The sequence below is a fragment of the Mesoplodon bidens genome (assembly GCF_964165515.1).
Source record: "Mesoplodon bidens genome assembly, chromosome: 17".
Lineage (NCBI taxonomy): Eukaryota > Metazoa > Chordata > Mammalia > Artiodactyla > Ziphiidae > Mesoplodon > Mesoplodon bidens.
In genome coordinates this window covers 7477976-7550064 of record NC_138174.1, presented here as the reverse complement: position 1 = coordinate 7550064, position 72089 = coordinate 7477976, and the positions used below count along the sequence as shown (strand labels likewise).

At 39.6% G+C, this 72089-nt stretch overlaps 1 protein-coding gene, 1 long non-coding RNA gene and 1 pseudogene across 6 annotated transcripts in view; all 3 read right to left on the bottom strand.

Moving 5' to 3' along the window:
- LOC308605009 overlaps positions 1 to 5354 on the bottom strand; it is a 5827-nt gene extending 473 nt beyond the window's left edge. The window contains exons 1-2 of the long non-coding RNA XR_014013588.1: positions 5157 to 5354; positions 1374 to 1471 (exon numbers count right to left, since the gene is read on the bottom strand). This is a non-coding gene — a long non-coding RNA (uncharacterized lncRNA). The remainder of the gene's footprint in view (positions 1 to 1373; positions 1472 to 5156) is intronic.
- Positions 5355 to 13477: 8123 nt separating this feature from the next.
- On the bottom strand, positions 13478 to 53985 carry USPL1 (ubiquitin specific peptidase like 1). 4 transcript variants are annotated; one of them, XM_081215059.1, is made up of 10 exons: positions 53718 to 53985; positions 45332 to 45497; positions 44688 to 44816; positions 38814 to 39459; positions 34610 to 34723; positions 28751 to 28880; positions 28150 to 28236; positions 25520 to 25645; positions 19093 to 19250; positions 13478 to 17160 (listed from the first exon to the last, which is right to left on the bottom strand). In XM_081215059.1, exons 2-10 carry the CDS (start codon positions 45428 to 45430, stop codon positions 15245 to 15247), a joined length of 3405 nt encoding a protein of 1134 aa, XP_081071185.1. In that variant the 5' UTR covers positions 45431 to 45497; positions 53718 to 53985; the 3' UTR covers positions 13478 to 15244. The 4 variants fall into 4 exon arrangements, with proteins under 4 accessions (XP_081071185.1, XP_081071186.1, XP_081071187.1 ...); XM_081215060.1 differs by lacking the exon at positions 53718 to 53985 and adding an exon at positions 52521 to 53214; XM_081215061.1 differs by lacking the exon at positions 28150 to 28236.
- Positions 53986 to 63152: 9167 nt separating this feature from the next.
- Positions 63153 to 65901, bottom strand: LOC308605170 (pre-B-cell leukemia transcription factor 3-like; annotated as a pseudogene). The gene has a single exon. The product of its transcript is annotated as a pre-B-cell leukemia transcription factor 3-like (transcript).
- Between the last annotated feature and the right edge of the window lie 6188 nt (positions 65902 to 72089).

The following is a 72089-nucleotide window of genomic DNA, read 5'->3' as shown; positions in this document are numbered from 1 at the left end:
TTAGGATAGATTTCTAACATCGAATTTCTAGAATGAACATCATTCAATGTTCATGTTACCAAACTGCTATCCAGAAATAACAGGCCAAGTTTACCCTCATCAGTCCTGTGTGCAATGGCCTGTAACTATGCCATTGATAGAATTTTAGTAGTATCTCTTTTTCTTCTTTGCTATTTGAGAAGAGGAAACTTTTTACTTCATTTCATTTTGATTTTGATAACTCGTGAGGTTAAACTTTTATGATTATATTGGTTGTGGGTATTTCTTCTTTTGGGAATCTTCTGTTCATGTCCCCACTTTTGTTTGTCTGATTTTTTTTAGTTGAGTTGTAAAGAGGTATTTTTCCATATTAATTGATAGATGCACTTTATATATTAGGAATTTAATTTTTCCATCACACTTTATTTTTTCCCAGTTTCCTTTATGGTTTATGTTTTACTTTACTCATCTATTCAGTATGGAGTTACTGAGTGCCTGCTGTGTGCTGAGCACTGTGGTAGGTGCTGGGGATTCAGCAGGGAGCAAAGCTGACTAAAATCTCTGTCCCTGGAGGGCCTACATGTTAGTGGGAGCTTTTAGTTGAGGGTGTCATTTCAGTGGACACAATCATCTAGTTCCTGGAATGACCTATAATTGAGAAGGACCTATAATTACTTAAACATAATTGGTCCATTAATGCCATCTTCCTTTCAGAAAAGCACTGTACCCACATGAATATGGAGCAAGAGAGACCCAAGAGCTCAGCCTAACAGAGAAAATTTGATAATATTTTCAGACAAGTATGACTAAAAAGACACCCTTAGACTTTCAGCTGGGACTCAAGCACACTCAGTGGTTATTTCTTTTTCTCCCTTCCACACAAGTGCCTCTTAAAATCTTACAGCCAGACTTTCCTGGTGGCGCAGTGATTAAGAATCCGCCTGCCAATGCAGGGAACAGAGGTTCGAGCCCTGGTCCGGGAAGATCCCACATGCCACGGAGGAACTGAGCCCACGTGCCACAACTACTGAGCCCGCGTGCTGCAACTACTGAAGCCCGCCTGCTTAGAGCTCGTGCTCTGCAATAAGAGAAGCCACCACAATGAGAAGCCCACGCACCGCAATGAAGAGTAGCCCCCGCTCGCTGCAACTAGAGAAAGCCCGCACGCAGCAACAAAGACCCAACGCAGCCAAAAATAAATAAATAATAAATAAATAAGTTTATTAAAATTTTTTTTTTGCAACCACTTGTATACCTCACAATCTGGGGCTCGAGAGATGGGGGTGTCCAGGTGGGGTTGATGAGAAGAGGGAAGTTTGGGGTCTTACCTCAGGCTACTATACCAAAGTACCATAAACTGGGTGACTCATAGATAACAGAAATTTATTTCTCACAGTTCTGGAGGCTGGAAGTCCAACATCAGGGTGCCAGCAGGGTCAGGCTTCGGTGAGAACCTCTTCCGTGTTGCAGACTGCTGACCTCGTGTTCTGTCCTAATGTGGAGGAAAAACATGGAGCTAGCTCTCCAGCCTCTTCTTAAAAGGTCACTAATCCCATGCCCTTGATGTCCCTACCCAAATACCTCCCAAAGGCCCCACCTCCAAACATCATCACATTGGCGAACAGATTTCAACATGTGAATTTTGAGGGGATACGAACATTCAGTCCATAACAGGTCCCATAAGTAGAGAAGACTGCGCCAGGAATGACTTTATGGAATGACGGATGCAACAGCCAGTTTCACAAGAGATTCCTTTCCCTCAGTGGGGAAAGGATTGGGACCTGCAATAGGAGCCAAACTACCTCTTCAGCAAGCTGTGTGCACATGTGACTCAAGGACCAGATGAGTGGCCACCCTCCAAAGCTTCAGCACTTGGAAACAACTCCAGGGAAGGGGACTTGAATTCAGGAAGGGAATCCTGAATTGACAGAGATTGCGTTTAGGGCAGCAGCAGAACAGGAAATCGAAACAGAAGTTGAATGGAGTGATAGAAAGATAAGGTTCTATTTCTTATACATCTGAAAGACATCACTGTGTTTTTAAGAGGAATCACAGAAGAAAGAGAAAGAGAAAGAGAGATGTCATCATTTAAACACTTAAATTAGAATTTCCCACAATCCTGGGAATTCCCTGGCAGCCTGGTGATTAGGACTCTGCTCTTCTACTGCAGGGGGGACGGGTTCGATCCCTGATTGGGGAACTAAGATCCTGCAGTCCACATGGCCAAAAAAAAAAAAAGAATTTCCCACAGTCCTTAAGAAGAAACTGAAAATGCAAATGAAAAATTCCATTAAATTAGTATAAGTTTAAGCTAACTTTTTTTTTTTTTTTTTTTTTTTTGCGGTACGCGGGCCTCTCACTGTTGTGGCCTCTCCCATTGTGGAGCACAGGCTCCGGACGCGCAGGCTCAGCAGCCATGGCTCACGGGCCCAGCTGCTCTGCGGCATGTGGGATCCTCCCGGACCGGGCAGGAACCCGTGTCCCCTGCATGGGCAGGCAGACTCTCAACCACTGCACCACCAGGGAAGCCCTAAGCTAACTTTTAAAGGTGCAGTTTGGAAAACCTCATCTGTTCCAGGAATTCCAAGGTGGAGGTCATCAATTCCTTCTTCACCTGTTGGCCACTCATAAGCACCACATGCGTAAATAACTCCACAGAACCAGATTAAACATAACTGACTCCAAAAGTTGCCCAGCACAGACGGGCAAGAACCTCCTGACAACAGGATCTCTAGATAGTCCTACTCAGAAGATTCCTCCTTCATCCCCTCTCCGTACGTGGCACAGGCTCATCTCTGCAGCTCCACTTAGCTCTTTCCCTCCCCCCCTTTATCAGAAGCTGGCCTCCATCACTCTCAGCTTTCTCCTCAGTGAAGCACAGCTGGCTCTTGCTAGGAGGAAGCAAGAAGGGTCGGAGAACCCAGATCCAAAAGAAATTTCAAAAAATATGCTCAACATCAGTAATCACTAGGGAAATGCAAATCAAAACCATAATGAGGTAACACTTCACACGCATCAGGATGGCTGTTACAGACAAGAAGGAAGGAAGGAAGGGAGGGAGGGAGGGAAGGGAGGAGGGAGGGAGGGGGAGAGAGGGAGGGAGGGAGGGAGAGAGGGAGGGAGGGGAGGGAGGGAGGGGGAGAGAGGGAGAGAGGGAGGGAGGGGAGGGAGGGAGGGGGAGAGAGGGAGGGAGGGAGGGAGAGAGGGAGGGAGGGGAGGGAGGGAGGGGGAGAGGGGGAGAGAGGGAGGGAGGGAGGGAGGGAGAGAGGGAGGGAGAGAAGGAGGGGAGGGAGGGGGAGAGGGGGAGAGAGGGAGGGAGGGAGGGAGGGAGAGAAGGAGGGGAGGGAGGGAGAGAGGGAGGGAGGGGAGGGAGGGAGGGAGAGAAGGAGGGGAGGGAGGGAGGGAGAGAGGGAGGGAGGGGAGGGAGGGAGGGGGAGAGGGGGAGAGAGGGAGAGAGGGAGGGAGGGAGGGAGGGAGAGAGGGAGGGAGGGGAGGGAGGGAGGGAGAGAAGGAGGGGAGGGAGGGAGAGAGGGAGGGAGGGGAGGGAGGGAGGGAGAAAAGGAGGGGAGGGAGGGAGGGAGAGAGGGAGGGAGGGGAGGGAGGGAGGGAGAGAGGGAGGGAGGGGAGGGAGGGAGGGAGAGAGGGGGAGAGAGGGAGGGAGGGAGGGAGGGAGAGAAGGAGGGGAGGGAGGAGGGAGAGAGGGAGGGAGGGGGAGGGAGGGAGGGAGGAAGGACAGAAGTAAAGAGGGAAGAAAGGAAGGGGGAAAGAAAATAGCAAGTGTTGGCAGGATGTGGAGAAATAGAAACCTTTGCACACTGTTGGTGGGAATGTGAAACAGTGCAGCTGCTGCGGAAAATGGTATGAAAAATTAAAAACAGAATTACCATATGATTCATCAGTTGTATTTCTGGATATGTACCCAAAAGAACTGAGAGTAAGGTCTCAAAGAGATATTTACACATCCATATTCACTGCAGCATTATTCACAATAACCAAAATGTGGAAGCAACCCAAGTGTCCATCAACTGATAAAGGGGTAAAGACAATGTGGTGCATACACACAATGGAATATGATTCAGCCTTAAAAAGGGATGCAATTCTGACACATGCAACAATGTGGATGAACTCTGAAGACATGCTAAGTGAAACAAGATAGGACAAGTACTGTACAATTTCACTACATGAGGTCCCGAGAGTCGTCAAGCTCATAGAGACAGAAGGTAGAATGGTGGTTGCCAGGTCGGGGGGATGGGGTGGATGTGGAAGGGAGAAGGTAATGTGTAATGGATGCAGAGTTTCAGGTTGGGATGATGAAAACGTTTTGGAGATGGATGGTGGTGACGGCTGCACAGCAGTGTGAATGTACTTAATGACACCGAACTGTGCGCTTAAAAAAAAACGGTTAAAATGATGAGAAAAGAACTAGGAGGAAGGAGACAGGAAGGGGTGAGGGAAGGAGGAGGAGGTGGAGGAGGGTCCCTCACAGGTAAGTTGAACGGAAACAGGGAACACACAGGACTGGATTTAGCACGTGGAGAGCTGGAGTGAATTTCCTATTCTGTGGGCGGAGAAGACAAGGGGAGCGACGCTCAAGAGATCTGGCTTCGCAAAAGTAAAATGAAAGCCAGGAAGTTCTAAGGGTGTGGCACTAATGCTAAGGCTCCCAGTCCCCACCTTTGGGGAGACGGGTCATCCCAGATCTCAAAGGCCTCAGTGTAGAAGTCAGGGAACGCGAAGGGGTGGAGCCTGCAGAGGCCATTTCAAAGTTAAAGGCACATCTTAACTGCCACTCCCTCCATAGGGCTCTTCTGATGTCCCAAACCGGGCATTCTCAACGCTGGCCCTATCCTCGCCAAGGGGGCAAAAATTGTCTCTTAGAGGTGAAAAAATCTTATTCTTTCTATGCACCTAGCACAGAAGGGCACAAGGCAAATTCACACATACGCGGTGTATCTATGGTATCAAAATTTTATGGTGGGGGGGTTGGTGAATAAGGGGGGAAATATCCAAAGGAGAGGGAGAGGGGCAATAACACAACCACGCAAAGGCTGAGAACCACTGCCCTAAAGCTGGGGGGCTCCGGGATGTGGCTCCGTCCTCCAGGTCCACACAGCCCTCTGGGCTTCTCACACAGCTCGAGCGCGTGTAGTCCGGCAGGAGAGCACGCGCGACCTCACCCCTTCCAGCTTCCGCGGCCGGGCACCCAGACGGCCGGGTCGTCGTCACGCTCACTGTCACGGCGCGCGGCCGCCCGGGAGAACCGCTCCAGCGCGCACGGGGCAGGGGAGTGTCCCCCCCACCCCGGGCCCCCGGGCCCCCGGGCCCCCGGAGCCGCGACACGCTCCGGCCCCGAGGAGCCCCGCGGCTCCACCCGAGCCTCCGCCCGCAGCCCGGCTCCTCCTCGGCGCGCTCCTCCGAGGTGCCAGCGCGGCTACGCCCAGGGCGGCGAGAGAGCCGCCGCAGCCGCGGAAATCTGTACACACCGCAGCGCAGCTCCAGTAGCCCCGTCTCTGTGGCGCAATCGGTTAGCGCGTTCGGCTGTTAACCGAAAGGTTGGTGGTTCGAGCCCACCCAGGGACGAAGGAGCTTGTTTTCCTCTACAGGGATTCATTTTAAAACTACAATTCCGAGATTTTTAATCAAATAGGAGTACGACACTGCTACGTTTCTAGGACAGAGGAAGACAAAGTCCTCTTAATAGTATTCGGTGCCCAACGCAGTGAATCCAAGAGCGGCACAGCTGCTGAACTGGGAGCCCATGGATAGCTAATTCTAGTCCTACCGAATATCTGGGCGAAATGTGCATATATGCTTCAGGAGACCTGCCCAACATTGTTCATCAACAGCAGACATTGTTATGGCAAAAACAAACAAACAAAAAACACTCAATTGCCCATTGACAGGTGAATGAATAAATACCATTGGTTTCTCTCAGAAAATTTGATACCACCAAAAAGCAAATGTAGTTATTCAATTTTACCATATCTGTGGCCAAAAGCATTTGAGAAGCAAATGCAGATGCGAACATGCAAGAGGAGACATCTCAGAGTTCAAAGTATGTGGAGGCACCGTTATACCAAGAAACTATTTGCTGAATTAAGCTGTGTTACAGCTTTTGGATCAAGGACTTGAATCTAGGCAAAGCCTTAACGTTTTCTTTAGATTGCTGGCAGATTTTTTTCTGAAATTAAACTCAAGCAGAAATTGTTTGTATGGGTTCCTGTTAAAACGTCTCAAATGACGTATTTTCAACTCGTCTCACAGAAGACACAAATATTTTTCAAGCAGATGATTTGCATAAGACTTTCTTTTCTTCTGATTTTATTGAGAAATAATTGACATGTATATCACTGTATACATACGAGTTTCTATAAAGATAGAGAACCACACGATAATAGGATAACATGAAGATGTAATTCATTTCTGCCAAGGTTGAGGTCATGTGGTAGGTGCTTTTTCTCTGGGTCGTTCTTATCAGGGATAGAATTTTGAGACCTAGAAGAAGGAAGAGTTGACTGTCTCACTAGGGTGTCTCCTAGGGAATGCCTTGGCAAATGCTGGCTGACAATTATTTATCAAATTATGGTTGATAATAAAATATCCTCTACTGTCTCGTTAGGACCCCTCAGGAAGGAGACACAATATTGCACTTATGGTGGAATTCCAGGCAGAATGGCAGGTAGCCACCCCTAAAAAATGTTCTTAGGTAGGGGCCTTTCTGATGCTTCTCAAAATTCCAAACTTGCCACCTACACTTAAGGATAGCTTACAGTGACACAGAGAACTATATTCAATATCCTATGATAAACCATAATAGAAAAGAATATTTTTTAAAAAGTATAAAAAGAAGAATGTATATATATATATATATATATATATATATATATATATATATATGTATAACTGAATCACTTTGCTGTACAGCAGTAATTAAGACAACATTGTAAATCAACTAGACTTCAATTTTAAAAAAGGATAGCTTACAGTGGAAATAAGAAACGGGGAGGGGGTGGCAGTGGAATTATGTCATAAGATCATTTATACACTGTTGAAATTGAGTCTCACATTTCAAGATGAAGAAGGTGTAATATTTGCTATTACTGAAGTGATGGGGACTTAGCATGTCCTTCCACCTTGAAGCTGAGTGTATTTACACTAGGGCATAAGCTCCTTGAGGGAAGAGACCATTTTCTGTTATTAATGATCAATTTAGGGTCCAAAGGATTTCCTTCAGGACACAGTTCAAATTCTTGAGCTTAGCACACAAGGGCTTTCATGATCCGCAGCTGTGTCTCACGCCCAGTTTCCGCAAGAGAGAGGTTATAAGCACTTACCAGGAGTCCCTTGAATGGCCCAGGATGACCTACACCCCCTTCCCGGCCAGACACCTGTCCCTACACCCCGATGTGCCCCATTCTGCTTACCTGGGTAACATCTGCTGAGGAGCTACCCCCTCAGGAAGCCTCCCCTGACACTATCTCCATCTAATTTGGAGGTCCATCCTCCACGCATGCATCACAGTACCCTGAAACCAGAGAGTTACTTGTCCCCTGCACAGGAATATGACGTCTTCAGAGTAGGCACCATGTCTCCGTTCATCTAGCACAGGCCTGTCCCATGGCACATGCTCAGGACCAGAGCAATCCCTGCCTTCTCGGGGTATGTAGTTAACAGAGACCGACAGTCAGATAAAAATGCATATGATGAAAGGTCAGCATGAGAAACACAGAAAAATGCTCCCAGGCCTTGAAGGAGGAAGTCAGCTTAGATGGGCTGGATGGTGTCTTCATGGAGGATTTGAAATGACCCTGAAAGATCTGGACAGGCCAGAGGCAGAGGAGGGGTATCTAAGGCTGGGGAAATTTCAGGACAAGATGAGGGCATGATGGGGGTGATGGACAAAGTGTACTTAAATAGGGAGCAGTGAAAACGTTCTTAGCTTGTGGAAGGGCCCTGAGGAGCAAGAGAAGAGGCTGTCCGAGAACAGTATGGAGGTTCCTTAAAAAACTAAAAACAGGGCTTCCCTGGTGGCGCAGTGGTTGAGAATCTGCCTGCCAATGCAGGGGATACGGGTTCGATCCCTGATCTGGGAGGATCCCACATGCCGCGAAGCAGCTGGGGCCACGGGCCACAACTACTGAGCCTGCGCGTCTGGAACCTGTGCTCTGCAACAAGAGAGGCCACAATAGTGAGAGGCCCGCGCACCACAATGAAGAGTGGCCCCTGCTTGCCAGCAACTAGAGAAAGCCCTCGCACAGAAACGAAGACCCAACACAGCCATAAATAAATAAATAAATTTTTTAAATAAGAGTTATCGTTTATAAAAATAAAAAACAGAGGTATCATATGACCCTGCAATCCCACTCCTGGGCACGTACCCAGAAAAAAACATAGTCCAAAAGGATACATGCACCCCAATGTTCATTGCAGCGCTGTTTGCAATAGCCAAGCCATGGAAGCAACCTAAGTGTCCATCGACAGAGGAATGAGTAAAGAAGATGTGGCACATATATATGATGGAATATTAGTCCTAAAGAAGAATGAAATAATGCCATTTGCACTAACATGGATGGACCTAGAGATTGTCACACTGAGTGAAGTAAGTCAGAGGAAGAGAAATATCGTATAATATCGCTTATCTGCAGAATCTAAAAGAAATGATACAAATGAATGTATTTACAAACTAGAAATGAACTCACAGACTTCGAGAATGAACTTACGGTTACCAGGGGGGGAAGGGTGGAGGGAAGGGATAGTTACGGAGTTGGGGATTGACATGTACACACTGCTGTATTTAAAAAGGATAACCAACAAGGACCTGCTGTATAGCACAGGGAACTCTGCTCAATGTTATGTGGCAGCCTGGATGGGAGGGGAGTCTGGGGGAGAATGGATCCGTGTATATGTGTGGCTGAGTCGCTCTGCTGTGCACCTGAGACTCTCACAACATTGGTAATCGGCTATACTCCAATATAAAATAAAAAGTTTAAAAAAAAGAGAAGAGGCTGCACTTCACCCTGTAGAGTAAGAGAGTCACAATTAAAGGTTTCTGTTTCAGGACAGAATGAAATCTATTGTAGGTGGTTGGGTTGGCAACAATGTCAATAAAAAATAAGAGGGCTTCCCTGGTGGCGCAGTGGTTGAGAGTCTGCCTGCCGATGCAGGGGACGCGGGTTCGTGCCCCGGTCCGGGAGGATCCCACATGCCACGGAGCGGCTGGGCCCGTGAGCCATGGCCGCTGAGCCTGCGCGTCCGGAGCCTGTGCTCCGCGACGGGAGAGGCCACAGCAGTGAGAGGCCCGCATACCACACACAAAAAAAAGAAATAAGAGATCAGAGGACAGTTTAGACGCAATTATATTTCAAAGGAGAGGCAGTGACGCTCTGGGTTAAGGTGGGTAAAGGAAAGAAGGCATGGATTGATTCAAGGGAAGCCTGGTCAAGATTTAGGGACTGAAACAGGAAGGAAGTTTGAGGGTGAAGCCCGCATTTAGAGCCTGGGAGACCCAGAAAATGGTGATACCATTGCTTGATGTGGGACTTTGGAGGGGTCTTAAAGAAACCTTGAAATTAGAAAAATTATAAATTGTCCATACTCTTAGCTTTCCTAACTTGTGGCCTGTTCTCCACCATGGAGTTCATCTAGAACCTAGTCTCAGAAACAATCTTCATTTTAAGTTAAACTTCATTTATTTAAGATAAACTTCCCAAGAGACTACTTAGGGGTCCACAGAGCCCAGTGAAAATCTGAATGGGAAGCTAAGGACCCTCTCCCCAGAATGTACACATTCACAGAGAACATCTTATTTACAATGTCCAAGAGAGTCACAGAGCCTCTGGAGCAGAGAGTTCTTGGCCCCCAGATCTTGAAGGCCCGGCTTTGTATTTTATTTATTGGATTTGTATTCTAATTACTGATAAAGGTCATAGAGCATGTCAAATCCAAAGTGTTTAGGTATGGGAAAATTACTAAACTAAGATTTTAAGGTAACACAAAGAACTAGAGGAGTCTAATATTATTGACAAGTCACAAAGAGAAGCCAGTAGCCAGTTTTTTTTTTTTCTTTTTTTTTTTTTTTTTTGCTGAGCAATTAATTACGTATGGAAAATTAGTAATACAGGACTTGAGACAAAAAAACTGCCTTGAGGTTTTAACATTTAATGCTTTATTGTTGTAGTCTGGAGCAACTGGAGGTACTGGCTGTGAAGGGCTTTAATATAGTGATCCTTCCAGGGTCCCTTCTATAGGGATTTACACCATCACCAGATACCAATTTGTATTTCTTTCCTTGGGAGTCACTTTAATGACACCCAGCAAACTATCATATTTTAGTCACCCCCTCATAGGATTTGAGCCCCCCCTTTTTTTTTTAGTAAAAACAAACCAAAAATTATTGTCTGTCAGATGACTCAAACTAGTTATTCCTAAACAAGTAAATCAAATACACACTTTAAAATAAGGAGATCTTCAACTACCTTAGTAATAAACTGCAAAGTAGATCATAGATTATTATATGCATGTGTGAGCATAATGATAGTTTATTTATACTTAATTATCCAATATATTCACTGGTACAAGAACATAGGCTGGCTTGATAATTGGAATTCTAGTGAGGTGGATGGACCTAGAGTCTGTCATACAGAGTGAAGTCAGAAAGAGAAAAACATATACCGTATGCTAACACATATATATGGAATCTAAGAAAAAAAAAAAGGTCATGAAGAACCTAGGGGTAAGACGGGAATAGACACAGACCTACTAGAGAATGCACTTGAGGACACGAGGAAGGGGAAGGGTAAGCTGTGACAAAGTGAGAGAGAGGCATGGACATATATACACTACCAAACGTAAAATAGATAGCTAGTGGGAAGCAGCCGCAGAGCACAGGGAGATCAGCTCGGTGGTTTGTGATCACCTAGAGGGGTGGGATAGGGAGGGTGGGAGGGAGGGAGATGCAAGAGGGAAGAGATATGAGAGTATATGTATATGTATAGCTGATTCACTTTGTTATAAAGCAGAAACTAACACACCATTGTAAAGCAATTTTACTCCAATGAAGATGTTAAAAAAAAAAGGAATTCACTATAATACTACTACAGAGGTGAAAATCTGCAATGAATAAGAACTAAATATAGAACTGAAGTTTTAAATATAGAATTTCCCTATTAGTTACCAAGCACAGGGATGCTTTACAGTAACCACAAGGTCCATATCGGTGGGACTCCAGTTTACAACTCAGATATCTTGACATCCTGCTGAACAGGCCCCGTTTACGTTGCCTTGGGGCTGGGGGAGTTTTAAGTATCAGGTGAGTTGTAGACACACTTGAACTTCTCAGCACATTTAGATCCTCTCTGCCTCCAAACCCAGTGGGAAGGTTATAATAACGAGAAAGCCGGCAAGAAGGGTGCTTGATCAAGCTATTAAGTGCCTGCAATAACTAAACAGGAAATGCATTTTCATTTTGAGATTTGAAGTATTTCATAGGAGCTCCTTTTCTCCTGATGACCTCTTGCTTCTGTGGTTACATTTAATCTCCTGATTAAAGTTCTCCAGTACCAGATTTATTGTCGCTTTGGCACTTTGCTGTCTTGCAGAAGTTAATAAGCGCCTTTTGTGGGTCTGCTTTACTCAGAAGCATCCTGTAGTGCCTGTCGGTCACCTTTGCCTCTTCTGTGGCTTCCTGAGGGAACACGGGTGGGGAGAAAGGGGAGAGGAGCTCCTGGAGGTGAAAAGCAAAGAAGGGCCAGAAAGACAGTCACAGATAAGCTCACTGAACAGGCCTGTTTCAGAGCCACCAACGGTATGGGGCTCTTTACCTGCGGCAGGAGCGCCCACAGGAGATGCCTCTGGAAACGGCTCAGAAAAAGTCAGTAGTTTAAGGTCACTCCTTTGCGATGCTCCCTCTAACCTGCCAGCTCGATTCCACCCTTCCTCCCCTGCCATAACACATATGGACACGGCTCACTGTTTTTGGCCCCAGATTCTGAGTTTGGAAAAGCTAGTCCATTTTGTGTTGTTTGCATTTGCGGTACCCAGGAAAACACTAAGATAACTAAACTTACTGCAGTAATCATTTCACAATATAGGTAACTCAAACCATTATGCTGTACACCTTAAACTTATACAGTGCTGTATGTCAATTATATCTCAGTAAAACTGGAAGAAACAAAACTCTAATAAACTGTATCTTCTGCTTTTCATATACTTTTTCTGACTTGCAGAGTGGATGACTGCAATAATGTTAACTGGAAGAAAAATTGGCTAAAATTTGATACTTTCCTCCTAGCCTTTTTACCCCCCCTAGGAAATTGATATTTACACTGTTTAATTGCCTTCTATAATTGATCACTAAGTTTCTTCCCACATAACTTCAATAAACTATAGGAATTGAATATTTGTTAACATAATATGAAAGATATGTGAATGGTGTATTTTGAATGGTTAAAGAACAGTGAGGTGATTCAATAAATGGTATTCGAACAAATATACTGTTGGGGGGAAAAGAAACCTCATGGCACCACATCAAGATACACTGCAAAAGAATTAAAGATTCATGGAAGGAAAGAAGGGAGGGAGGGAGGGAGGGAAGGAGGAAAGAAAAGAAGGAAAGGAAAGAAAGAAAAAGGAAGAAAGAAAAAGGAAGAAAGAAAAGAAAGAAAGAAAGGAGAAAGAGAGAGGGAGGAAGGAAGGAGGAAGGGAGGGAAAGAAAGGAGAGAGAGAGAGAGGGAGGGAGGAAGGAAGGAAGAAAAGGAAGAAACCTAGTTCCATTGACACGCCTACTTGCCAAAATTTATTTGTAACCCTAAAAATCAATACTTGCAGTGCTCTTGTGGTCATTTATGGACATGTACACAGCAATGAAAAATCTGAAACCCTTGCAGTACATTTGGTCCACACCAAATGATCCGTACCAAATAGCAAGAGCCTTGATATTTGGCATGGACCAAATATGCTCATGGACATTTTGGGTAGGACCAAATTTCAAGGACCATTGGCATGGACCAAATGTCTTATGGACATTTTTTGTCCTTTTTGTTGGTTATTTCACTTGTTTAAAATGGCCCCCAAGTGTGGTGCTCAAGTGCTGTCTAGTATTCCAAAGTGCAAGAAAGGTGTGATGTGCCTCATGGAAAAAAACATGCGTGGGATGAGCTCCATTCAGGAAGGAGTTACAGCGCTGGTGACCTTGTGTTCAATATTAATAAATCAACAATATATATTACATAAGGTATCTTTAAACAGAAACACACAAAAAACAACATTTGTTGATCAGGTGACAAAAATGTTGTGACCAGAGGCTCACAGGAACCTAACTGTATTCCCCCAGGAGCGGTGGTCCAGTATTTGCTAATTCAGTGTTTGTGGTGACTTGATACAACAGAAGTACCGCAAATAACAGGAGTCAACCGTACGTATCCCCTATTACCACCCAACATTATATATTTACCTCCTTGTTTAGAAGGCAAATTACTAAAAGGCAAGAATTTCCTTTTATTTATTTATTTTTATTGCCTTATGTCTGAGGTTTACAACAGTGCTTGGCACTCAGCAGAAATCTAGAAATAGTTGAATAAATAATTAATAACAAGTAAAGGATGGATAAGCAATTCCTCAAAAAAACTCAACTGGCCAATAAAGTTACAGAAAATATTCAACCTCACTAATAATCATGGAAATGTAACCAAAACCAGCCAAGGTTTCTTCCCCCTTCAATGCTACTACCTGGTGTTGGTGAGGGTTCAGCAAAGCCATGCAAACAATCATTAAAAGACTGTAAAAAAGTGCATATTCTTTGACCCAGAAATTCCACTCCCAGAAAATAAAACTTGGATCTGTGAAAATTTTTATCAATAAGGATAATTAACAATAACAATACAAATCACCTCAAAATATAAATTGGTGAAACAATGGTAATACACACAAGGTAACATTATATAGCTATCCAAAAGTTGTCAAAAACTAAGATGGAAGAATGCTCATTAAACATTAACACAGATCATTAACAAATAGGTACAACAGAATCTCATATTTATGTCTTAAAGTCTAAATGCATAAAAATATGAAAATGTTTGCAGTAGTTATTACCACTAAGTGTTAAGATGAATGCTCCGAAATCTTCTTGGTGTTTTCCTGTATTTTCCCAGTTTTTCCTTACAATAAACATGACTTTTTACTTTTGCAATCAGAAAAAAAGGGAGGGGGAGGTTTGGGAGTAATTTTGACAAATTATTTTTGCAGTACTGAGTCCCTAGCAAAGTATTCTCCCCCAAGACTGCCACCTTCAAACCTTAGTAACTCTGCTACTAACTCAAATCACTACAGCAGTGGTGCTGTTTGGGCATCCAAACTTTAAATGAAGCTAGAGGTAGAACATATGTTAAGTTCAAGCACTGTAGTAACCACTCTATACTCAATCCCAGCTCTACAACTTACTAGTTCTGTGCTGTTTCCTTATCTGTTAAAAGTGATGAGTACCTTGCTCATAGGAATGCTGAGGTTTAAATGAATTCATGTTTCATTTACAGTAGAATCCAACATAGGCAAGCCTTACATGCACTGTTATTTCTCCCAAAATATAACTGTTAGATGGTGTCCCACTTTGGTTACAGAAATAAATGTCTTGGGGGAGAAAGATGATACTTATAATGTAAACTCTTAGCACATCAACACAAAAATAGGTTACTTTTTCCTGTTACAGATCATTTTTTTGATCACCTAACATTATATAAACTTCTAGTAACAAGTTTCCTGCCATCTTTTGTAAAGAGAGAAAGAGGAAACAAGTTGTATGAGGGGAGCTTACATTCTATACCACTCTACTGGTAGAAGAGACAGGCTTAGGCTCTTACGTAAGATCACAAAACCATTAGCAAAACAGTCATGTGTTCACGTATCATATACAATGACTTAAGTTTGTATCAACTAGTGTTTTGCCTGAACCAACATAACTAAAATTTAAAATGTAGAAATTTAATGTACCCAACTGTACAAACTGCCAGAAACTATAAACTACTTTTCATTTTTAACATTTTGAAATCCTCATTCTCCTACAAACACAAAATGAAGCCAACAAGGAGAACAAATTCTTCATCATTTAAACTTGTGAAACAGATCATATGCTTTGTGGGCATAACCAAAGGTAAAACCTTCAGTAGCTTACATTTTGTTCATGACAAGGCCAGTGTGTAAACACTACCTAAAAACATAGTAAATTTTTCCAAGAGTAATAATAAATATTAACCTAAAAAGAGTTAACAAGCATTCAACAATTCTCAAACAGATAGTCATCAAAATGAGGGAAGTCTAACGTGTCACTTGCTAAAGAATTTAACGCGGAAGTAGAAAAAAACTCATCAAAAATATCAGTCTTCATGGGATTTTCCGAGTTCAATGTCGTAACATAGGCATTATTTGTGAGTGAGTCTGGCTGAACTTGGCATTGATTTTTCTTGGTAGGGCTGCAGTAATTATGGTCCTGTCTCAGATGTATGTCTTGGGGAATATTGTTTAATTCATTAGGCACTGGTGCTGGGATATGATTATCTCCCATTTCTAAGTATCTAAAGTCAGCCTCCTCATTTTCTGAGAGCTCTGTTGAAACAACAGTTGTAGGGGACAGTAATTCTGCTAAGATTTCTTCATGAGTTTGACTACTGTATGAGGAAACACTAGGAACTGTGGCGCATCCAGATTTACTATCGGCAATATCAATTTGATGTTGTAGTTCTTTTAACAAGTCTTCTATTGATTCACAATCATTTGGAGATTCACAATCATTTGGAGATCCACAATGGGACATAGGTTCTAAATTTTCACTTGGAAGTGTTCCATTTTGGGGGGAAGACATAAGGGCAGCTAATTTCTTCTTTTTTGCCTTAAGTTTTTTAAGAAGTTTTAGACGAAGTTTATGAATCTGACCCTCAACTGAGTCTCCATGGTTTGCTGAAGAAACACCATTTTCATTTCCATGAGAATTGTGGTTGAGGTGAGCTCCGTATGAGGCGTTTTCACATTTCTTCAAAACTTCCAAATCACCATAACCATTAGCAGGGAGAGAAGCTGTGCTGACGGGTGATGGATGCCTTGGTGCAGGGTTACTAACTGGAGGAGGCTTACTTGCACACCTATGAGCTTCCCTGGATGCCCAGTTACCCTTTTGTTTTGTACCTTTAGTTTTAAAGCCACCAAAATTACTTGCCCCCTTAACTGGAGGCTGCAAATCAGTCACAGTGTTTCTATTATGAGCTGAAACACGAAACGGCATAAAAGGAACACCCTTGCTTAGTAAGCCTTTAACCCAGCTTCCCACAAATGGTTTTTTCTGATTTTCTTTCAGAAATGGATTCTGTGACGGCTTAGCTGTTATGGTTTGAGAAGATGCTGCAGTTTCTTTTTCCTTCAAATCAGACACCTGAGATGTAACATGTTGTTCTGGTTTTAATTTCTCAGTTTTTGGTAAAAGAAGTTGTTTCGATGGAGCATCCTTCTCTAGGGCAACTGTACCCTCAGTTTCTACTGACTTTACTCTCTGTGTAAGGTCAGTAGCACGAATATCATTCACAGGCTGAGTAACTACAGTATCTTCTGTATTCAGCTGTACTGATGGCACATTTGTATTTACAAGTTGAGATGAAAAGCTTAAATCCACAAACTGGTCTTGGGCAAGCTCGTCCTCGCATGGAGCCGATACTAAAGAAGCCATTAGTGACTCCTGCGATTGCAAAGTATGTGTTTTGACAACCCCTGCATTCTCTGCCACAGGTTTATTTTCTAATAAAAAACCTTCAGAGTTAACCTGTATTTCTTCAAATGTCAAAGGTGAAATACTCTTGTCGACCAAACCTTTCGGACCTGAAAATAAATGATGCTCAAAAGTTACGGCTTCATCCTGTGAAAGAGTATTAGGAGCAACGGACACATTTGTGGGGTGAGTTCCTGAGGACATTTCAGCTGAGGCAACACCACCTACAGAACACAACGCTGGAGATACTTGATTCTCATCTCCGAAAGCGTGTTGATCATAAGTCTTTTTAAGTGGGCAGCAGGCAGGTGCTTTATCTGTCATTTGGGATGTTTTTCTTTCCCAGATAACAATATGTATCTCTGAAGCAGGAACTTGAAATTTCTCATGCCTTTCAGACCATGGGCCTTTTAAGTCATCACATTCCAGCCAACTTCCTGGGGGATGGGGAAGGAAAGTGAAAGATGTTAGACATTCAAAAAAACCACCATCCTGGGTTAACTTTCTTCTGGCCTTTTTAACCGCTGTTATCACTGGATATCCACCAAAGGAGAATGCTTGAAAACATGGCCTATCCTTATGTCACCATTTTTCTCTGCCAAATGTTAGAAGTCCTTATTCGGATAACAAAAGTTATACACTAACATCCAGAAATGTGAGAAATTGAGGTAGTGTTTACTCTTTTCTAAAATGCCCACAAAAATCAAGACAGAAGTATCTTTAACTTCTGGAACTTAGAAATACAGTACAGTATCACCTAATATATCTAACAGTATTAGAAAATAGATTAAGTTTTTCATAATACAATGAATTTTCAAGATAAATGAAGCTTGTTAACTCAAATGCCAACACTTAATTCAATTCTTATTTTATTTCTTTTTGGGGTTAGAAAAAGAAGCTTAGGTTTTTAGGTGTCTGCTCTTATTTTATTTCTGAGCTCCTGTTTTCTCATTTGTCAAGTAGGAATGAGATGATGGATGAAGGGAAAGAGGTTAATGTCCCTCTACACACCAAAAAACCCCAAACAAAACCATCTGTTACGTTTATGTGGGTACACCCTTATAAACTATCTGAACCCACCACTTTGTATCCTATACCCATTAAAACTTTGAGAATATTTTCTTTGCCTAGGTCAGTGGTTCTCTACCACACATACACATTAGAATCATCTGATCAATATTTAGGCTGAATTCTCAGAGACTGATTCACTGGTCTAGGAGAGAGCCAGGATGTTTTTTATAAGCTAACCATACAATTTTCATATGCTGTCAAAGTTGGAAACCATCTAACCTCTTCTACCTGAAGCAGACTTTTCATACTCTAGAATGCAATAAAAAAGTAAAATAAATTTTTTCGAAGTTTTTTTATGTTATTGAGAACCACTTCCCCCCCACCCCAAATTCTGAAGTAGGGTAAAACTTTAAGGTAATTACTATATTTATAACATGAGTTTCAATTTGCAAAGTGCTTTTATAAACACGTTATTGTGTCATCTAACCAAACCATCCCCAGGAAGAAAACATCAAATATGAAAAATTTCTTAACAACTGTAAGTGGAAAAATAGAACAAAATCAAAGTGACCCCTTATCAATGAACTGATATAACACTTTAAGGAGACTGAGTTATCTTGTCTAAGACAAAGTGAACATCGTGAGGGGAAACAAACTCAATAATAAACCACATTAAATATACAGAAGGGAAAAAGCAAAATTCATGAGCTGTACTAGTTAACCTTGTATTGAAAAGCTTAATTATTTAAATAAAGGCTTTACCTTGACTGTAGCTGTTAGCAAACTATGGATTTCAGATATTCTATTTCACAGTGAGAGAAGGTTACATAGTCTGCAATGTCTAATAGTCTTAGAAATAGATGTTTACTTTTACTTATATTACCAACAATTGCAAACTCAGCAAAACTTATTTTATTTTTGTTCTCAACTAAAAAACCTCCAGAACAATGCACCTTCTTTTTAAAAGAAATACAAGGTTATAGATCTAAAAACTCAAAATTGCCACCATTTTTTATACTGAACATATATGACTCATATAATAAAAAATGAAAGCAAAGGCATTAAGTGAAAAATAGCAAACTGTAAAGCAACAGTAGTATTATCACCTCAATCTCTGTCTAAAAAAGAAAGACGCATATGCATGTGTATACCCATAAATATGCTAATATAAATAAGCAAAGTTAAAAGTTAGGAGTGATTCTAAAGCATAGTGACGGAATAGAGGAGAGGGGCGGAACAGTAACTGGCAAGGACAAGAAGAGAGAAAAAAGAGCCAAGGCCAAGTCTGTCTTAAAAGAACAAACTACAGTTTAGTCTCCATGCCTATTATTGTAAAAGAAAAACGTTTAAACACTTACCATCAGCATCTAAAATCCATGTTATAAAATGATTATTTGCTTGGTACTGAATTACAGAAGTTATTTGATAAAGACAGCCTTCAGAATGAAATGAATAGTGCTGCAAGTCATTATGCGGCAAGCCTTCCACAAAGTGCAACATGAATATGAGAGAGACTCTGTGGGAGAGAAAGGTAAGAGAAGTCAAACAAATGTAATACCATGTGTCTGGTTGTACAAAAGATGGTCTAAAGTGAGTAAGTCACACATAACATTTTCAAGGCCAACTGCACTGATTTTTCTTGAGAACCTCCAGATGTGTGCCTTAATTAGAAATGGAGAACTCACTCTAAGAAGAATGTAACAGTAAACCCTTCTCAGAATGGTATCACTGACAGTTGGAAGCCATCATGCAATAAGGCTCTAACACAGACCATTAAACAAAAATTGCTCTGTGAGCCGCGATGCTGCTTTGGCTTAAAGAAGATCTCTCGGAAACTACTTCACAGAATCAAAAGAAAAAAATCCAGACCTTTGAGAATTCTCCTTGGCATCAAGTGCCCAAATTAATTGCCTTTGTTAGATGGGACAGGTGATATGTGAAACAAAATAACAAACCTAAGATATTCAAACAAACATTTAAAAAACCCCAACATGCTAATGCTTTGGCCTATTTCTCTCAGTTTTCTCAGGAAGTAGAGAGACCCATCAAACTAAATTTTCTACTTACAAAAAGTTTATTTGTGAGGAAGTAGAGAAGAAAATACAACATGATGGTTGATTTACTATAAACTTCAAGACATCCATAATTTCAAAGATATATTTTATTATTACAGTAACATAACAAACCAGAAAATAGAACCCAGAATAGGCCTCAAATAATTAAATTTAACAAAGCTCTCAGGATTTACAAAAAATGTTGAATACCTCTTCCCAATATTTAAACAGCTGTCAAAACTTACTTAGCTTACCAAAACTTATTCAGCTGAAATAAACTTGAATCAATGTCCAAAATGAAGATTATTCAAACTGACGAGAGATAATTTGTAAATTATCCCTTGTCAATCTTTCTGTTAGAGAATAATCAAGTCTTTAAAACTTAAGTATCAATAAATAAAAAGTCCTGCAAAACCGTCCATAACACTAAATTCTCATTGTTTTTTGCCACACATTGATCTGAGATGCCACTGATTATATAAAATGTACCATTATGAAAGAAGACTGCCAATTAAACTATACCATGCCATCGATTTTTAGATGTATTCCCATTTCAAACATGTTAAAAGGTGAAACTGTGTCTCTGCATCAGTGATCCACAGTAAAACCAGAGATTTACTCTCACAGCTGGACAGGCAGGCTTCAGGCCTCTTCAAGTACTAATATTTAGTTCTTTTGGCCTCAAATGTTACCTTTTCAATATATTTGCTGAGGCTAGTTACTAAAACATTCTCTTGTTGATCCCTAGACTACACAATCTTACTAGTTTCTATGTGAGTTTACACGTGGAAAATGTTCAATAGGCAGCATTTATTTCTTAATGGCATAATTTTAAAACAGTACAACTTAGAAACGTTGGCTTCTTGGAGTCAACAAAATAAAGCATAGGCCTCCTCCTTTTCTAGTTTATTTTCCTTTCTACGTCTCCTAAACCCTAAAAGTCACGGTATTTTCCTACCTATAATTCCAGCTTGTCTCATTTCCAGCCTCTCAAGTGAGGGTTGAAGTTTACCTCTAGCTTGGCAATAACAGATTTTGTTCTCACACTTCTTCCTACCCACAGTACCCTGAGTGTCAAAGACAGTGCTCAGAGCTGAAGAGAGCAAGTCAGGTTCTGACTCAACCATAAAAAACTGGATGGGACAGGTTAACGGAACTGGAACCAAGAGTCACAAGAGATTTCAAGCTATGATCCATTTGTACTCACCTCCTTAACATGAGATTCAACTCCTCCTACTATAAGGATCTACCCTCAAGAAGAGAAGAAAAAATAGGAAAGACAGAAAGCAAGCACAAGGGAACTGTGCTAACTGCCCTGCTATGCAAGTCAGCAGGGCACACTGAGTCAGCTCCACAAAAAGTAGCCAGTCTTGTGCTAATGGCCTGGAGTACAAGTTTTTGATTTTCATCCAACTAATGTAATATAATCATTCATATTTTAGAAAAAGAATATTTAACAATGTGTACATATGTACTTCTGAACTGTAATAATGTAGGCTTTAGGCAGAAAAAAATCTGCAAATGTAATTTTTAAACCTCATTACATTTTAGATCTATTATACCATTGTTTGAATTTGCAATATGACAAAAAATGAAAAATATGAGTAAAATTAGGTATAATTCAAAGAATTAGAATTCGTTCATGTTAATTGTAAAAAAGAAAATACATCTTTAGAAAAAATTCAACCGTTCAGGAATTCCCTGGCTGTCCACTGGTTAAGACTCCATGCTTCCACTGCAGGGGGTGTGGGTTCAATCCCTAGTTGGGGAACAAGGATCTCACATGCTGTGTGGCCAAAAAAAAAAAAAAAAAACTCAACTGTTCAACAAAGGTTTACAAACTGTGTTTTCTGAAGGTGGTTCAAGGATCTCACAAATAATGAAATATTTCCTGCCAAACAATGAAGACTTAAATTAAGAAACATAATTTTAACTATTTTTTATATCAGTATTCCATCCAAAATTTGTAGGGGAGAGTGTACTTTATCTGTTTTTAAAAAGTCTGAAAATCATTGTATTAGACAGTTTAACAAAGCTCTCTCTATAAGCACAGAGCAGAAATGTCTTATTTCCATTCTCCCTACTCCCCTATCCTTTAGAAATAGTTGTTGAAAAAACAGATCATTGTTAAAACTTTAAGTAAGTGAGCTTTTCAAATGACAATCCAGGATAGTGTATGACCAGATTCCTAAAGGAGATCGTGGCAGTAATGAGAGGTTCATTTCAAGAGTCTGTGAAGTAAAATTAAATCACATTCTAAGTCTACGTCACCATGCTCTGGATATAATTCCTAAACAATTTACTCAAATTTACTTAAAGAAAAGTAGCAGATTTGGACTCACCAGATTTATCAATGGACTCTTTTTCCAATGGGAACATATAGAGATGGGGATTACCTGAGACAAGGTGTTCAGGGAACACTATTAGTTTTTAGAATGCTACAAGATTGAGTTATGCACGATATCATGATGGACCCAATTACTTTTAAGTTATCCCTAAAAGCTATATTAAATTTGCTTCTAAATTCCATTAGATACCAACAATCAAGTTACACAAATTTCAAAGTAAAAAAATTACCAGGGACTTTATAGACCTTGTCATTTAAAATTTAAGTGAAATTTTACATACTAGTTCAATTTACTTTTGAATACAGTCAATGTCCAAATTATAAATTCTGCTTTTAAGTTGGCCCATTCATTAGAACGCTAAACACATTTCCCATTGAAACACTGTCTGGATACATTTCCAGATCAGAGCATGAATCTTTAATGTAAGTAAAGCAACATATTTGTATAATTAAAAATTATATGTTGCAATACAACAAATTAATCGATCAAACAAAGTAGTAGTGAGTTTATCTTCAATGTTAGGGCTTGAGAAAAAGCACTATACACTGTGATAATGATATATACCAAAAAGCCTCCAGTGACCCAATGACCCAGGGCAGGACGACAGACTTCCACTCCTGCCGCCCTTCTAACTCATCACTAAGGACAGCACTTCAAAAAAAAAGGATTCCCTGGGAATTCCCTGGTGGTCCAGTGGTTAGGACTCTGTGCTTTCACTGCCGAGGGTGTGGATTCAGTCCCTGGCTGGGGAACTAAGATCTCACAAGCCATGCAGCACAGTCAAAAAAATAAAAGGGTGGGGTGGGGGTGGGGATTCCCTCAAGACTTAAATCTCAAAGCTTGGACCCCAGACAGCCTATGGACTTTTGGTTGAAGATATCTCCACTGTCTCCCCAATCAAATGCTATCAAATGATAGTAAAGGACAAGAAAAGGTAATAAACCAAAAGGACAAAAAAAGGGAAAGGAGACATGGGCAAATGAGAAGACAATAAATACTTAGAAGACAAAAAGCAAACAGAAATATGGTAACTTAGCAGAATGAATGAAGTGATGAAATGACTGCTACAGAGTGGGGATACTGATGAGAAGAGCTTATATGCCCCCAAAGAACCCCTAAAGACTCAATATTGATAGGCAACAGATGCTGAAGAAGGTAGGGGTAAGGCCCGGGGCTGAATACTGAGATAGTGACCACAAGTGTGTATAAAGAAGACTCCCAGGACTTCCCCGGTGGTGTAGTGGTTAAGAATACGCCTGCCAATGCAAGGGACACGGGTTCGAGCCCTCGTCCGGGAAGATCCCACATGCCGCGGAGCAACTAAGCCCGTGCGCCACAACTACTGAGCCTGTGCTCTAAAGCCCACACGCCACAACTACTGAAGCCCACGTGTCACAACTACTGAAGCCCACCCACCTAGAGCCTGTGCTCCACAACGAGAAGCCACCACAACGAGAAGCCCGTGCACCTCAAAGTAGAGTAGCTCCCGCTTGCCGCAACTAGAGAAAGCCCACGCACAGCAACAAAGAACCAACGCAGACAAATATAAATAAATAAAATAAATAAATTTATTAAAAAAAAAAAAAAGAAGACTCCCAAGCAGCAGACCCAGGGAGGAACCAGTATAGATTAGAACCCTGGAGCAGAAGGATAAAAGGTAGCCAGAAGAGAGGTTTCCAGAAAAAAAGGGGGAGGAGAACTTAAAAAACTGTGAAGCATTTGAGTGTTTAGAAAATTTATTAACGGGTATTTGAAGAATTTGGAAAAAAAATCACAATGTATATATAACAAAGTAAGTGAAAACACAGGCAATTAATAATTCCAGGAAAACTAAAGAGTTATAAAAGAAATGAAACATAACCACGTATCCTGCTTGGCTGGAGAGGGAATATATGCATATTCATAATAAACAATAAGTACTGAAGCACTGATTTAACTAAAAATGTAATCATATTGGAAGGACAGGGAGAGGTTAAATAGAGATGGGGCCCAGGTGTTGGTGTAAGAGCCCTTAGTCCTCAACTACTATAAAAGAAGACTATATAAAGGTGGAATAAGTACACTGTTTTGAAATCTCAAAGTAAATACTACCGTAAAGGTTTAAAAAGCAGGTGCCTGGGGCTTCCCTGGTGGCGCAGTGGTTAAGAATCCGCCTGCCAATGCAGGGGACATGGGTTCAAGCCCTGGTCTGGGAAGATCCCACATGCCATGGAGCAACTAAGCCTGTGTGCCACAACTACTGAGCCTGCACTCTAGAGCCTGCGAGCCACAACTACTGAGCCTACGAGCCACAACTACTGAAGCCCGGGAGCCTAGAGCCTGTGCTCTGCAACAAGAGAAGCCATCGCAATGAGAAGCCCATGCGCCGCCACAAAGAGTAGCCCCTGCTCACTACAACTAGAGAAAACCCGTGTCCAGCAGCGAAGACCCAATGCAGCTAAAAAATTAAATAAATGAATAAATAAAATTTAAAAAAAATCAGATGCCTGGAGATGGGGTAGGAGTGGCACTGCTCTTTTTTCCTTTTAAGTCTTGGCACTATTAGATTAACTGAGAATTTATTACTTGGATGATAATAAACCTTTAGGAAAGATTCTAAGAGGTTTCTTGGCACATCCAAGGGCATCAGGAAAAGGTTAAGAAAAGGTTAATGTCACTGGTTCTTTATTACATCAAATTAAACCTCAAAACATTTCCTTTATGTAGAGATAAGGGCAACTGAAAGCAAAGGTTAAAGAGGAGGTATGTGTGTGAGTGTATTAACAAAAGAGAGACAAACTGCCTAAAATGGAATTTACCTGTGAGTTTTTAAAGATATGGGGCTTCTGATAACACTGGAAAAGATAATTCTGATCAGTCCTCCCACTGAGGAAAAAATAGAAGAGCTGGCAAAATATAAAAATGATACATCTGCTCAAGGGCAGCAGAAAGCTTACAAAAGGATGAAGAATTAGCAGGCCGAGGTCTGGAAGAAGAGGGAAATTCAGACAGATGAGCCTATGGCTCATCTTTGAATCATCTTAGTTCTTGAAATTAGATTAAGGACATTCCAGAATTCTAATGACTCCAGGCACTTGGCAGAGGTGAGAAAGATGGAGGTTTAATATCCTTAAAGAGAGAAAAAGGCAAAAGAAGGTAAGACAGTAGGACAGTGGGGTCAGACAATCACCCTAAGTCAGCTCTGCAGTGGTATGTCGCCTGAACAGCTTGCTTATTGGCCAGAGTTCCTGATAGAGAGAAGCATTTTGGCAATTCACAGACATACATTAACTCAAACTTCTGAAAGTAGGTTGTAGTCATCACTTTCAATTCTACGCATGAAAAAAAAAAAAGTAAATCCACCTTCATTTTGTTCTAAAAATAGTAGCGCAATTTAAACTCACTTTTCTAATACCATTTTTCTTATCTGTGACTTATTGTCGCAATTATTACATGGACCAAAATGGGCAGCATTAACTGGGTGCCACTCAGGGATGACGTTTGTAAAGGTGACCAGATTCTTCATACATCTATAAAAAAAGAAGACAAAACTCTGATTAAGTTAAATTCATTCATGTTAACTCAATCAACACCTAAAATAAAAGGTGCTTTCCTTTATTTGTTTATTCATACTTTTCTATTCCCTCAAATCAATGTATCAATGTTCCTCCCGAACCCTACTCTAGTAAAGCTCTCGTAAGGACTCTCCACATTAATTACCTGTAGTTTTTCAGCTATGAGATGAAGAAAATGTTAAGGCAGAGTGTCTCAAGAGCAGTACCACTGCTATTTTGCACTGGGTTATTCTTTGCTGTGGGGCACAGTACTCTGCATTGCTGGATATGTGGCCTCATCCCTGGCCTCTACCCACTAGATGCCAGTAACAGCCTCCAGCTGTAGCAGCTAGTTATCTCCAGACGTTGCCAAATGTCCCATGGGACAAAAACAGCCCCCCAAAAATATTTTTCTCAAAAAATAGTTGAGAACCACTGTTCTAAGGCTTTCAAATTTATTAAGAGCTCATCCCTTACTCAAAAACTTCACATTCTGGCTATCCATTATTGACAACCTAAAACAAAAAGGGGCACTTACAAATATATACAATCAGGAAGAGAGACAACTTAATTATCTTCATCCTTAAAATATAAGAATATCAGCTGTGAAAGAATATTGTTTTCACAGTTTACACAAGTTCTAACTTTGCACTTTAGCCTGAATACTTGATAGCAATAGGCATCTAAAAAGATGATCTTTACAGATGCACACTGTACCTCAACTAGATTCGCTTTAGTAATATCTTGAAAAGAGCAATTATTTATTATCTAGGAGACACCACCTTCTTCTCTAAACAGTAACAAATACTGGTAAATCATAAGTGAGATAAGCACAGGCCGTTAAAAATAGATCAGGGAAGCTAACATTTTAAAAGCAAGGCCACATAGAGGTATCAACAAATACACTGATTATATTTCTGCTAAATTCTTAGTTCTCAAAGATAAACGTGAAGTAAAGGCTCCTATTTTTTAGTTAATAAAAGGGAGTTTGTCTCAGCAAATAAGTGTTAATGCTCCACATGACATCTAACATTTCTGAGCACTTACTATGTACAAGTCACTGTGCTAAGCACTCATGTACCAAACAAATCGAAGCGGCACGTACTATTCTTATCTCCATTTTACAGATGAGGAAAGTGAAATACATCAGATGATAAATGACAGACTTGAGATAGGAATTCAGGGAGTCCAACTCCAAAGACCATGTTTTTAACTGCCTCCAGAACATATCTTCTAAATTAAGTAAAAGCTGTTCAACTGGCACTAAAAACAGCAGCACAAAAATGAATGAGTTTGCTGGGTATTCTTCCACCAGATTAAGTGAAAATAGTTTTAGTAAAATGCCACTTCATTTTAGCTTTTCCTGTTCTATAACTCCTTTTACTTTTAGAACAAAGAACTTAAAAAAAAAAAGAAAGAAAAAGGCAAACCCAAGTGGTTGGTGGCTTCTGTGCCTTGAGCTCTCAGAGTTTTTTCTGTACAGCTCCAAAATGCCCTTATCACCTTGTATTCAAAGCCAACAGATCAAAATAATGACTAAGTCACTGGTCCTCTATTATGTTCATATGTTATTTCCCTAACTAACTGGTCTGAATTTGGCCAGAATAAAGGTTACTTCCGTTAAGTTCCTGGCACATCGGATATGCTCAATGAAAAGCTGTCAAACAACTGAGATGGGGATTTTGGAAAAGCTATAATGAAGCTGATTTTAATCATCAGACTTGTATATGTTATTTATATTATTTAAAATCCATGTGGTGATTAGGCAGTATACCACAGTGAGTAGGAAAGTCTTAGAGAACAGAAAACCGAAGCCTGAATTTTGCCATTTACTAGCGTGTCACCTTGGGCATCAGTTTAACCCCTTTAAAGCTTCAGTTTTCACATTGTCAAATGAGGAGAAAGTCAGATAATTTACAGAAGTTAATGACAGAAGACCTAGAAGCAGGTATTTGTTCTCATACTCACACAAAATTATTTAAGTCCTAGGTATGAGTGAAATGCTAATTCTTACTCTGTTCTAGTACTTTCGAGCTAACTGGTGAAAAAACAAATGTTTCCTGGTTCTGTAGCTTGGATTCCCTAGAGTGTTCTCTCAGTCCCAGCTCTCCTCAACTGATCCCTAAATACCTAAAAATAATCTCAATTAAGATAATGCATATCTAAAGCAATACTTTTCTCTCATAGTTTTACTTAATAACTTGGAGAGACTCCAAATTTTCTAGTTTACTAATAGTTGACTTTCAGAAAAGAGGAAAGGCCAGCCAGCCAGAGACTTTCTCATATGTGGAGAAAGTGAGGGTATCATGCCTGATGAAGTTTCTCTCCCTGACTCCTCTTCTAAAACCTAATTTCCCTCCTTATTTATGTGGTAGGTGTATGGAGGCAAAATAAATTTGCAGCTTCTTTCTTCTCCATGCTTCCTCCCAAGTACCAATCTCAGGGTCATGTACAACAGTCATGATCCCTCTAATCCTCACCTAGAGGCATCAGGGGAGTAGAAAGGACGGCTGGGACAGCTCACGTGTGGAAGGCTGATGGAAGGTGATGGCTGGTCTTTCATGGGACTAAGGGAAGGAATGGGAAAGCGTAAGTCACCTCTGAGGACCGCTACCAGACTCTGGGAGCCTCAAATCAAGTTTCCATGATGTTAAAAACAAGCAAACAAAAGCCCTAGTCCCTAATATTGGAGTAAACAAAACACACATAGTTTTTCAAAGAATTCTAAGAGGTATTCTGACTCGGCAGGGAATCCAGAGGGGAGGGGAGGACAGGGGAACAGGCTACGTTCCCATTTGTCCCCCTTCCCACTAAAGAACTTCTTAAGAAAATGCCTTCTAGTAATCTATCAAACCATTTTTTTTTGTACTCTTCTAGTATGAAGAAGCAAGCAAATTGCAATTTCTGAGGCTCAAAATTTTCCTTTTAACCTTAATGGTGGAAAACCGTCAATATATGGTGGGAAATTTTATCAAGGGTAGAGGGAGCAGTGCTACAAGTGGAAGCAAGTTTTCTTCAAATTTTATTACTTGGAGCCATTTTCAATAGAATGAATCCATTTTAAAAAATAGAAAAACTAACCTGTTTTGATATTTGTGTCCACACTGTGAACATTCAAAATTCCAAGAAAAAGAATATGTGAAGAGCTTCTCAACGTGGGGTTCTGTTTTTAAGAGCAGGGGAAATGCAAACACAGGGCTTTCCATATCACCTTGAAGAAGAAAAAAAAAATTATTGCTCATAATTAACTGAAAAAAGATAAACCAAGATTACAAATTGTTGTCTTTTCTCACTATATTCACAGTGTGAATATATGTGAATATGTATGTATGACAGAGTAAGTTATTCACAGTTGGGCAAGGGAAGTTTTCAAAGCATTTTCTAAAAATGTCCATCATAAAGATTTAATTAACACTCAGTATCTTTCATTCGTCTTGGTGGACACTTATGAAAACTTCTTAAGACAAAAGATAGAAAAGGCTCAATACTGTCTCCTCAGATCTTTTTAGGTTTTCTCAGGGAAAAAATATCCTCAGAACTATAACAGCCCTAGAGTATTATAAAAACAAAGCAAAAATATATACAGGTTTGTTTGGTACAGATACTAAAAGTAATATGACTGGTGACACTGTACGATAATAATTTCAGAGCTGGACAAAACCATTAAAAAGCCATCTCTATTCTGACTCTCTTGTTCTACATGTGGTGAGGGCATGACAAACCAGGCTTAGAGGACCAGATTCAAATCTCCAGACTCCTTACCTACTACTCTTCTTAATCTTTTAACAATTAAAATTAAACGTCAACAACTTTAAGGCTAAAGAAGATCTGAATTTTGTTGTCATTAAAACAAAAACCCAACTGTGGATTCTGTTTTCCAATTTAGAGACCAGCAAGCAAGTTAGTAGGAGGATTTATATTCTCCTCTTAACATTCATCCTCCAATTGGTTTCTCTCCTTCCTATCCTCCAGGGAGCTTAGATGCTGCCTTACTGATTTGGCCTGAGAAAGAACCTGAGTCCTTCTAGCCTCTCCGTCCCCTGGGACAGTCTCACTTCCGTGGTTCAGTTCTCCCCCTGGCCTGGAACTAGTTGCCTGGAACACAGCCAGGAGTCACCTTGGCAGGACCAAAAGGCAGAACAGTGGGTTTTATTGCCTAAGCACACTCTATAAATATCGGTGGTCACAAAGGCTATTTTAATAGTCACCTTTGTGGTATAGTCCCACAGCTATTTTTGTACCAAAAAACATAAAACAAAATATTTTTTATAAACAGAAATAAATACAAATCAATCTCCTAAAAATGAACATATGCAACATCATACGCATAAACAGTGCACAGTATAGCATGAGTTTGTAATTAGTTATCAGCCTTTAAATGCTTACTCTATTGTAACTAAATATTAAGTGAAAAAGTAAATAATTTATATTTCATGACGACATAGAATCTTTAGGTCTAAAAATACATGAAGTTTTCAATGAATCAAAATATCATGAAAGAGCTCAAAACACAGTTAAATAAGTTACATGATTACAGATCATTTTAGATAATTTACATAGCTCCTAAATTGATCTTAATTATTTTTCCTTTGATTATAAGTTTTATGGGTATAAAGCATCCTATTAGAGAACATATAATGCCAATACCTAATTCTAATTTTTAGAACCTCCAGCCTAAATTAGTTAAGTGGTTTATTGATTGATTGATTGACTTATGGCTGCGTTGGGTCTTCGTTGCTGTGCTCGGGCTTTCTCTAGTTGCGGCGAGCGGGGGCTACTCCTCATTGCGGTGCATGGGCCTCTCATTGTGGTGGCTTCTCTTGTTGCAAAGCACAGGCTCTAGGCTTGCGGGCTTCAGTAGTTGTCGCACACGGGCTCAGTAGTTGTGGCTCATGGGCTCTAGAGCACAAGCTCAGCAGTTGTGGCGCACGGGCTTAGTTGCTCCGCCACATGTGGGATCTTCCCGGACCAGGGCTCGAACCCATGTTCCCTGCATTGGCAGGCGGCTTCTTAACTACTGAGCCACCAGGGAAGCCCTAGATAAGTGGTTTCTTTGCCTGTAGTACCTTATCGCCAACTCCTACCCAACTACAGATCTTCCTCATCTTATGATAGGGTTAGGTCCCAATAAACCTTTATGCTGTAAGCTGAAAATATCATTAAGTCGAAAATGCATTTAATACACCTAACCTACTGAATATCACAGCTTAACCCAGCCTAACTTCAATGTGCTCAGAAAACTTAACATTAGACTAAAGTTGGGCAAAATCATTGAATACAAAGCCTATTTCTAAATAAAGTATTGAATATCTCATATAATTTATTGAATACTATAATGAAAGTGAAAAACAGAACGGTGGTCTGGGTCCAGCATGGTTGTAAGTGTATCGGTTGTTTACCCCATGACTGCATGGCTGGCTGGGAGCTGCAGCTCACTGCCACTGCCCAGCATCACAAGTATCATACCACTTACCACTAGCCCAGGAAAAGATCAAAATTCAAAGTGCAGTTTCTACTGAATGCATTTATCTCTTTAACATCACTGTAAACTCAAAAAATCAAAAGTCAGACCATTGAAAGATGGGGATCATCTGTACCTAGTTTGCATATTTCCCTAAAGTACCTTCGTTTACTACCAGGATGCAAACCTTTCAGGGACTCCTTGCTGTTTAGCTATTCAAGTTTCCTCTTCTGTTAATTTCTCATTAATGTCTTCTGGCCATTTTTCTATCAGTTTTTGTCTTTTTTTTTTTTTTAACTGATGTACAGGAGTTCTTTGTAAGATATCCTGGGTATTATTTCTTTGTTCTATCTTTGCCCAGAGGTTTTAAACTTTAATGTAATCACAGTCACCAATCTCTTCTTTTATGTATCTTATTTAGGAAATTCTTCCCCACTGAGTGGTAAAATATTCACCTATATTTTCTTCCAAAGTTTTACAACTCTGCTTTTCATGTTTAGGCTTTTAAATATGCTGAAGTTTCTTTCTAATTATGGTGTGAAGTAGGGATCTAATTTTCCCCCTGTATCAGGAAACTACTGTCCCAAGCACCGTTTCCTGGATGGCCTTTTCTTTCCCCACCTACCTGCATCAGTACCTCCATCATGGTTATGAAGTAACCAAACGGGGAGGGTTCTGATCTGGACTTTCTATTCTGTTCTAGTGGTCTGTCTATCCTTACACTGGTACACAACACTCATAGGCTAACTTACTCTTTACACTTACATAAATAAGTAGAAACCATAACAATAACAGCTTTTTCCTTTTTTAAAAAGAAGAAAGAAATGTACACATTAGAGGGAAAGAAAACACCAAACTGAAGATAGTAGTTACCTTTGTGGGGAGGTAAGGAAGAATTGGGGAAGAGTACAAAAAGGGCTTCAGTTGTATTTGTAATGTTATATTTCTTAAACTGTGGGGAGGGAGAGCAGAGAGGACAGTTTACAATGCGTTTTTTAAAAACAATAATCAAAACGAGGAAGTAGCTGGCTGACCTTAAAAATTTAACAAACATTCTGGGTCAATACAGATTCCACTTCTCTTTCTTTAGTACTTTAAAATACACGTTACTATTCAGAATGAGGACACATACGTTGTAAGACTCTAAAGTGCTCCCTGAAACAAAGATTTCATTAGTAAGATCTTAGCCTCTAATGCAGCACCTCTCACTGCTGACTGAGTAGTACAAACACAAATGAGAGGATTCTACTGGATTGGAGGAGCTGTATGCATGCCCAATGGCTATGAGTGCACAAATTTACAAATCCCAGACCCAAGATAGCAATGGAGCAAGACGCCACCTTGTAGATACAATTAGCAGGGATAAGAAGAGTGATGATTCAGACTGGGGAAGAAACCACTCTTTAATTCAATTGGGAACTGGAGTAGGGAACCTGAATAAAACATCTCAGGTCACTCTAGGAGGGAAATGATACCTGCAAAATGCAACACGGGAGCCCCTCAGTCTACACTCTGGCAATCTTATGAAAAAGGCTCCTTTGAAATGAGTATCCACCCAACAGATCAGTGATCGGGGGTAAGGAAAGGGGCTGACCATAAAGGAGCCAGGGGAACATTTTCATGGTGATAGAACTGTTCTATATTTTGATTGTGGAAATGGTAACACAACTGTATACATCTGAAAAGGATTTTACTATATGTAAATCATACTTTGATAAAAAGAATAAAAGAATATTCATCCCATCTGAGATCCCACCTGATGATGAATTAGAATAGCCCTTCAGTCCTAGAGGAGGCAATGCCAAAGCTCTGGCATATGGAAAATCAGTTTATAAGAACAGAGTAAACTTATATATGTAGGAGTTCATAAAAAACAAAATAGTAAAACTAGGGGACAAAACTGTGGGACAAAGAAATAGGGGATACAACCATGCAAAAAAGACACTGCTTCCAGCTACACTATCTGGATCTGATTAAATAAATGCCACTTGTTGAGAGAAAAACTTGAAGGCATTGATATTTTACATAATTTAACAGGAGTATTATACTAATAGGAGTATCATACATTCAGCTACTACAACACAATGTTAATTGAAGAGTTAATACAAGGATAAAGAGAGGGACTTCCCTGGTGGAGCACTGGTTGGGAATATGCCTACCAGTGCAGGGTTCGAGCCCTGGTCCGGGAAGATCCTACATGCTGCGGAGCAACTAAGCCCGTGCGCCACAACTACTGAGCTCGCGAGCCACAACTACTGAAGCCTGCACGCCTAGAGTCCATGCTCCACAACAAGAGAAGCCACTGCAATGAGAATACCACGCACCACAACTACTGAGCCTGCAAGCCACAACTACTGAGCCCACGTGCCACAACTACTGAAGCCCGCGTGCCTAGAGCCCGTGCTCCGCAACAAATGAAGCCATTCAATGAGAAGCCCGTGCACTGCAATGAAGAGTAGCCCCCGCTCGCTGCAACTAGAGAAAGCCCACATGCAGCAACGAAGACCCAACACAGCCAAAAATAAATAAAAATTTTAAAAAATAGACTTAAAAAAAAAAAGGATAAAGAGAAATATGGTAATTCCCTGGTGGTCCAGTGGTTAGGACTCAGCTCTTTCATTGCTGGGGCCCTGGGTTCAATCCCTGGTCGGGGAACTAAGATCCTGTGAGCCGTGTGGTGGGGAAAAAAAAAAAAAGATAAAGAGAAATAAAACATAAAGAGAAATAAAACAAAAGGCACGCCCTCAAAAAAATAATCACTACCAGCTCCTTTTTGCAATACAAAAAAAATTTATAAAGACCTGGAGACTCTAGCGCCCCTGTTCCACTCGGCTCCCAGAGGCCAAAAGACAATTCATAAAGGATAAAGCGGGTCTCATTCTTATGCCCTTTTTAAAAGTAAGAAAACTTTCCCAAAAGGTCATCAGGATATATCTCCTCATATTCCATTGGCTAAAATTGTACCATATGTCCATTCCTAAACCAATCACTAGCAGGGGAAATAGAATTACTATGGTTGGTGTAGACCAGAGATTCTCAACCCCATCCGTCCATAAGAATCACAGGGAGGCTTCTAAAAATTACTGATGCTTGAACTCCATCCTGAGATTCTTATATAATGGGCCCCCAGTACTAGTTATTTACTTTTAAACTTCCTAGGTGCTTTTTTAATGCACAGTCAGTCAAGGCTGAAAACGCTGGAGTAGTCTACTGGGGGACAGTATTGGGAAAGCAACTGAGGGTGTATCCCGTGAGTATTCAGCTGGGTCTGAGAACTGCATCCACGCTGAAGGGGTGGGACACATGCCGGCATATTTATATAGAACACCTCCATCCACGAATGATTTAACCAGTGATGAAATGATCAGATTCCAAGAATCTGATCATCCCAAGTAGTAAAACAGTATTATATTTCCTTTTGATATAAGTATGTCTTTATGGTAGATGAGTAATACAATTAAATTCCATAAATTACTTACCTAATGTACACCTAAGCTGAGGCTGAAGCCTAATAAAAATATCATCTCTGACTTCATTCAGACAGGTCTCTATCTTTGCAAATATTTCAGAAGGAAGTTTTTTACAATCTCCATCTGATAATAGAATACAGAACATTATCAATTTCTCATCAACCTATTTCTTTCTACAGACAATTAAGACATTACCAAAATGAAAGTTTACCAGAGTCAACAAATTTTGCAGAGACAAAAATGGAAAATACAAAATTCCTTCATTCTTCTTCCTCTCTCTGTGGTATACCATATATTCCCTCAATGTGTGTGAACAGCACAATATCATTAGCACCGACTGCCTGGCTCAACATCATTCTGCCTGAGTAAAATCTCAGTGCAAGTCTTTCTCATCCAAATAATCACAGGCCTAGCTAAAGAGCCACACTTTCAGATACTTTGCCCATCTCTGAAACAGCTGAAGCTCTCTCTTTTCATGAAATTATTACTTATGCTAGAGGCAAAATCTAACCATTTAATCCTCTCTGTTTAACTTTTACTGAACTTAACTAGATCACAGGAGCAGACAAATTTATAAGGAGTCTCAATAAAGTCATGATTATTTCCCAATGAAGGGTCTTCAATGACATCATCGCATTTCATACAATTCTACATTCTGCTTTTTTTTTTTTACACAAATCTGCTTCATTAAAAAATTTGCAGGCTAGTAATTACACTCTGACTGAACCATAGTTTTATTAGCCATTCCCTACTGCTGGACATTTAAGTTGTTTCTTTTTTTACTATTATAAATATTATCATGTTAAACATCTTTGGGCACACACCTGTCCATATTTTTCATCATTTCTTTAGGGTAAAAGTCCTCAAGATGCAATTACTCTGGCAGGAAACTACCTAAGTTTAATAAGAAAATTATTTTGAATAAAAACAGCCATATGCATCTGACTCTAGTTACTTTTAAGCTACAAACAGATCTTTTCACTCAAATCTCTTATGAATAAATAATTCATACAGCCTGATCACACTCTGCTTATATGTTTCACTATGAAAACATCCGGAGTCTTCTGTAATATGAAGTAAGCATTAACCAGAATTTTTGTTATTTGACCACACTGAAGAAAAGAGAAAACTTACAATCCAAGGTAATGTAGCTTGAACAAATGTAATTACAACTATATTGTAAAAACTACAATTATCTTGTAAAAAAGTAATATAATATTAAAATAAAAAGTTAATACTAATTTAATATTCAAGTCAAAATTTGAATGAGGTATGTTCTTCTACAACAACCAACTGTCAACAACTCAGTACTGGGGTTTCTATAATTATAGAAAACAGAAATAAAGAGAAAAGGCGAAAGCAAATATGCTTGTGAGAAACTGAATTTTAAAATTGCAAAAAAATTCAATCTCAAAGAAACTCAAATGGAAACAAAATATTTTTTATCTAAAAAACTTACAACTTTTTAAACATTTCTATGCAAAGGTGATTAGTGTTCTGGGATGTTTATTTCTACATATGAAAATGGAATTATTATGTTGGTATAACCCTTCCGGAAAGCCATTTAGAAAGACTCTTTTTTTTTAAAGGATCCCCGGGCCTCCCTGGTGGCGCAGTGGTTGAGAGTCCGCCTGCCGATGCAGGGGACACGGGTTCGTGCCCCTATCCCGGAAGATCCCACATGCCGCGGAGCGGCTGGGCCCGCGAGCCATGGCCGCGGAGCCTGTGTGTCCGGAGCCTGTGCTCCGCAACGGGAGAGGCCACAGCAGTGAGAGGCCCGCATACCGCAAAAAGAAAAAAAAAAAAAAAAAAAAAAAAAAAGGATCCCCAAGGGGATCCCCTTCTTTTTTTTAATATAAATTTATTTATTTTATTTATTTACTTTTGGCTGTGTTGGGTCTTTGTTGCTGTGCGTGGGCTTTCTCTAGTTGCAGCCAGTGGGGGCTACTCTTTATATAAATATAAATATTTTAACATCCCTTCTAGGGTATAATCAGCAACAGATTCAAAGAATACACGGATATCTGCCATGGTATTTACACATAATAGCAAAAAAAAAAAAATGGTAAGTAGCCTGAATGGTTAACAATGGGGAAACAATGTATAAGAGTATACTAATAAAGTAAAATGTTGCACGACCGAAGTCAAACTGCATAAAGGTTAGGATTCTCCACCTACCAAAACTCCAAAAGACATAATAATTAAAGAGTATGGCATTGGTACAGAGACAGAAAAATAGTCAACAATGGGGAAACAATGTATAAGATCTATATAAAAGATTGCATGGGGGGCTTCCCTGGTGGCGCAGTGGTTGAGAGTCCGCCTGCTGATGCAGGGGACACGGGTTTGGGCCCCGGTCCAGGAATATCCCACATGCCGCGGAGTGGCTGGGCCCGTGAGCCATGGCCACTGAGCCTGCGTGTCCGGAGCCTGTGCTCCGCAACGGGAGAGGCCACAACAGTGAGAGGCCCGCGTACCGCAAAAAAAAAAAAAAAAAAAAGATTGCATGATCAAAGTCAAGTTGAATAAAGATGAGGATAGCAAGACCTAAAATGCCCTAATAATTAAAATAGTGTGGTACTGGTGCAGGGACAGATAAAGTGACCAAGAAAACAAAACAGAGTTCAGGAACAGCTGCACACATACATAGAATGTTATATGACAAAGGGGGCATGGCATGGCAGATCAATTGAGGAAAAAGGTGGAGCTAGAAAAACTGGCTATGCAATGGAAAAAAATGAACTGTTACCACATACCAGACACAATTACCTCCAGTTGAACTAAGAATTTCAACGTAAAAAGCAAAGCTCTGTGACTTCTCAGTGAAAACAGAGGTAAATGACTTTCTCATCTTGGAGAAAGGAAACATTTCTTTTTAAAACCACAGACATTACTAGCTATACAAGGAAAGATTAACAATTTCTGTCATCAAAAGATATCTTTAAAAAAGTAGAAACATGAGATACAAACTGGGAGATTCAGTAACCTGTCTGAATAAATAGAGCAACAAGGACATATAAAAACTCACACAAATCAATAAGAACATGACAATACAACAAACAGGGATAAGACACAAACAGGCTTCACAGAGGGAACAGAGGGTCAATCTACATACAAAGAGCTGTTCAACCTCTTTAAAATCTGGGAAAAGCACATCAAGACCACAAACCATTTTATATCATTCAAATTGCAAAAATCACCACGTGTGAAAAAAACCTACGGAGGAAATATGGATTAGGAAGATCTCTTCTACATTGCTAATGGGAGTAGACTGGTACAACCACTTCGGAAAAAAAACCATTAGCCATTATCTAGTAAATCTGAACTCAGAGCCTATCCTATGGTATATCCAAGAAAACCTCTTGTGCCCCAGGAGACTTGCCTAAGAATAGTCACAGCAGCAGTATTTACAATTGCAAAAAAACAACCCAATGACAGATGAATAAATACACTTATGTACTTACAAACTGATATACTTACGAACTGGAAATATTACATAGCAATAAAAATCAATGAAACACAAACACAAGCAGCAGCATAGATAAATCTTTATAAAAAGAAAAGGAAGTCCCAGAAGAAATACTGTACATATGCCTTTTTTTATAAAGTTCAAAATATTAAATTAGGCAATATATTGCTTAGCCATATATATGTAGGAAAAACTATAAAAAACAAGAAACGATATAACACATTTCAGGATAATGATTAACTTTGGGGGAGGTAGATGATGGGATGTGGAGGAACACATAGGTAGATGCAAGTCACTGGAAATATTTTAATTTATCTTGGGTTCATGGGTATCCTATTTTATAGAAAATAAAAATATAGCCCTCACTGTGAAAAGAGATTTTTGGGGAGTTGTGGGATTATGGATTGTTTGTATTTACTTCTTTATTCTGCTTTACGGCAACTCAAAAACTTAAAGTTGTACTTTGATGGACTCTATGTTGACCACCATTACCCTGACAGCTAAGATACAGCCATAGCCTCTTTATTCTTTACCCTTAGTTTTTGAAAAAGACTGCCTTTTGGGAAGTCATGATAACACAACTGGTGTTCACTCAAGCTTCAAGACAGACTCGGTCCCTGTGCTCCTTGCTCCGAGGTTCTACGTAAAACAAAAGCTACTGATGGCACCTTTTCGCGTGCTACAAGACAACGTTCAACATTAACCTCTTTAAAAATTAAAGAGAAATAAAATGTTATTACTAACCTTTAACTCCATCCAACTGACTCGTGTGCAGAAACTCATTGGCTTGATTATACCTGGTAAACAACCGACTGAACACAGACTCCTCTTTAGAGCATAGGTCAGTCACAGTGTTTTTCAACCCTTCCAAGTGCACCAATGCTGACAGGATACAGTCTAACCAACAGAGAGCATGTGCGTTTTTCCATTGGACACATGAAGTCTGGCAAAATGAGGTATGCTTGCTCTCCAACGGCATTTCCAGTTCAGACGTGCATCCTTCATTTTGAGGGGAAGTCCCTCCAGTTCCAGAAACATCAACCATAGTAGAATCTTCTTCAGCAGGCATGTCAACAATATCAGCTTCCAAAATCTCATTCTGCTCCAAGGAATCAGTTGTCCTCATTGGATTCTGTTGACCACCGTGTAGTAAACCAGGTAAGTCTGATGAGGTTTCATCATACTCTTCTTCATTATGTTTACTGTTCAAAACTTGTTCACCATCAATACCATTATGATTTTTAGTCTTTTTGGAATTTGCTAAAAGAGGTGAATCTTTATAGTTGGTTTCCACGATCTTTCTTTTTTGAGGCTTATTTGGAGTGTAACAGTCTTCCAAATCAGGAGTAATTAAGTTATTAAGTGATTTAGAGCCCAAGGGATAGATGCACTAGAAAGAAAAAAATAACAAAAACTAAAAATTCAAATAAGCTCAAGCTTTAACTTCACAGATTCTATATCATGAAAAATATGTATAAAATTTGAGCATTAATTTGACATGAGAGGGTATATAATATTATCAATCTAAATTTGAAGGAGCCAGGGATAAACAGCTATTTAATCAAAAATTTCGTCCCCAAAAGAGTAATTTTTCCTAGTTAATTTGAACAATCAACGGTTTAATCTGAGTTACTCTAGAGTAAGCTAGCAAGGAAAACATACATAATTTTGCTTTAATAAAGAATCTAATGTTGAGTGAATTAAAAATTCCAACATTTTATGAGTGTATTATTCTTTTTAAGACAGGTACACTGCATAGCATTAAAAACTAGAAAAGTATTTTCAAACCAATAAAGTCGCACAGAGTAATCTGTATTGTTTCTCAGTTTTGAGACTGAGTATTAATCTGAGAGCACATCAGCATATCAATTTTACACTATATTGGGTCTAAGAATCAAACTGGCTGAATTTTAATAACTTCACCATGCATGAACACAATTGCAGGCAAATATCAAGAGTAAACAAATCACTAAAATAATCAATGAATTTCCCCTAAGTTTGAAAACTAGTAAAATATTTCACAAGACAACTGCAAGAAAACTACATACTGTGTGCCCTCATTTAAAATATGCTTTCTTCTACACAAGTATGGTAGATTGCTCCCTTGGTGGCCTCTAGTGAACTAAAGAACTATACCTCCAGACACTCATGCCCTTGTACAGTCAGCCCCCTGCCACACAGCCTCAGGCTTGGCCACATGACTAGCTTTAATGGGACATTAGCAACCAGGATGCACATGCTTCATAAGCACTGGCTTATTGGGCTTGCCCTCTGGGAGCCCTCTTTCTGAACAACCTTTCTTAGTCCCAGCCATCACACTGTAAGGATCCCAGTTAGCCTCACCGAGAGACCCTCATGGAAAAGAAGTGAGATCCTGGCTGACTACCTGAGTTGAGTTCCCAGCTGGCAGCTAGCATCCACAGCCTGCCATGTGTACATTTTAGTTGTCCCAGCCAACAGTATGTGAAGTGTAGAACTGCCTTGTCAACCCACAGAATCATAAATGAAGCCATTAAGTTACTCTAGTGACTAAGTTTTGAGATGGTTCACTTCACAGCAACAACTAACTGAAATGCTCTCATTTAAACTATAGCATTTTCTATACAAGCGAACACTATATGCATAATATTGTACTTACTTTGAAATTCTTTAGTTTAACAGGACAAGTTCTTGATTTTTCTGTTACCAACTAGCTGTGCAATCACCATCAACTAACAACTTGACCCTCAACTTTATACCCTGAGGTTATTTCCTTAGTCCTACCACACATCAGAAGACAGAGAACACTAATCAATAGCAGTAATTTTGTATTCAGAGTCATCCAAAAAAATTGAAAACAAAACCTCAAAGAGATATTTGCACACCCATATTCACTGCAGCATTATTGACAATAGCCAGGAGGTAGAAGCAAACCAAATGTCCATGGACAAACAAATGGATAAAGAAAACGTGGTATATACATATAATAGAATATCATTCAGCCTTAAAAAGGGAAATCCTGTCATATGCGACAATAAGGATAAACCTTGAGGATGTTATGCTAAGTAAAATCACAAAAGACAAAAACTGTATGATTCCACTTATATGAGGTACCTAGAGTAGTCAAATTCATAGAGACAAAGTAGAATGGTAGCTGCCAGGGCTACAGGGAGAAGTTGTTATTCAACGAGTACAGAATTTCAGTTTCGCAAGATGAAAAGGTTCTAGAGATATGTTATACAACAATGTGAATATAGCAAACACTCCTGAACTGTACACTTAAAAATGGTTAAGATGGCTTCCCTGGTGGCACAGTGGTTGAGAGTCCGCCTGCCGACTCAGGGGACACGGGTTCGTGCCCCGGTCTGGGAAGATCCCACATGCCACGGAGCGGCTAGGCCCGTGAGCCATGGCCGCTGAGCCTGCGCGTCCGGAGCCTGTGCTCCGCAGCGGGTGAGGCCACAACAGTGAGAGGCCCGTGTACCGCAAAAAAAAAAAAAAAAAAAAAAAAGTTACGATGGTAAATTTTATGTTTTTTTTAACAAAAAAATTTTTACTTTTTTTTTTAAAGGCAAAAAATTTTAAAAAAACCTTTACCATTCTCAAGCAGAGTCAAAATCATGGTGTGCACATCCCACCAGCACCCCTACTTAATTAAAAACAACAACAACAACAAAAAATCACTCTTAGCCAGTGGGTAATATACAAAGAGTTTGCTGACTCCTGGTGTAAACCAATGTACTTCATAAAATACACTGGGCTCTTACTGATGATTAGAACATTTTCTAAAAACTAGATCAATAATTACTCTAAAGTTCTTTTTTTACATTTGCAAAGTATATACTTGAAACTCTTGGTTATTTTTTTTTCCTCATTGCTTAAAAAAGAATGCTTCAAAAACTAAAAATGCAAAAAAAACCACATCTAACCATAATAGTTAAAACCACTGTTCTGAGAACAGAGACCTCTCTATTCTGGTAGTCCTTGGTTAAAGAACTCTACTGAAATATTACGTATTGTTCAGAAGAGGGAAAAAAGTAATTTTCTTCTAGAATCAGTAAGTTTTATTTTTCTCTCTTTCCAGTGCTCACAATTCTATAACTTTATTCTGAGCTAGTTAGTTAGTAAACTCTGTAGAGTCTGGTGTTACAGATGAGCTGAGTTGTCAAGTCTCCTAAAGTCAAGCCCTCCCCTTGTGCAATAGAGCCTGTCATTTGCCCTAGGGATATCCCTCCAGCAATTCTGTGACACTTTCTCCTATTTTTCCCTCTCCACTGGATATAACCAACATACAAACTTGCTGTTGTTTTTCCCAACTTAAAAACAAACAAAAGTAAAACTGTTCCCTCCGGGTACTACCTCACGTCTATATTTCTCAATTCTTCCTCTCCCATTTTCCATCTCTCAGTCCAGTCAGGCTTTTACCACTACTACTTTACCAAAACTACTCTAATCAAGGCCTGCAAGGACCCCCATGACACTCCAGTCAATGGTGAGTTGAGTCCTCAGCCACTTTGAGTTCTCACTGGAATTGACAGTAAATCATTCCTTCCTTCATTAAGTATTTTTTCACTTGACATCCAGGACAATATACTTTCCTTCCTGAGATTACGCCTACCTCACTCTCCACGTCTCTCACTTCTTTGCTGGCTCCACTTTACCTCTCAAACTTTTTAATGCTGGAGTGTTCCAGGGCTCAGTTTTGCAACTCTTTATCCACACCCTTGGTAAACTCACCCAGCCTCATGGTTCAATTACTTACTGAACCATGTAAGTTCATGTAAGTGTGCTGATGACTCCCAAATGTATATATCCAATCTTAGACTCTCCACCTAACACCAGACACATAGATCCAACTGTTTACTCCATATACCCAGTTATTAGATAGATGCCTCAAGCTTGATTGCTCCTGATCTCCTGATCTTTCCCCCAGATCTTCCTCTTCCCAAAGTCTTTCTCAGTTCAGCAACCGGCAGCTCCATTCTTCCAATTATTCAAGCCAAATATCTGGGGATCATCCTTGATTCCTCCCTTTCCTACCATGTACCCCACTCTTTCAGCATATCCTTTTAACTATCAAAATACTTATAGAATCCAACCATGCCTCATCAACCTGGCCGCTACTTGTTCTCCCTGGAATACTACAACTGCCTTCCAACCATTTCCCTGCTTCAGATCTTGCCCATCACATTTTTTTCAACATGAAAATCAGATCATGTCACTCCTCTGCCAAAATCCCTACTATGGTTCTTTATTTCATAGTAAAAGCCAGCAAATGGCCTACAAGGCTTTACTGGATCCATCCCATCTTCCCTTATTCTGCTTCACTCACTCCGATCCAGCTCTGCTGGTTTCCCTGCAGTAGCACAAACGTGGACAGGCAGCCTCCGCTCTCTCAGGACCTTGTATCTGCTACTCTCCCCACCTGGAAGGCTCACTCCTCAGGTATCCGCAGGACTTGTTCCTCTTCATCTCTTTCAGATCTTTGCTCAAATGTCACTTTCTCAATTAACAGTTCCCTCCTATACTTTATTTAAAATTGCAAATTACCCACTCTCTGATACTCCAGTCCCTGTGGCTTTATTTTTCTCTACAGCACTTTTCATTACCTCACACAAAAAAGTATGCTTTCCTTTTTTATTTTCTTTCCCAATCTAGTATATAGCCTTGTTGAGAGCAAGAAATTTTTGTTTTATTCACTGTATCCTAGCATCTGGAACAGTGCCAACATGGTGACACACAAATAAATATTTATTGCATAAATGCAAAAAAATAATTTATTTCTATTTGTAAGAATACATGAAATTTTCTTTAAGTGTTACCCAACAAAAGTATCTATCACCAACAATATAATATAGTCTAGTATTTTCCAAAACTGGCTGGTCATCAGACAGTTTATAAAAGTTACAAAACTACAGAACTCTGGGCCAACTCTATTCAATAAGCATCTAGGTGAGACCCAGAAATTTTTAAAAAGCTTTCCAAGGATTCTGATAAACTGCTAGTTTACCTGGAATAATACATATCTGAAATTAGATGACTGTATTCCAATCACTGCTCTGCTGCTTTATGAAGATGTGGTGTTCCTAAACCCTCTGCATCTGTTTTCTTATTCATAACATGGAAATACCTACCTTGCAAAGTTTTGAGAATTAAGTATGTATATGACAGTTTCATAAGTTGTCAAGTACAGTAAGATATAGAGCATTATGGAATTTAACGAGCTCCTGTGTAAAAAGTTGTGCCAGTGGGTACAAATTACTATAATTCTAAGATATTTAGAGCCTTATGTACATAATACTTAGAGATTAATAACCTTTTCAGTAAGTCCCAAAGTTAATAAACAACACATGAGAATAACAACAGCTAAAAGGACCTCCACAAGGTTTAAAAAAAAATCTTGAAATATATTGTCTCTTCTCACAAGTCTAATGACAATAAAAACAAACATCTTCATGTAATGACTCAGGAAATCAAGTGGCAAAATAAAATATTTAAAATTACATACCAGACAGATCTAGAGACTAACTACATATTAAAAACATACAGTCTAAAAACTACAAAATGAGTACAAATTTAAACACTGAAGAAAAAAGCGAAAGGCGAAAACTTCAATACTATCTAAGATTAATACTTTACCTGCAGATCCTCACACAAAAAGACGGATTCTTGAAAACTAATTCGGTAAGTCTTTAAGGCTTTTAACTTTCCCTTCGTCCTACAAGCAGGGCAATACCCATCTGACGGTACTTTAGATGAATCATAATTCTAAAAGAGAAAAAAGTAAATTAAAATATAGACATTCCTAGATTGTATAAAATTACAAAAAGTTAAATGGAAAAGTAACCAGAAAAAAAATGTACAATTTTCACCTAGAAGTGTCCTGGCAAGATATCTTAAAGATAGCAAATAAAAGAAGTGCATATAGGCTTTAATACAGCTATTATTCCAAAAAGAATATATTCTAGTTTTAAATATTAAATTAAGTATTAAAGATAGCATCAGTTTTATCTGCAAGAAAAAAAGTAATGTCAACTGTCACTGAAAATACATTCAACATTTTCAAATAGTAAACTATACGCTCTATGTTTTATTTCTACTTTTACATATCAATAAAACATAGAGAGGTAAACAGAGAACAATCTTTCGCCATTACTGTAAGATTTCCGTGGAAGATACAGTTTTTTAAAAATTAACTGGTAAAGTTAAAACCAAATTTAAGTCTTAAAAATAGGAGAGAAAAAAACCAACTTTGCACTGAGGCAAAAAATAAGTTCACTAACTTTTCCCAAATACCCCACCATGTGGAGTGAAGATATCCCTATATCAGTCCCTGGTCCAATCACTGGCAAACCATTTCCAATCTTCGGGGAATCCATCATTCCGAGTCATTGGCTAATTTATGTCACTTGAAACATGTCAATATCACTAAGGATTTTTCAATGAACCCTGGAAAAAAAAAAGTTAATAGACAATTTTTATAAGATGTATGCATATTAAGTATATTTTGAGAACTATATATCTTATGTTAAACATATTCTGAAATTGTAATCTTGAAGTGAAAACAAAATACCTAAATTTATTTAAAGATCTAGCAAATTTGTGGAGAGAGGGCAAAAACTGGCAATAGGACCAGTCTTCACAGTAGACTAATTTGTAAGCAAATTTATCAAAACTTGTAATAGAGATAGCTATTTCTTAAATATATTGACGAGAGCTTGAAAACCTAAGTTTTTAGTCTACGCGCAACTTGAAACAAATATGTAAGCATTATACCAAGAAAATATTTAAATAAAACACAGATCCGTTGTGCCATTACTTAACAAGGACAAACGAACCCTATACATTCCTATTGCTTTCAACTGCCAAGAATACATCACCAACTGAGAACAGTGCCACTTTTTAAATAAAAGCTACCAACAAAATACTATTTTACATTAAAGTAAATAATCTGTAACGGAACACTGTCAATCGTACAATGTTTTGAGTGTAGACCCACGGAGTAGCATCACATTTAGTAAAGTTGAAATTATGAAACTGGAGCTCAGTGTAAGGGAAAAGTAATTGTTAACAGTGGTTCAGATATGGATTTCAAATACAACGAAAACAAGATAAAGGAGAACTTTAAGCAGAGTGAATCACCACTTCACAGGGATGTTGTAAAACACTTTCAAGCAAAAGTCTATCCCAAATCTAAGAATCCATGATTCTATGACAACCACTTCCTAGGAAACTGGGGCTCACAGATTCACTTTAAAAACTAGTTATGCTATTGTTTCCTGCTGTATAAACTTTACACACCTTTCAAGCCAAGGAATAATTTCAAAAATAAAAATGCCTTTTAGAAAAATATCAGTGGAGGATAGCCTCATCCACCAGAGGGCAGACAGCAGAAGCAAGAAGAACTACAATTCTGCAACCTGTGGAAGGAAAACCACATTCACAGAAAGAGAGACAAAACGAAAAGGGAGAGGACTTTGTACCAGATGAAGGAACAAGACAAAACCCCAGAAAAACAACTAAATGAAGTGGAGAGAGGCAACCTTCCAGAAAAAGAATTCGAATAATGATAGCGAAGATGATCCAGGACCTCGGAAAAAGAATGGAGGCAAAGACTGAGAAGGTGCAAGAAATGTTTAGCAAAGACCTAGAAGAATTAAAGAACAAACACCTAGAAGAATTAAAGAACCAACAAACAGAGATGAACAATACAATAACTGAAATGAAAAATACACTAGGAAGGAATCAATAACAGAATAACTGAGGCAGAAGAATGGATAAGTGACCTGGGAGACAGAATGGTGAAATTCACTGCTGCGGAACAGAATAAAGAAAAAAGAATGAAAAGAAATGAAGACAGCCTAAGAGACCCCTGGGACAACATTAAACACAACAACATTTGCATTATAAGGGTCCCAGAAGGAGATGAGAGAGAGACAGAAAGGACCCAAGAAAATACTTGAAGAGATTATACTCAAAAACTTCCCTAACATGGTAAAGGAAACAGCCACCCAAGTCCAGGAAGCGCAGAGAGTCCCAGGCAGGTTAAACCCAAGGAGAAACACGCTGAGACACATAGTAATCAAATTCGCAAAAATTGAAGACACAAAAAAATTATCAAAACCAACAAGGGAAAAAACGACAAAAAACATACAAGGGAACTCCCATAAGGTTAACAGCTGATTTCTCAGCAGAAATTCTACAAGCCAGAAGGAAGTGGCACGATATATTTAAAGTGATGAAAGGGAAGAACCTACAACCAAGATTACTCCACCGGCAAGGATCTCATTCAGATTCAACGGAGAAATCAAAAGCTTTACAGACAAGCAAAAGCTAAGAGAATTCAGCACCACCAAACCAACTCTACAACAAATACTAAAGGAACTTCTCTAAGTAGGAAACACAAGAGAAGAAAAGGACCTACAGAAACAAACCCATAACAATTAAGAAAATGGTAACAGGAACATACATGTTGATAATTACCTTAAACGTGAATGGATTAAATGCTCCAACCAAAAGACACAGGCTTGCTGAATGGATACAAAAACAAGACCCATCTATATGCTGTCTACAAGAGACCCACTTCAGACCGAGGGACACATATAGACTGAATGTGAGGGGATGTAAAGCTATTCCACGCAAATGGAAATCGAAAGAAAGCTGGAGTAGCAATACATGTATCAGATAAAACAGACTTTGACATAAAGAATGTTACAAGAGACAAGGAAGGACACTACATAATGATCAAGGGATCAATCCAAAAAGAAGATATAACAATTACAAATGTTTATGCACCCAACATAGGAGCACATCAATGCATAAGGCAACTGCTAACAGCTATAAAAGAGGAAATCGACAGTAACACAATAGTGGGGGACTTAAACACCTCACGCTAATGGACAGATCATCCAGACAGAAAACTAATAAGAAAACACAAGCTTTAAATGACACAGTAGACCAGATAGATTTAATTGATATTTATAGGACATTCCATCCAAAAGCAGCAGATTACACTTTCTTCTCAAGTGCACATGGAACATTCTCCAGGATAGATCACATCTTGGGTCACAAATCAAGCCTCAGTAAATTTAACAAAATTGAAATCATATCAAGCATCTTTTCTGATCACAACGCTATGAGATTAGAAATCAATTACAGGGAAAAAATCATAAAAAACACAAACACATAGAGTCTGAACAATACATTACTAAATAACCAAGAGATCACTGAAGAAATCAAAGAGGAAATCAAAAAATACCTAGAGACAAATTACAATGAAACACAATGATCCAAAACCTATGGGATGCAGCAAAGGCAGTTCTAAGAGGGAAGTTTATAGCAATACAAGCCTACCCCAAGAAACAGAAAAATCTCCAATAAACAATCTAACCTTACACCTAAAGGAACTAGAGAAAGAAGAACAAACAAAACCCAAAATTAGTAGAAGGAAAGAAATCATAAAGATCAGAGCAGAAATAAATGAAATAGAAACAAAGAAAACAATAGGAAAGATCAATAAAACTAAAAGCTGGTTCTTTGAGAGGATAAACAAAATTGATAAACCTTTAGCCAGACTCATCAAGAAAAGAGGGAAAGGACTCAAATCAATAAAATCAGAAATGAAAAAGAAGTTACAACAGACACCCCAGAAATACAAAGCATCATAAGAGACTACTACAAGCAACTCTGCCAATAAAATGGACAACCTGGAAGAAATGGACGAATTCTTAGAAGGGTATAACCTTCCAAGACTGAACCAGGAAGAAACAGAAAATATGAACAGACCAATTGCAAGTAATGAAATTGAAACTGTGATTAACAATCTTCCGACAAACAAAAGTCCAGGACCAGATGGCTTCACAAGTGAATTCTATCAAACGTTTAGAGAAGAGCTAACACCCATCCTTCTCAAACTCTTCCAAAAAACTGAAGAGGAAGGAACACTCCCAAACTCATTCTATGAGGCCACCACCATCCTGACACCAAAACCAGACAAAGATTCTACAAAAAAAGAAAATTACAGACCAACATCACTGATGAATATAGATGCAAAAACCCTCAACAAAATACTAGCAAACAGAATCCAACAACACATTAAAAGGATCATACACCACGATCAACTGGGATTTATCCCAGGGATGCAAGGATTCTTCAATATACGCAAATCAATCAATGTGATACACCATATTAACAAATTGAAGAATAAAAACCATATGTTCATCTCAATAGATGCAGCAAAAGCTTTTGACGAAATTCAACACCCATTTATGATAAAAACTCTCCAGAACGTTGGCAGAGAGGGAACCTCTGCCAACCTCAACATAATAAAAGCCATATATGACAAACCCACAACAAACATCATTCTCAATGGTGAAAAACTGAAAGCATTTCCTCTAAAATCAGGAACAAGACAAGGATGTCCACTCTCGCCACTATTATTCAACATCATTTGAAAGTCCTAGCCATGGCAATCAGAGAAGAAAAAGAAATAAAAGGAGTACAAATTGGAAAAGAAGAAGTAAAACTGTTGCTGTTTGCAGATGACACGATACTATACAGTCTTTAGAGAAATACTATTTTCTTTAGAGAATCCTAAAGATGCCACCAGGAAACTACTAGAGCTAATCAATGAATTTGGTAAAGTTGCAGGATACAAAAATTAATGCACAGAAATCTCTTGCATTCCTATACACTAACAACAAAAGATCAGAAAGAGAAATTAAGGAAACAATCTCATTCACCACTGCAACAAAAAGAATAAAGTACCTAGAAATAAACCTACCTCAGGAGATAAAAAGACCTGTACTCAGAAAACTATAAGACACTGATGAAAGAAATCAAAGATGACACAAACAGATGGAGAGACATATCATGTTCTTGGATTGGAAGAATCAACATTGTGAAAATGACTATACTACCCAAAGCAATCTACAGATTCAATGCAATCCCTATCAAATTACCAGTGGCATTTTTTACAGAACTAGAACAAAAAAATCTTAAAGTTTGTATGGAAGCACAATAGACCCCGAATAGCCAAAGCAGTCTTGAGGGAAAAAAATGGAGCTGGAGGAATCAGACTCCCTGACTTCAGATGATACTACAAAGCTACAGTAATCAAGATAGTATGGTACTGGCACAAAAACAGAAATATAGATCAATGGAACAGGATAGAAAGCCCAGAGATAAACCCATGCACCTGTGGTCAACTAAGCTATGAAAAAGGAGGCAAGGATATACAATGGAGAAAAGACAGCCTCTTCAATAAGTGGTGCTGGGAAAACTGGACAGCTACATGTAAAAGAATGAAATTAGAACACTCCCTAACACCATACACAAAAATAAACTCAAAATGGATTAGAGACCTAAATGTAAGACCAGACAGTATAAAATTCTTAGAGGAAAACATAGGCAGAACACCATGACATAAATCACAGCAAGATCCTTTTTGACCCACCTCTTAGAGAAATGGAAATAAAAACAGAAATAAACAAATGGGACCTAATGAAACTTAAAAGCTTTTGCACAGCAAAGGAAACCATAAACAAGACGAAAAGACAACCTCAGAATGGGAGAAAATATTTGCATATATTTTGAAGCAACTGACATAGGATTAATCTCCAAAATTTACGGGCAGCTCAATATCAAAAAAACAAACGACCCAATCCAAAAATGGGCAGAAGACCTAAATAGACATTTCTCCAAAGAAGATATACAGATTGCCAACAAACACATGAAAGAATGCTCAACATCATTAATCATTAGAGAAATACAAATCAAAACTACAATGAGATATCATCTCACACTGGTCAGAATGGCCATCATCAAAAAATCCAGAAACAATAAATGCTGGAGAAGGTGTGGAGAAAAGGGAACGCTCTTGCACTGCTGGTGGGAATGTGAATTGGTACAGCCACTATGGAGAACAGTATGGAGGTTCCTTAAAAAACTAGAAATAGAATTACCATATGACCCAGCAATCCCACTACTGGGCATATACCCTGAGAAAACCATAATTCAAAAAGAGTCATGTACCAAAATGTTCACTGCAGCTCTATTTACAATAGCCAGGAGATGGAAGCAACCTAAGTGTCCATCATCGGATGAATGGATAAAGAAGATGTGGCACATATATACAATGGAATATTACTCAGCCATAAAAAGAAACGAAATTGAGTTCTTTGTAGTGAGGTGGATGGCCCTAGAGTCTGTCATATAGAGTGAAGTAAGCCAGAAAGAGAAAAACAAATATCGTATATGAACGCCTATATGTGGAACCTAGAAAAATGGTACAGATGAACTGGTTCGCAGGGTATAAATAGAGACACAGATATAGAGAACAAACGTATGGACACCAAGGGGGGAAAGTGGTGGGGCGGTGGTGGTGGGGGGGATGAACTGGGAGATTGGGATTGACATGTATACACTAAAAGGTATAAAATAGATAACAAGAACCTGCTGTATACAAAATAAATAAAATTCAAATATTCAAAAAAAAAGTATCAGTGGATGTCAATATGCTATTCCTAAAGAAATATCCAAAAGCAGGGTTTCTCAACCACAGGATTATCGACATTTTGGCCCAGATAATTCTTCTGTTGTGAGGGCTGCCCTGTGTGTTAAGAGGATGTTTAGCAGCATAAATGACCGCTATGTGCTAGATGCCAACAGCACCCACCCCTCAGCTGTGACCATGTCTCTAGACATTGCCAAATGTCCCTCCCTCCTCTCCCCTCCCCTCCCAGGGGGAGGGGGGAATCACCCCATTGAGAACCACTGCCAAAAGGGTAAAAACAAGTGTGGTGATAGCTTTTTCTTTTTAATCTCCTCACAGACAATACTAATTGGTTAACTTTGGCTGGTTCTATTTATAATCTACTTACAAAAGGGGACTATATAGTAAAGTGCCAAACTTCTGGTTCCAGAGTGGATAAAAGCATGAGCTTTAGGTTCAGAAATTTATTTGTGACGTTAGTTTGTTCTAAGAATTAAATGTGATAATACACGTAAAATGCTTAGCACCTGACACAGAGTAAATTGCAACCACTATTTGGTGCTATTTTATACTTTATGCAGAAAATATGCAGCACTGCTTGGATCATTATGCAGTATTCTCAAAAGAGAAGTTGGTAAGCTATGTATCTGGAACAAATTTTTTTTGATGAAAATTTCCATCCACCTGAGGGATTAAGAAAACTTTTCCAGCTGTTCTCTCTCTCTCTTCTCTCTCTCTCTCTCTCTCTCTCTCTCTCTGTTATAAATAAAACATGAGGAGCCTTCAAATCTGCTCTCCTGATCCTATCACCCAACATTTCAATGGGAAAAACAGGCAGGTTGGTGGTTGAAATTCTTAACATGCAGAACATCCAAAAGAAAATTCACTTAAAAAATACCCTATGTACAAAACCTGGGGTGATTCGTACAACTTAACTTGTTTTTAAATGACCGCCTTCATTGTCCTCCCTTCAAAATTACCTGTTCCTGCTCCTCTTGTTTGTATCTCACCTAGACTTTGGCATCTCCATCCTTACAAACACACAAACTAGAAAATCTGAGTGGTTCTCGGGACTTCCCTGGTGGTCCAATGGTTAAGACTCCGTCCTCCCAATGCAGGGGGCACGGGTTCCATCCATGTTCGGGGAACTGGGGAACTAAGATACCGCATGTCACACGACGCGCACAAAAAAAGAAAAAGAAAAATTTGAGTGGTTCTCTACTCTTTCACTTCCCTCTTCTTTACTTAGTGAAAGTCATCAAATCCTACGGACAGTTCTTTGGAAGCATCTCAAATCCCCACCTCTCTTTCTATCCCATTCCCACTCAGTATCATGCCAAAGTGATGCTTCTATAAAACAAGTCTGAGTCTGTCTCTACTCAACTGAAAATCCTCTGCTGACTCCAGTGTGATTATAGGAAAGTTCAAACAGCTCCGTATGACCTAAAGGTAGTGCTATGACCTAAAGCTCACTGCACTCTGAGACCACTGGTTTTCCAGCCTTACCCTCCTCTACATTTCAACTTCCCAAAAGCCTGAATGTCAATTACTAACCCAGTAGGGACCCAGGTACGACACAACCGAAGTGTGAAGTTGTCTCTGGGGACAGCGAAAGAAGCAATTAAGCTTAATTCACAGCCCCATGTGTAAAATGGGGAAACCCAGAGAACCAGCTGTTCGAAGAAGGCCTTATACCCGTTAGAGCTTTCCCTCCAAGACCAAGTGGGCTCAGCACGCGAACTGTCAAAGGTAAGGCCACAACAGACTTGAAACCGAGGAATCGGGTCGGCTTTCGGCGCCCAGCCCTGTCTGGTACCCAACCCAGCCGTCCAGAATCACAGACTAAGACACGTCACTTGCAAAACCCAACCTTGGAAACCTAGGAGGAGCAGGGTTCCGTTAATCCTCCCCATCTCCACGCTCCTTGGGAAAGCGGGGGCGGGGGAGACTCTGGTTTCTCTTCAGCATTTACCTCTCTGAGTCCAAACGAATGAATCTGTGACTCCATTCCAATACCTTAACCACCAAGCCTTCCCACCTGAACCTACTCCCATCCTTTCCCCCTCCCAGCCTAGCCCCTCCTTTCAGCGAGCAACTATCCCATAGATCAGCCCAGCTCTGTCCCCCTTCCCTATTTCAGGAGCTGAATCAGGAAACTACTCCGTCTTCTCCCTTACCTGCCGCGGGTTCTCCCCTTCTTCGCGCCGGATCGCTCCGAACTGCTCCACACCAGAGTGCAACGTTCAACACACGTTCCCCTCAGCCTGCTCCTCCCCCACCGGCCCCTCCGCTGGAAAAGCAGCTTCCGGTTTGAGTCCGCGGCTAAAGAGTTCCCCTTCCTGCCCCGCGCGGGGCCTGAAAGGACGTAAGCGTGGCGGGGAAGGCAAAGACTGCAGCACTTCCGTCAGGCCTCCGCAGAGAGGCGTGGCTGTCCGCCCGGCTGCCGCAGTCGTAGTTTCAGCTGCGGCGACGACTAGGGGCGGGGCCGGTGGCTGCAGAGCCCGCCATATGTGAGTGGCGGGGTTTGGGGTGGCGACATTTCTGGAAGCTGCTGGAAAGCGCTCGAGTGGCGGAGGTGACGCCGGCGGCCAGGGGGTGGGGCGTGATTAAAACTAGTGCGCGGTCGGCAGCGGAGGGATTACGCTGAGGAAAGAAACCGGGACGCATCTCGTTGCGCTCTGGCCGCGCGAGCCCGGGTCGGAAGGCGACGCGCCCCTGAGTGACTTGGGTGGGTGGGCGGGTGGCCGGGGAGGGAAGGGCTCCCCATCCGGCGGAGGGTGCGATGGAGGCTCTTGGCCGGCGCCTCCTTGCAGCGCCGAGGTCACCGCGACGGCGGGCCGCGCGATGCCCCCTTAGTCCGCTCTCCTAAAGCTTCGGTGAGAGCCGAGCTGCCACAGAGCGTGTTCACAAAGGGTCACCACACACGGAGCTGCCCCTCCCTGTCTCTCTAAACCCCATCTGCGAGGCCAGGGGCTTTTCCACCAGGATTCTGGGTGTTTCTCCTCCTTTCCTCCCTCCCAGATCTTCTAACGGTAAGGGGAGTAGCCGAAGCACAGGGACTTTGCTCTCCAGGACCCATTCTTACTAGGCAGTGGCCGACGTGTCCCTTTTGCGCTCATTTCAGCTGCCCTGCCTTGTTTTAACTTCAGAGGAGGGGGGAATTCTCATGGAGTTTCTAAGTTTAAGGCTCTGCTTTCGTAGGAAGGTCATGTGGTTTAAGGGACATCGTGACCGCGCGTGCTATTTCTGAGTCTGCGTTCTGAATCTTGGGGGCAGCATATTCCAGACGTCCTTCGCTCGATTGAGTTGTGTCCTGGATTAACAATGTGTAGTTTCTGACCATTTCTTGACAGAATAATCACCATGGGCATTTTGGACTGTGGCTTTTTTTTTTAAGTGGTCTCAAACTAATTATATTCTGGAATAATGCTGATAATTTTGATAGGGTGGTATAGAGGAAGGAAGTCCCGTGTACCAAGAAATTGTTCAGTGAGAAGGAATTTTAGTTTTCGGTTCTTCTGAATGCAAATGGCCAAGAATCCAACAGAGTTTGTTGTTTTGTTTTTCTCCAGAAAACTGAAAACTAGTCTGGTTGGTTTTTGTTTACCTTTTTTGTGGTTGTACTAGATACCTAGCGTGCCGGTGTATTGGTTGTCAGATCTAGCTAATTAGATTTTCTTTTACTTTAATGAATTATGATGAAAATGCGAGGATGTAGTAAGTGTTTCTTCCTGAAATAGTAGCGGTAATTCAGAAGGTTTTTCTTTTTCACCCTTGGTGTTTCCATTTTTAGAATGGAATACACTTTTTTGTAATGAACACTCTCTGAATGTTAACGTCATACGTTGAACAAATAATTGATTCAGTTAAAATGTCGCTAAAAATTTTAAGATTGAAAGTCAACATGCCCAAACTGAATCATATCAGTCATTGTTGTCTGCAAAGTTGATTTATAGTCTTTCAGTGCAAATTTGATTTTTTTACCAGGAGAAATTCTGTAATAGTAACAGAAACAAAATGGAGGTGGGACTTGAGTTGTGGAAAGAAAAGAATAGATTTTAGTGTGTGCTGTGTTTTGATTCCAGACCTCTTCCTCTTGTAAAAAGTAGGAAAAGGCATAAAAGAGTTTATACGATTAAGGAGAGGTTGACTAGAAAACTCCCCTTTCGTTTATATTAGAGTAATGGTCCGAAGGTGAGAAAATTTGTGTACATTTCTGCTTATTTCTCACCAATATATTTGGAATGCCTCTTTCTATGAACATTGGTCCCCAAGAGTGCAGTTACCATCCAGTAGGATTCAAGCTCATTGCCTCCATACCGTTGTTAGCAATGTATAAAACTCCTGTCAGGAGGAGTTTTATTTACCTATTTTCATTTAAAAAATAACGTGATTTAATCAAATGGAGTTTTTTATTAAATTAATAATGAATAAGCAGCCCCAATAGGAATACAGTGTTGTACAATTAGGATTCTTTTTTTTCCTCTTCTCACATTGTCAGCTTTTGCCCCCCTCTGCTAGATTGGATTCCTTAATAACAAAACAAGTCTGCCCAAACGTGGGATATAAAAGCTGCCTGCTATAACTGCTTCTTCCGGGCTCATCAAAAAGATGAGTGTCGAGGTGACTAACCATATTTTCTAGCAGCACCGTTTTGAGTACAGTCTGTAGTCTCGTATCTAATTCCAACATTCAGAAGGCTTTGAGAACCAGAAACGTTTTAAGCTTGGAGACAAAATTCATTTGGTAGCAAAACACAACCTGAACTAATGAAAAGTTATATATATTCTGTATTTATCCCATATGTTTTGCTGAAGAAATATTAATATGTTTGATTCTGGGGTGCTATTCTTGGCCACTGGTATATGAGGTGTTACATAATGGGTTGTGTGCCTTGTGACATTTTTTAATTCCCGAAATTTCTTATTTCTAGAACACGTTCAGCCCCTGGGTTTTGGTTAAGGAATGTGAACCTATATTAATATTTTTGGTAGTACACTTGTGCTAGGCATTGGCATATTTTATTTATTTTTCGTTTTGTTTTTGTTTTTTTTGCCATGTTTCTTAGTTTATTTTTTTAACATCTTTATTGGAGTATAATTGCTTTACATTGTTGTGTTAGTTTCTGCTGTATAACAAAGTGAATCAGCTATATGTATACATAGATCCCCATAATCCGTCTTTCTTGCGTCTCCCTCCCACCCTCCCTATCCCACCCCTCTAGGTGGTCACAAAGCACCGACTGATCTCCCTGTGCTATGCAACTGTTTCTCACTAGCTATTTTACGTTTGGTAGTGTATATATATGTCCATGCCACTCTCTCACTTCGGCCCAGCTTACCCTTCCCCCTCCCCACATCCTCAAGTACATTCTCCATGTCTGCGTCTTCATTCCTGCTCCTAGGTTCTTCGGAACCCTTTTTTTTTTTTTAAAGATTCCATATATATGTGTTAGCATATGGTATTTGTTTTTCTCTTTCTGACTTACTTCACTCTGTATGACAGACTCTAGGTCCATCCACCTCACTACAAAGAACTCAGTTTCATTTCTTTTTATGGCTGAGTAGTATTCCATTGTATATATGTGCCACATCTTCTTTATCCATTCATCTGTTGATGGACACTTCGGTTGCTTCCATGTCCTGGCTATTGTAAATAAGGCTGCAATGAACATTGTGGTACATGACTTTTTGAATTACGGTTTTCTCAGGTTATATGCCCAGTAGTGGGATTGCTGGGTCATATGGTAATTCTATTTCTAGTTTTTTAAGGAACCTCCATACTCTTCTCCATAGTGGCTGTGTTAATTTACAGTCCCACCAATAGTGCAAGAGGGTTCCCTTTTCTCCACACCCTCTCCAGCATTTACTGTTTGTAGATTTTTTGATGATGGCCATTCTGACTGGTGTGAGGTGATGCCTCATTGTAGTTTTGATTTGCATTTCTCTAATGATTAGTGATGTTGAGCATCCTTTCATGTGTTTGTTGGCAATCTGTATATCTTCTTTGGACAAATATCTATTTAGGTCTTCTGCCCATTTTTGGATTGGGTTGTTTGTTTTTTTTATATTGAGCTGCATGAGCTGCTTGTAAATTTTGGAGATTAATCCTTTGTCAGTTGCTTCAAAATATATGCAAATATTTTCTCTCATTCTGAGGGTTGTCTTTTCGTCTTGTTTATGGTTTCCTTTGCTGTGCAAAAGCTTTTAAGTTTCATTAGGTCCCATTTGTTTATTTCTGTTTTTATTTCCATTTCTCTAAGAGGTGGGTCAAAAAGGATCTTGCTGTGATTTATGTCATAGAGTGTTCTGCCTATGTTTTCCTCTAAGAATTTTATACTGTCTGGTCTTACATTTAGGTCTCTAATCCATTTTGAGTTTATTTTTGTGTATGGTGTTAGGGAGTGTTCTAATTTCATTCTTGTACACGTAGCTGTCCAGTTTTCCCAGCACCACTTATTGAAGAGGCTGTCTTTTCTCCATTGTATATCCTTGCCTCTTTTGTCATAGATTAGTTGACCATAGGTGCATGGGTTTATCTCTGGGCTTTCTATCCTGTTCCATTGATCTGTATTTCTGTTTTTGTGCCAGTACCATACTGTCTTGATTACTTAGCTTTGTAGTATAGTCTGAAGTCCAGGAGCCTGATTCCTCCAGCTCCGTTTTTCTTTCTCAAGATTGCTTTGGCTGTTCGGGCTCTTTTGTGTTTCCATACAAATTGTGAAATTTTTTGTTCTAGGTCTGTGAAATATGCCATTGGTAGTTTGATAGGGATTGCATTGAATCTGTAGATTGCTTTGGGTGGTATAGTTATTTTCACAATGTTGATTCTTCTAATCCAAGAACATGGTATATCTCTCCATCTGTTTGTATCGTCTTTAATTTCTTTCATCAGTGTCTTGTAGTTTTCTGCATACAGGTCTTTTGTCTCCTTAAGTAGCTTTATTCCTAGGTATTTTATTATTTTTGTTGCAATGGTAAATGGGAGTGTTTCCTTAATTTCTTATTCAGATTTTTTATCATTAGTGTATAGGAATGCAAGAGATTTCTGTGCATTAATTCTGTATCCTGCTACTTTACTAAATTCATTGATTAGCTCTAGTAGTTTTCTGGTAGCATCTTTAGGATTCTCTCTGTATAGTATCATGTCATCTGCAAACAGTGACTGTTTTACTTCTTGTTTTCTGATTTGGATTCCTTTTATTTCTTTTTTGTCCCTGATTGCTGTGGCTAAAATTTCAAAAACTATGGCACATTTAAAAAGAAAAAAAGTTAAGACATTTTAATTCTTGCCCTCAGTGATTTCAGTTGAGTTAGAAGGATAGATCTTTCATACTGTGGTATGTGCAGTGATAGATATGCACAACCTATTTGTAAGTATAGCCATATAGTGACCACACAAGAAATTAGTAGTCTGAGGGTTTGATGTTATTTTGTACTTTAAGACTCTAAAATTTAGACAGGTGACAGCCCATTATATAGCCTAAACTTAACTTGGCCCTGGTTTACCCACACAAAATGAGAAGACAGAAAGATAAAGAAGAGTCTTAGAGCAGGTGCTGAAATTTCTGATTTCTGATGCTGACTCTTATTTGTGACCTTACACAAGTCACTTAATTTTCAAGGCCTTGGTTTAGAGATCTATACAGTGAGAAGTTTGGGATAGATGTATCATTTAAGGAAGGTCCCTTATAGTTAAAACATTCTACCTGCAGGTATTTGCCCTTAGAACTATGTCTACTTTTTATAAATGTTTTCCACTAAGAATGTGATCCTGTTTCATCACAAACTACTTTCTTGCTGATCTAAATTTTGTGTTTTCTTTTTGGTTGGGTAATACATTCACATGGTTCAAAATTGGAAACGAAAAAAAAAGAATATGCAGTGAAAAGTCTTTCTTCCACACATGTCCCTCAGCCACCTGGTTCCTTGCCTAGGAAACAACCAGTGCTAACAGTTTCTTGTGTATTTCCCCACCGCCCCCAAATGTATGCTTATACAAGCAAATAAGTACTATATATATTTTCTCTTCTCTCTTTTTACATAAATGGTACATACTATGCATAGTTTATGTACCTTTTTTTCCCACTTATCTTAGAAGTTGTGTATATCATTGTATACAGTGTTTCCTCATTCTTTTTTATGGCTGCATAATATTCCATTGTATGATGTATCATTTCATCAGTCCTCTCTTTTTGGATGTTTAGGTTTTTGTCTGATCTTATTAAAAGTGTTATGCAGGGCTTCCCTGGTGGCGCAGTGGTTGAGAGTCCACCTGCCAATGCAGGGGACACGGGTTCATGCCCCGGTCCGGGAGGATCCCACATGCTGCGAAGCGGCTAGGCCTGTGAGCCATGGCCACTGGGCCTGCGTGTCTGGAGCCTGTGCTCCGCAACGGGAGAGGCCACAACAGTGAGAGGCCCGTGTACTGCAAAAAAAAAAAAAAAAGCATTATGCAGTGAATAACTTTGTACATCATTTCCTACATATGTGAATATATCTGTGCCCTAGACGGTGACACAGCTGTATTGAGATAGTGACATAGTTCATAAAATATGTTATTTAGTAACCAGTATCATAAATAAATTGATAAATCAGGGTCTCAAAAGTGTACTTCTAGGGTTCCATCAACTTTGACTTATGTGTTCCCTATGGCAATATAATATGATGGTATAGTGGACTCAGCATTCTGTTTGGTTCTGAAGTAAACGTGAGAGAAATCACATCCCCTGCGTGGCTGTTTCTTCGTTTGAGCTTCTTGAGCCCTAGATAAAGGATTATGTGGGGACCTTGTCCTAAACAGACAAAAAATATATATAAAATTTAAAACACTAAACTCACGCATTAAAGTAAGATTTTCACTGAGAGGCGTGTAAGAGCTGAGACCCATTGAGGTAACAGCAGATCTGTGCTTTCCAGCTCCTGCTCACTCCAGGGCAAATGCTCCTTGAGTGCTGTTTAAGTTGATATTGTTCGTTTAAATTCTTCGCCAAGCACGTATAGTCAAATTTTCATAATATGCAACATCTCTGTATTCCCTCTTTACCAATAAGAAAACTCTAAAAGTAGTAAACAATTTACCCATATTTGCATAACAAAGTGGCAGACCTAGGACTAGAACCTACATCCTTTAATTTCTAATCCAGAACTTTTTCCAGTATGTCACATCCTCTTCTAATTTAACATGTAGCACCAGCAGATCTGAGCATGCCCAGTGATTAGGGAGCCCCTTAGGGAACTTTAGTCTGCCTAGGCTCCAGAGCAATGTAGAGTTCCGAAAGCAGCAGTGCATTTTTATGATGACAAAATAACATTCTGTAAGTAACTGTTGAAGTAATCATACAACACGTTGATTAGCAATCAGGAGGGCTCCAAATCAAAAAGTGAAAGCCGATATAGAGGAAACACTCTTTCCTAATTGGGAAAGAGTTGTCACTTGGAGATGAATTTATCAGTCATAAGGACTGAAAGGAAATCAGGATTATTTGGAAGGAACCTTACATTCCCCGGAGTTAATGCTGTCATTTAATTTAGCCAGGCAAATCTGAACCATCAGAAAAGAAGTGGTGATAGAAACAATAGCAAAAGAATTGAAAAAATAGAAGATTGGGGAATGTGCTATAATAACTATCCCCCTGAAACTGGCATTGCAGCACATGACCCACACACACCTTTAGGCCCTTAACTGCTGGCTCTTCTCCTCTTTGCACAACTGACTCTTACCCTTCAAGTTTCAGCTTAAATTTCGCTTGTTAAGCTGTCCACCTATCTGAGCAGCCTTTTACCCTCCACCCCTACTCTAATTCCTTATTATCACTTGCTGTTTGTTTTCTTCATAGCGTGCATATATGTGTGTGTGTGTGTATATATGCTTGCTATTGTCTGTCTTTGTACTAGGTGTGAATTTTGTGAGGGCAAGAGCTAGTCTGTTTTGTTCACTGTTATATATACATTGCCTGATACTAATACATATTTGCTGATGCATGAATGATCTTGGCGGTCCACAATTCCCAATTCACATGGCTGACCAAACCCACTCTTAAAGTGGAATGTTTTCAAAAGTATATTTCCCCTTGTTCTTATATTTGTTCATTCAGGGTTGATTTAGGAAATGTATATGTAATTTATGTGCTCATCTTCTTAATGAGAAAAATGTTAACTTACTCATCCACAAGCTTTTTTTAAATTTGCAAGGCACTGTGCTAAATGCTGGGTGAATACAAAGGTGAATAATGCATAGTCCTTATCCCTAAAGAGGAGCAGAAACATTTTTAAACAAATAGCTTTCATACAAGGCAAGATGAAATAAATGCTAAATAGAGTTGTACAAGCAATGTTGTATAGCAGCAATGAAGAAAAAATGATGAATTTTAATTACAGGAAAGGCCTCACAGAGTTGAATTTTGATTTTGGTCTTGTAGATAGAAAAGTAGAACTGAAGTCCCTATACGTGGAGAATAGATACAATCAATGTTTAGTTTCACTTTTTAAAAAGTTCTTAAAATAGTAATATTGACCACAAAATCTTATAAAACATTGTCATAAAGCAATCTTTAAAAATTTCAGTTATAAATAAAATTACTCTGGCCTTAACATTACAATTCTAAAATTGAGGCCAATCATAAAATTAATTTGACTTTTGACTAGGTTGGTGCTTTCCAGCTAGTTGCTCCATCATCCATTCAATGTAACAGTTGGATCCTGACTGACTGCTGATGGCAGTTAGTAATTATTTAGTAAACTAAATAATTGAGACAAAACCGTAACGATTAAGCAATTATTTTTTGAGTGCTTTTTAAGCCATTGGTGGCTTTTAATGTATGGTCTCTGGCTGCATCACAAGTTAAAATGTATCTGTTTTGTAATGGTCTAATATGTCTTTTGTTAAGTTTGCTTTTGCTTTCCTTTTGTATGTTTTCGTAAGCAATATAGATCTCCTTCCCCCCTTATTTAAAAAAAAAAAAAAAAAGGAAGCATAGCCTTTAGATTCACAGACCTGATTTCAGCTTGGCCACTTATAAATCACGGTTGTGCCACTTTCCAGTTTTGTTACTTCTGACAAAATATTTTACCTCCCTGAGGCTCAATTTCATCTCTAAAATGAAAATATCTACTAATCCCATTCTGTCATTTAACTAGTTTTGTGACCTCAGGCAAATTATTTAATCTGTCTGAGCCTCAGTTTTTCCATATATGAAATGAAATTGTCTTAAATGAGGTGATATGTAGAAAAGTGTCTGCTGTTATTAAGCCCTCAGCAAGTGCTGTTTTCCCCTCATACTCTTCCACCTCGTCTAAATCCTGCATATCATTTAAAGTTTGCTTCAAGTTTTGTTTGCTATAATCTTTCCTTTGCTACGTCATAGCATGCTCCTTTTTTCCAGAGTCATTGCACTTGCTTTGTATATCTTGGGTTCTTATTGATAGATTGATATGGGTCAGCATTGTATTGAGAACTTATTAAAAATGCAATTGCTTGTGTCCCATTCCTGATTTTATGGGTTTGGCATGGGGCGAGGTAAGGGCATCTGTGTTTTTACCTTTCTCCTTCAGATTTTCTGATTCTCAAAGATGATCATAATTTCTCACATATTTGGTAGTAATTATGTGCTTCTTATAGTTTATATTTGTTAGGTAATTCTTATATTATTATGTAACCCTTCAGGTGTTCTAGTTTATACCCAAATAGGCTGTAAACTCCACAAGGGCACAAAATACCCATAATAGTACTTTGTACTTAGTTTAAAGGTTGATAAGTTGCCCCCCCTTTTTTTTTCTTTTCCGTACTGAAGTTTGGATCCAGTTTAGAAGTAGGACACAGAAGTCAGATAGATGAAGATTCAAATGTAAGTTTATTTAATTAATTTATTTATTTTTATTTACAACAGTTTTACTGATCCTGTGTTAATTTAAGACCCAGTGTTTCCACTCGCAGTTTTTTTAAAGTTGCAAATGCAACCCTGATTTTTCTTTTAAAAGATTACAATGTACATTACATTTTATGAAGGGAAACAAAGAGTTAATTGCAAGATGCAAAAAGATAAGAAAGAGACAAACTACAGCCTGAGTATTGTTCAGAGGTAGTAAGTGAGCACTCTAAGCTACAGAACATGTTGAAATTCTATTGGTTTGTGTGAGTTCGCATGAGGTAATAAAGCTGTGTTTTGATTGGTAAGATGTATAAATACTCTTTTGCTACACTATATACAGCACTCCAGAGAGCAGGGCCTTTGTGAATGCCCGGAGGACGTAGCAAACCTTGACAAGTCTGTGCAGCACCCAGTGCACACCATAAAACCCCAGATGGATCTCACGGTCACCTCTATCAGCAGCAAGTATCTTCAGCTCTCGAAACAATCTGGATCCATAATTTAATTTCCGAGAAGACTCTGGGCACTGGTGCTTTCGGAGAGAGAAAAGATGCTACCAGTCTCTGATCTAATTATAACATAAGAGATGGAAACCCAAGTGTGATGAGGAAGATTCTTAAACACAACCATCATTAACAGGTAGCCAATCAGCTCCTTTATTCCAACTCCATTAGTGATATGAAAGAAGGACAATCAAAGTCTGCAGTGGAAATATGCAAGAAGTTCAATTTAGGTGAGGTGAGTCTTTGTATCTGCTTTAGCGACTGAGGTTTAGCATATATTGTACTTTTTACCCTTAAGGCCAAGTAATTGGCAAGTGAGAAACCGTTAATGTAAAATATTGGTAATAAATTATAATAAAATAGCTGTAGGACTGTCAACAATGTTAAATCTTGGCTTAATTGGATAAAGTGCTTTTTTAACATTGTGTGTTTTTAAGTACAAATACAAATGATTATGATTCCTTAAAACAGATTTACCAAGTTCTCTAATAAGACAGGGTTTTACAGTAAAGCTGTAGATGGTGGGCTACAAAAACGCTTTCCTTTTCCTCCTGTTGCTCTGAATGCACTTATCAAGGCATGTCAGCTCAGGGAAGAGTGTTGCCAGAGACTAGTTAGAGGTATCAGAGTGCACACTTCTGGGCCTTCGGTAGGAGAAGTCACAGAAGATGGAGTTGTTGCGTTCTGCCAGCCTCCATTAGCGTTTAAATCGTGTGGACTGTACAGTGAATTTCCTCCAAGGCCATCAGTGTAGCCCCCCATCTGATTGGTCGCATGACGGAGGGTACCCACCAGAATCTGGCGTGGTGGGCGAGTTGGTCTGGTGGTTCTGCACGGCTGCGGCCGCTGCGTGTGCAGGTGTCACAGCTGTCTTCGCAGCGTGGAGATGGGCTTCTTCCCGAAACTTGCCGATGTTCTTCTTGTACCTGATTCGTTTGTTGCCAAACCAGTTGGATACGTGTGATGCTGTGATGCTGCATTTCTTGGCCAGCTCCTCTTTGGCTTCTTCACTGCGGTAGGGGTTGCTGAGGTGTGAGTAAAAGTATTCATTCAAGATTTCTGTGGCCTGTTGACTGAACTTAACGCCTTTTTCGTCTGGCATCAAGGAACCTTGATCTTAAAATCATAACTGCTTCACAAGTGCTCTGTTTGAGCTGCATCTGAGTGGAACTGAATTTTCGATGGATGATGCCCACCATTCTTTCTGTCTCTTTCGGGGAAACGGGACGTGGTCTGCTCTGTTCTCGGAGAAGGTTCATCACGTGTGTAGTGAATTCATTACATGCCTTTCTCAGGACCTGAAACCCCTTCTGCCAAAAGCATATTGTCCCGTCTCATTAGCTGGGGATCGGGAGGGTCTCCCTCCTGGGCTCCTCTGATGCTGAGACCTGCTAGTGTTGGAGGGTCTCCTGCAGAGGCGGGCGGTGGCTGTGGCTTACCGTGGGGACAAGGACACGGGCAGCAGAAGCTGTGGGAAGTACTCCTTGGTGTGAGCCCCCCCAGAGTCCGCCCAAATGTATGTTTAATTACAGAAAAAGTTGTTTGCAAAATGCGGCTGAGGTTTGCAGCAACACTGAGCTTCCTAGTGTTGCGCTGCAGAATCATGCAGACTTAAACCTCAGGTTTCAGTGTCTTCAAGAGTAGAGCTTGTCCCACTATGTGTACTGTGCGACAGCAGAGACCAGAACACATGGCTCTCTCCAGTCAGACAAGTGCGAAATGGAAAGGAGAGGAGGAGCTGAGCCTCAGAATTCCTTCTCTCTAACTTGTCATCAGACCAGTTACTCCCTCCTGCCTAGGGAGGAGTTAATGAGAAGTTAGAGGTCAGCCGTGACTGTTACCCTGAGGAAGTTTCACGTGGAGTATGAGAGCTTTTTTGCCCTCAGTGGTACTCAGTAGGTATTTGTTAGTGGATTTTTTTACTACCTTACATTGCATCAGCATGCTGTGACTTTTAATACCTAAATGAGAAGTTACAGAGTTATAACTTCAACCAGTCAAATGAGTATATATTATTATAGTATCCTTTGCTTTGTAAGAAATTTCCCCAAAACAGCTTAAAAGACAAACATTTATTATTTCACATAGTTTTTGATGGTCAGGCAACTGGGAGTGGTTTAGCTGAGTGGTTCCAGTTCAGGTTCTCATGTGGTTGCATTCATCTGAAGGCTGCTTGAGTGTCCTCACAACATGACAGCTGGCTTTCCCCCGGAGCAAGTGTCTGAGAGAGCGACAGAAACCTCAGTGTCTCTTATAATATAGCCTTAGAAGCGACACAGCATCACTGTGTTGTACAGATCCACCTTGATACAATGTGGGAGGGATGTACACAGGCTGTAAGTACCAGGCGGCAGGGCCCACTGGAGCCCATCTTGTAGGCGGCTGCCACAAATATATAACGTTAGTTTCATTTTGTTACCTCACGTTGCTTCATATGAGAGCAAGTAATTCAGTAATGTTTAATATCCCATTAAAATTATTAAAGTAATAAGGTAATTCTGTGAAATAACTGTATTTTTGTATATATTACTGTATAATTTCCTAGCTGGAGAATAAATTGAGAGGATGATTTTCTGCTGCTGGTTGGTCCCTCCCTCCTGTCTAGCTCTGCGTCTAAATCTAAAGTTTACATAGCATGATTATGGTCTTCCAGATAGTCTGCGAAAGTTCAAGTGATCTACAGGCTGACTTATTATAAGGTAATAATAGCTACAGTTTTGATTTTTATATGAATTAGTAATTCTGGTCTTAGGGAAGGTGTTTCTTAAAGTCTGATTCCCAGCTTCTGATTTATTCAAGGGAGGGTTTGTAATCAGGATGAGGTGGACTAGACGGCTGGCGAAGGGCACTTACCGCCCTGAGATGGTCCATAGGCCCAAAGGAGTCTCCATCTGTCTAAGTAAGCGCCAGTGGTTTGATGCAGATTCCAATGCCAAGGCACTAAAAATCATTCACCATTTTATTTTACTCATTTATTTCATCATATGAGATGAACTCACTTATTTTGTCATAATTTAGATCTCATATAACATGCTAAATAATTTCAGGTTTTGTAAGATAAAAAATAGCAATGCAAGTTAGAGGGAACTTGAAATGTTCATTGAATTAAAGAGTATAAAATTCATTTGTATAAAACATTCTATTTTTAATGTTTTCCAACACCGTGGAAAAGACAATAGTTTGAAGATTATGGCAGAAAATGTTGTAAGATAAATTGACAACACCTAAATGTTCCTTGGAATTATAGCTGTAAAAATTGTTGGGTCGATTTGCATTTTAAGTTGCTTAAAGAATGTTCATTAAGTTGTTTAAAGAATTTATACATGAATGACCAGTTATAGAAGCCCAAGTATGAGTATAATCAAATTTTTCGTCTGTATTTAAGCTGTTTACTACATAGACAGAAGGGCATACAGAACATGCCAGCACCAGCCCAGTGAACTCATCTGGCTGTTATAATTTCCAGTCATGTAGGCATATTTAACAGTAGCTTTCACCCTCAAGTATTAGGAGGCACTATTTTGCTAATCAGGAAAGAAATTCCAGATAATTCATTTTACTTTCTAAATGTAATTTGTTGTGGTTAATCAACAAAATGTTGTATGGTTTGGGTACTGATTAGCTTTAAGATGAGATCTCCCTTGAATTCTTACAGTAAATGAAAGATGGTAGTATATTTTTTCTGAATATAGAGTGTATAAGCCCTGAAAGTTGCTCAGTTGAGTCTTCAGAACTAATAGGTGGCACTTAATTTTTTTAAAAAATCTTGGGGTAAATTGAGAATTTTCTGAAACTGGAGGGCTTTGCAGAGAGATATCAGAAAATTGGGAAATGTTAATTTTAGGATATTGTGCCAGGAATAATAAATGTATATACTACCCTCAAAGACTTCCCTTCCAGGATAGAAGAACAAGTTAAATGTCATAACAAAGAATCAATCCAATCCATTTTATAAAACAGGTCTTTTTAAAAAGTCATTGAGAGAGACCAAAGAAACCTGATAACCAAATGCAATTCATGGACTTGGATTAAATCCTAGTTTGAAAAAAAGAAAAACAAAACTGCTGTAAAACACATTGGGAGAATTTGAGTATGCCTGGCTATAGAATATATTTGGGAATATATTTTTTATTCTCCTGGGTGTGTTAATGGTTATCACGGTTATGCAGGAGAAAGGCCTTTTTTAAAGGAGGTATATCTGAAGTATATGTAGAGGTGAAGTTATCTTCAGTATTCAGAAATGTGTGTGTGTATATGTGTATATGTATATACAGGAAAAACTAATATGATAGTGTTAAAATTTGAATCTCTGGGGTGGATATAAGGGGAGTTGTCATACTGTAAACTTTTCTGTATGTGCATATGTAAAACAAGAAGTTGGAAGAAAAAAAAAATCCCCTCCAGATATTATTGTTTCTTTACTCAGCTTTACAAAGGCCTGGAGAGAGTGGATCACTGTTTACAGCTACTATCTCTACCTTCCTCTACTATTAACTCTTTTGAGTCCAGGCGAGTCAGATTTTCATTCCTATGTCCCCACCAAAACTGTTCATTTCCACATCAGTGTTGGCATCTGTGTTGCCAGGTTTGGTGGTCATTTCTTAGTCCTCATTTTCCTTTTGACATCTGAGCAGCATTTGACACAGTTGATCATTCTCTTCTCTCCTCCTCTTACCTCAAGTTGTCTTCTTCATCTTCTTAGTATCTTTTACTGGCTCCTCCTCTTTAAACATTGGAATGCCTCAGAGCTCTTCTCAGTTTGCATTTGCTCTCTAAATAATATTAGCCTGTTCTGTAGCTTTAAATACTATACAGATGCTAAGAGTCCCAAGTTTTCTCTAGCCCCAACCTTGCCCCTGAACTTCAGACTCATATCCATTTGCCTACCTGATATATTTATTCACTTGGCGCCAAGTAGATAGATATTTCAAATTTAGTATGTCCAAAACCGAATGCTTGAATTCCATCAGTTACTTCTCACTCCCAAATAAAAACAAAGCACTTGTTCCCTACCCGCTACTCCCACATCCTTTCTCATCTCAGTACGAAGCACTTCATTCTTCGAATTGCTCAGATGAGAAACCTTGGTGTCATCTTTGATAGGAATCCTTTTCACTTGTACTATACATTTAATCCCTCAGCAAATACAGTCAGCTCTACTTTTAAAATATTTTAAAATATATCCAGAATCTAAGCACTTCTCCACCTCTCCCCACTGCTGTCTTAATCCTTGCCACCATTCTGTGACACATTATAACAGAGTTTCTCAACCTCAGCACTATTGACATTTGGAACCATAATTCTTTTGGGGGGCAGTGGGCTATCCTGTGCATTGTAGGATGCTTAGCAGTGTCCCTAGCATCTTCTGTACTCTGTGGCTTTAAAAATGATTTATAGTTTCTGCTAATTCTATAGGTGACTCTAAAGTTCTCTTGGTCTCACCTGGGTCCACTAATGCAGCTGCGGTGAGTTGGCAGCTGGCCTGGGGCTGAAGGGTCTGAGGCCAGGATGCTGCATCTCAGCTGGGCCTGTCTCTCTGTCTCCAAGCCGTCTCTCCTCATTCATAGTCTCCCTTGGACTTTTTAACAAGGCAGCAGGAGTGTTCCAAGGGGGCAAGAGCAAAAGGCGACAGGGTTTCTGGCCTGGTTTCAGAAGCTGCACATTGCTTCTGCTGCCTTCCACCACACTACTATGTATGCACATTACTCATTTAAACTTCATCATAGTGCTATAAAAAGTAGGGTACCATTGTTACCTTCATTTCTTAAAATGAGGAAACTGGAGCTCAGTACTAGTAGTTTGACCACAGGTACCCAACAGGCAAGCCACAGAACCAGACATGGGTTTTAATCTCTCCTTACCTATCAGCAAACTCTGTGATATTAACTTACCTGAACCCGTTTCCTCATCTGTAAATGGGGTTAATACTACTCTATAGAATTATTTTTAAGATTGAATTATTTGCTTTCTAAAGTACATAGCAGAGTACATGATACAGAGCAGGTACTCAAAAATGTTAATTCATCACCTTTCTCTTAATCTTCTCAGGTTTCTTTATTAGTTGAGGAAATGTTTTTATACATGATATTTGTCTCTATCTTAAAAAAAACTTGAATGACCTATACTAGAATTATTATTAAAGAAGACTGTCGTTAACATTCCAATAGCAGAGCAATAATAAAGAAAATTCCATTATGATGGAATTAGTTATTTTAAGACTGAGATCTTAGTTGTTCTACCCTAAGGTGTTAGTGGCTAATGATCGCTTAATATATTACATTTTCAGAGGAAACAAAATGCCAGTGAAGGAATAGAATAGAAGAATTTTAGGTTTTATGGCAAGCCAGTGAGGAAGCAGTGATTCAGAAAGGGGACTTTGGTGCTCCTTGTGGTCCGCCTACTATGTGGGCCAGCCTTGGCAACTTATCAAGTAGATCACCACACTTCGTGTGCAATTTATAGATTTGGGTTTCTATAGGGAAAAGAGATGCTTTTTAATAAATTGAGGTCATCATGCTGTATTACTTCATTTGCTTATGTGACATGTAGATAAATAGAGATGCAGTCATTGTACTATAAATGCAAACTACAGTGCTGACAAATTAAAGTTTGGGCCTGTTATGGGCTGAATTGTGCCCCCCCCGCCAAAATTCATATGTTGAAGCTTTAACCTCCAGTACCTGAGAATATGACTGTATGTGCAGATAAGTTCTTTAAAGGCGTGATTAAGTTAAAATGAAATCTTTAGGGTGGGTCCTAACCCATTATGACTGGTGTTCTTATAAGAGGAGGAGATCAGGACACAGATGTACCATGTAGAGAGGGAAGACCACATGAGGGCCCAGTGAGAAAACAACCATCTGTAAACGAAGGAGAAAAGCCTCCGAAGAAACCAACCTGGTAACACCTTGGTCTTGGACTTCCAGCTTCCAACTGTGAGGAAATAAATCGCTGATGTGTAAACCACTCAGTCTTTGGTATTCTGTTGTGGCAGCCCAAGCAAACTAATACAGGGCCCATTTTCCAGCCTTATAGATGCTGTTTATTATTTGTTGTTTTTTCAAAACGGAAAATTTTTGTTATAGGAGAACAAACCAGGAATGGGTTATAGGAATCTTTTCTTAATAAGTAATCAATTAAGTTATATGATGTGGTATTTTAAATAAATCAGGTTAGAAGTGTCTTCCTTTATTTTACCACTATGGCCATGGTAACCCCTTTTCCTTCCACTTCTCAGTCCTTTTCACCTGACCCTACATCACCCTGAGCCATTCCAACACGCATGCATACCAGAAAGCTGGCTTCTTTCACCTTGCATTTTCAGGTATATTCTCTAAACAAGCTTTAGTTATTTTTCCTAAGCAACAGGAAAATCATCCATCTTGTTTTTCTATCTTCACTTTGTAAAACACATGAGTAGCCCAGTTAAAGAAGGAGAGAGGGCCTTGACATTTATGAAGCACCTATTTTATGCTAGGTACTACATTATTCACTTTACAGAAACCAGCTCCTTTAGTGAGAAAACAGCAGTGGCCCAATTTAGAAAAAGAGAAGGAAAAGCAACAGTAATAGCCTGTGGCATCACCTTGACACTTGAAGTCTCTGGCCTTTGTCTTGCTTTTCTATATGTATACTTAGCCCTGCTATCAGACCCACAGTCCCTGGTGATTATGAAAAGTACCTTAACTGTTTAAACCTCTAGATGTTAATCATTTTGTGAGTTGTGAAAGCAGCATACCCTTGGGGTATTCTTGGGAATGTCCCTGGAACTGTCATGGGGTACTGGTGCTTCTGAGAGTGTGTAGTTGGCAGTCACAAGTAATGTGCATGTGCATGCCTCCTCCTTCATGGAGAGTAACTGAAGGAGAAACGGGGAAAGCTGCTAGCTCTGGACTACTACAGTGGAATAGTTATAACAGTCAAGAAGGGACAGCTAGCTCTAAGAACTTTGGAAGCATGCCTTGTCTAGTGTAAAATATCTTCCATCTAGTTGTGAAAAGAATGTGAAATAGTTTCCCTGGGCTTGGAACTATGAGGAAAAGGAACCCAAGGAAAAAGAGGCTCGTTAGCCCTACACATCGCGGGTGAGCAGACTTACCCTGTGGGTCAAATGTGGAATGAGGCCTGTTTTTGTAGGTCCCTTGGACTAAGTGATCTTTAGATTTTTAAAGAGTTTT

Bases quoted from the DNA above. Each gene is read 5' to 3' on its own strand.
- USPL1 (XM_081215059.1), bottom strand. From the start codon at position 45,430: ATGATGGATTCCCCGAAGATTGGAAATGGTTTGCCAGTGATTGGACCA. The intron at 34,724-38,813 runs GTTAGTAATAAC...TTCTATTATCAG, and splicing joins TCAGTTGGATGGAGTTAAAG to ATGGAGATTGTAAAAAACTT. The intron at 17,161-19,092 runs GTAAGTGTTTAA...CCCATCCCCCAG, and splicing joins ATGGATTTTAGATGCTGATG to GAAGTTGGCTGGAATGTGAT.